The 60,948-nt window shown below is 40.3% G+C and overlaps 4 protein-coding genes across 5 annotated transcripts in view; 1 reads left to right on the plus strand and 3 right to left on the minus strand.

The window, feature by feature from the left end:
• Positions 1-4,077, plus strand: part of MORN4 (MORN repeat containing 4) — a 10,279-nt gene extending 6,202 nt beyond the window's left edge. Inside the window, exons 2-5 of the mRNA XM_063307011.1 lie at positions 505-602; positions 2,425-2,539; positions 2,947-3,056; positions 3,280-4,077. Of these exons, the coding sequence (XP_063163081.1) occupies positions 536-602; positions 2,425-2,539; positions 2,947-3,056; positions 3,280-3,428 (441 nt within the window). The 5' untranslated portion in view covers positions 505-535 and the 3' untranslated portion in view covers positions 3,429-4,077. The remainder of the gene's footprint in view (positions 1-504; positions 603-2,424; positions 2,540-2,946; positions 3,057-3,279) is intronic.
• A 4,696-nt stretch (positions 4,078-8,773) lies between these two features.
• On the minus strand, positions 8,774-17,709 carry HOGA1 (4-hydroxy-2-oxoglutarate aldolase 1). Its single transcript, XM_063307010.1, has 7 exons — positions 17,333-17,709; positions 14,384-14,512; positions 14,095-14,222; positions 12,060-12,194; positions 10,709-10,805; positions 10,327-10,460; positions 8,774-9,034 (listed from the first exon to the last, which is right to left on the minus strand). Exons 1-7 carry the CDS (start codon positions 17,580-17,582, stop codon positions 8,885-8,887), a joined length of 1,023 nt encoding a protein of 340 aa, XP_063163080.1. The 5' UTR covers positions 17,583-17,709; the 3' UTR covers positions 8,774-8,884.
• A 2,848-nt stretch (positions 17,710-20,557) lies between these two features.
• ANKRD2 (ankyrin repeat domain 2) lies at positions 20,558-34,253 on the minus strand. 2 transcript variants are annotated; one of them, XM_063307012.1, is made up of 9 exons: positions 33,827-34,253; positions 32,790-32,897; positions 28,498-28,638; positions 27,878-27,985; positions 27,077-27,175; positions 26,706-26,804; positions 21,987-22,085; positions 21,006-21,104; positions 20,558-20,790 (listed from the first exon to the last, which is right to left on the minus strand). In XM_063307012.1, exons 1-9 carry the CDS (start codon positions 33,902-33,904, stop codon positions 20,692-20,694), a joined length of 930 nt encoding a protein of 309 aa, XP_063163082.1. In that variant the 5' UTR covers positions 33,905-34,253; the 3' UTR covers positions 20,558-20,691. The 2 variants fall into 2 exon arrangements, with proteins under 2 accessions (XP_063163082.1, XP_063163083.1); XM_063307013.1 differs by having other exon boundaries at positions 32,790-32,890; positions 33,819-33,926.
• A 2,550-nt stretch (positions 34,254-36,803) lies between these two features.
• Positions 36,804-60,575, minus strand: UBTD1 (ubiquitin domain containing 1). The gene is made up of 3 exons (XM_063307014.1): positions 60,102-60,575; positions 38,864-39,091; positions 36,804-37,905 (listed from the first exon to the last, which is right to left on the minus strand). Exons 1-3 carry the CDS (start codon positions 60,169-60,171, stop codon positions 37,520-37,522), a joined length of 684 nt encoding a protein of 227 aa, XP_063163084.1. The 5' UTR covers positions 60,172-60,575; the 3' UTR covers positions 36,804-37,519.
• Positions 60,576-60,948: the final 373 nt, after the last annotated feature.

Genomic DNA, 60,948 nt, shown 5'->3' on the forward strand with positions numbered 1-60,948 from the left:
ATTAAACCAGTTCCTCTGAATTTTATATTGTCCTTAGGCTAATTAGGCATTCCTAGCTATGAATGTGCTATGTAATTTCAATTCTTTCTAAATTATATTGTGATGTTTGCTAATGTCATGCATGTAATGAATGCCATGATTTTGTGATGTCTGTGCAGCACCAAAAATGGTGTCTGGCTTGCCATCAAGCTCAGAGATGGTACGTTGATCATATTGCTTATGATGCATTGAGCCAAATAATATGGCTGCTCATTTTAGTGGTACAGTTAGATAATTTTAGACAATGGACTTATAGAAGGCCCTTTTAGATGGTAATTGCTACTTTACTTACTTTAAAAGGAGGCAAGCTAAGTCTGCTGTAGTGGGAAACAATGTGCCCCCCCTTGTCTTGACAGAACCCACTGCCTACCTTCCCCATTTGTAGTGCCATAGTTTGTAAATGTTCCTTCTCCCCCTTCGTACCTGTCTTATACTGTTTTCATACGCCTGAACCCTCTGTTGCAGCTGCTCTCCTGCCTTCCTGAAAGCTGGTATCATGACCCTGACTAAGGGCTCATTCACTTACTCCAGTGGAGAGGAATATTGTGGGGAATGGAAGGAAGGTAAGTAAATAGGGCCAGGTTGCAAGATCCCCTCCTTTTAACATGATAAGGACTAAAGGGATGTGTACAACAATATCACTTCACTTGATTGTGAAGACTGCCTCATTCATTAATCACGTAATACCTGCTAGAGACTGTCCTCCAGATAGTAGTTTTCCTCAAATATCTGTTTTTATGCTTTTATTTTAGGCAATCACAAATTCTTTGTATACTGCCAAATACAAAATTTCAAAGTTGCAGTACTCTAAAGCTCTACTTATGGGACCCTGCATGGGAAAGATACATACTATTTTTGTCACCATGGAAAATTAAGCCAGATAATTTTTCTATTGTCATTATGAAGGAATTACAGGTGACTAGAGGTGATGCACCCCATTTAGCAAAGAAGATGCTTGCATAGCTTTTAACTTAATTTCAACTTTGCTGTTGCTTCTACAAGAGGCTGTCTAGGCTATTGCAAAGAATGGCTCTATTAGGATGGGCAACAAAAAACATAAGCTTCATCCTTGTGAGATAAGAGCTTCCAAAATTAGTTCTGCAAATAGGTTTTCTTTGAAAAGAGGCTGTCTCAAAACAATATGCTGTGTGCCTTGTTTGCCCAGGTACCTTTATCAGGAGATGGAGATGACCAAGCCCCCTTTGTGATCCCTGTATACTATTGGTTATTAATGGCGGCCCTGTTTACACTAATATACTTAACAGGATCATGTGGGATTAGCAAGTCATACAACATCCAAATCCAGTTAGCAACAGGGTTATTGTTTGGGGCTAAACTGGTATTCTTCAGTCATCTGTGTTACCTGAACAAAGATAAGACAGTTAACAAAGGTAAACCTTCTGCCAGCACAGAAACAAAATCCTAGAATGGCTCTTCAAAAATGGGGCTTTAGGAATTCTGTTTCAGTGTAACTTTGCATGTGCAACTGTGTACCAAAAGTTAGGACAAACAATAGCTGGTCACTTTTTCATCTCTTTCTCCATCAGTAAGCCAATGAAATGCTGGACTTTTTTTTTTTTTGCTTTAAGGTTCACTGCAGGAGTGGGGAAATGATAGCCATTTCTTTCTTTTTGAAAACTCAGTTGTAATTCTGCCAGCTTCTCTTTCTAGCCCAAGTGACAGAAAGGTGTTCTCCCCATCATCAACCTGTGCACCACATAGAAAAATTCAGTTACAAGGAGGATTCAATTACATGGGGTGTGGGTACAGTGGGGTGTCATACAAAAGTTCTGTCAATGGAAATCACATGTCCTCAGAGGCCTGCTTCTAGAAGGGAAAGCAATTAATGCTTGTTTTCACCAATCACGGGCCATGGTAACCAGAATGCTTGGCCCACATCATTACCAAAGCTGAAGAATGGTTTGAAAACTGAACAGCAATTTCTTAAGCCCATTTCATTTCCAGCCAGTTTCAACATGGGGCACAGCTGGAAAAAGTTTGTTCTTAGGGATATACATTTGAATCATTGTGGTGTATGAGGGTCTGTACAGTAGTGGCCACACAATCAAATCTAGAAAACTAGTCCTGTTCCTTGAGACCCACAAATCTCTTTTAAAAGAGTGCTGTGAACCTGTGCATGGAATAATGCAACCCACATTTTATAAATAATGATTGGTAAAAGGAACAGCAACAATAGGTTCCTTCCATTCTTGATCTGCATACCAGATTATCTGGCAGAGACTCTATTACTGTCTCCTTCTCATTCTGAAACTGATTTAAAGTAAGATGTCACTACAGTGATTGATAATCTATGGCTTCCCAACTATCAGAGTTGCCTTTTTAGCCACTGATAGAAAAGCAATACTGCTTATTTTCTCTCATTAGGGCGTCGGCATGGTGTTGGACAATTGACTTTTGCTGACGGCAGCATTTACATAGGACATTTTGAAAATGGTCTCTTCAATGGATATGGAGTGCTCACTTTTGCAGATGGCTCCAGGTCAGTACAGGATTGTGGGCTCAGTAGCACTGCACTAGCTAGTACAAAGAGAGGGCACACATGCATGATCTGAGTCATTCTCAGAAAGTAAGAATAAAGGTGTAGTACATATTGCCCTTGGTATGTAAAGAATTTTGTAGAATGACTGTGTGTTGCTACCTTTTGCATACATGAATTTTCTTTTAATATGTATGCAATAAAAAAATTTCATAATATTTGTTGCCATATCATTTTTCACTGTAGGTCACTGGTCGGCTGTAGAATGATTTGTTGAACAATGATTTAAGATATTCCATTAATATTTGTATGGCCCTTTTCCTTCTGTTTAGAACTGATGTTTTCAGATTTTTTATGATTGCAGATGAGGTAGCAGTGTCCAATCAGACACACTCCTGTTACTGTTGCAGATATGAAGGGGAATTTGTACAGGGAAAGTTCAATGGTGTTGGAGTCTTCACACGCTATGACAACATGATCTTCGAGGGAGAATTCAAGGGTGGACGGGTTGATGGTTTTGGTGAGTGATAAGGATACGTCTTGTGGGTGTAGCCAAGCAGCAAAGCTAATAATCTTGGATTAAATTTATTTTGGGAACTCTGCTGCAGCATGGAACAGGGCATAAGTGAGAACTTGGGTAAAAATACCATCCTCTTGAAATACAGTGCAGACATATTATTTCACAGCAGTGCATGCACAGATCTACTTTTCTATTGAAAATAATGTTTTATTTTCTCCCACAGGACTTTTGACTTTTCCTGATGGCTCCCATGGGATACCTCGTAATGAAGGCTTCTTTGAGAACAACAAACTCTTGCGACGGGAAAAGTGCCAGACAGTGGTCCAACGTGCACAGAGTGCCTCCAAGATGGCACACAGCCTTACAGCATAAGGGGTATAAATGCTACAACACCCTAACACAGGGCTTACCCATGACTGGCAGCCTAAACCCGGAGGTTGGTAAGAGTGTGGAGTACAAGATTCACAGAGGCAAATACCATTTCTAGGATGCAAACTATCACAACTCAACCCTGCTTGCCTTTATCATTTCCTTAAGCAGCTTGGCCCCTATAATGTGAACTGGTGCCAAAACTCATGTATGAAGCCTACGTCTCCTGTCAGTGTCACTTCCGAGATCATAGCACTTCCTTTGTCAGAAGCATTCTCCGTTAGACAGATTTCTAATCCTATATCCCAAAACTGAGTTGGACACAATGGGAATCCCAATCAACAGGGGCCCATTAATATACAATCCATCTTTCTTGCCACAAATCTAACCCAGCTGGAATGTGATCAGTTGAGTTGGTTTCCAGTGGTCAAAGGAGGGTTTAGAACTTGTATTTAGCTTAGCTTTTTATCTTCTTATATGTCCCTAAACCTCTAGTTGATTCCTCACTGAGGCTCAGTCTTCCTTTCTTTATAAAAATTCAATGAATAAATACAAAAGCAAAGAATTAAAATGTTGAGTGGAATTAAGAATTCTAGACTTTCTGAATGTGACTTTCAACAGTTTTGCAGATCAGCATAATAAGAATGGCTTATTACTTAAACTTCAGAACAGATGTAGGATCTCTTTCCACTCTTTATTCTAGCCTTGTGTTTTACACAATTTGCTAAGGCCGTTTTCACTGTGAGCTTCTTGTGTGACAGACAGCATTTCACAATGATCTCTTCCTTACATGAGATGCCCACCACTTATCTAGGGGCTATAGAAGGAAGAGATTCACTAAGCTCCAGAGCTGTTACATGGTTTTCATCTACCATAGTGCCATATCCACACAGTTGTATCATTTTACAAACATTAAAAAGGGAGTATCATTACTTTATATAAACCTTGCCTCTGTTAGTCATAGGACAAGGCAAAGTTTTGCATATGCCTTCCTACTTCATTATTGGAAGTCCTTTGCACACACATACTCCCTGTCCCTGCCCACGGTTCCCTCTTTTGGCTTCTGAAATTTTACCACACATTCCATAAATGTTTTAAGCCTGACTTTGCTGCCTTAATGGCTAGACGTTTGCTTTAAAGTAAAAATGTATCTCAGGATGCTGATCACTGGTCCAATTTATTTTAATATCACAGAATAATGGCATGCCCTATATGTATCCAAAATAAACAACAGCATCTTTTATACAATGGTCTAGAGCTGAAGGGACAGCTATTCCCAGATAATGTCATATATCTTTGTAGAAGATGTATTAAGTCACACTGGAACTTAGCTCAACAGCTTACAATAACTTATAATGTTGAGATTGCAGGACATTCTTAATATATAGTACAAATAGATGGGCAATGATACAGAAGGGATAACTGATTCCTTGCTAGAGATGCAGGCTGAATGAAAATGCCAGGCTGTGCTAAGTTAAGAGAAAGTCAAGTTTTGTGGAGGTGATAGTGAATTAAATCCCTCAGTAGGGTGACAGTTAAGATTGGTCAATAAAGAACAACTCTCTTTCTGTCAATCACTTTGTTTCTGTGCACTAAAATTAAGCATGGGATCATTTAAAATAGGGAAGGGTTCTTCGTCAAGCATTGACCCAAGTTAGGTGTGTTCCTAAGTGCCATGCTGGAGCCCTTGTAACCAGCTTATCTCCACACTGAATGTCTGTGTGTCAATGCTACCCTCGTGCCTTTGTGTCTCTGCCCACATAAGGGCCTTGGCCAAATAAAGAGTTGCTGAATCTTGACTTTGATGTATTATTTTTCTCTGTAACTGGGGCAGGTGGATTACCCTTATTCAATTATGCAGATCCAGAATGGGTGTGTGTATTTTGGCCTAATATATAGTGGTGCTTAAAGGTTTGTGAACCCTTTTGAATTTTCAACATTTCTGCATAAATATGACCTAAAATGTCATCTGTTCTCCACACAAGTCCAAAAGCTAGATAAAGAGAACCCAATTAAACAAATGAGTCTAAAACATCATACTCGTTCATGGATTTATTGAGAATTATCAAAAGCTACATAGTTGTGTGTGGCAAAAGTATGTGAACCTTTGATTTCAGTAACTGGTTCCCCCCCACCCCCCAGCAGCAATAACTGCAATTAAATGCTTCTGATAACTGTTGATCGGTCCTGCACATCGGCTTGGAGAAATTTTAGCCCATTCCTCCTTAGAGCAGCTTCAACTCAAGGATGTTGGTGGGCTTCCTTTCATGGACTGCCTACTTCAGGTCCTTTCACAACATTTCTATAGGATTAAGGTCAGGACTTTGACTTGGCCATTCCAAAACATTAAGTTTCTTCTGCTTTAACCATTTTTTGGTTGTATGACTTGTCTGTTTTGGGTCGTTGTCTTGCTGCATGACCCATTTTCTCTTGAGCATCAGTTCACAACAGATACCCTGACATTTTCCTGTAGAATTGGCTGGTGAAATTCAGAATTCATAGTTCTATCAATGATGGCAAGCCATCCTGGTCCAGAGGTAGCAATGCAGGCCCAAACCATGATACTGCCATCACTTTTCACAGGTGGAATAAGGTTCTTACGCTGCAATGCAGTGTTTGCTTTCTCCAAACATAACGCTTTTTATTCAAGCCAAAAAGTTCTATTTTGGTCTTAGCTGTCCACAGAACATTCTTCCAATAGCCTTCTGGCTTATCCACACAGTCTTTTGCAAACTGTAGACAGGCAGTAATATTCTTTTTGGAGAATAGTGGCTTTCTCCTTACAACCCTGCCATGCATACCATTGTTGTCCACTATTCTCCTGGTGGTGGTCTCATGAATGCTGACTTTTGCCAATACAAGAGAGGCCTTTAGTTCCTTAGATGTTACCCTGGGGTTCCTTGATACCTCCCGGAGGACTGCACACCTTACTCTTCATGTGATCTTGGTTGGTTGACCACTCCTGGGGAGGGTAACGGTGATGAATTGCCTCCATTTGTACACAATCTGCTTGACAGATGAGACTGTTTGAGACTGGTGGAGTCCAAACTCTTTGAAAATAGTTTTGTAACCTTTTCCAGCCTGCAGCATCAACAACTGGTTTTCGGAGCTCCTCAGAAATCTTTGCTCCATGACACACTTCCACATACCTGTATTGTGAAGATCAGACTATGATAGTGGATACCCAGAATTCTGTTCTTTCAATAAGGCAGGACTTCCCCCACTCACACTTGACTATCCCATTGACTGAAACACCTGACTCTAATTTCCCCTTCAAATCAACTGATAATCCTAGAGATTCACATACTTTTGCCACACATAAATATGTAGCTTTGGATCATTTTCTTCAATAAATCAATGAACAAGTATAATGTTTTTGACTCATTTGTTTAACTGGGTTCTCTTTATCTAGTTTTAGGACTTATGTAGAGAACAATGACATTTTAGGTCATATTTATGCAGAAATAGTGAGGATTCAAAAGGATTCACAAACTTTTAAGCATCACTGTACACTGCTCCACTCACTAGTTCCATCACTCACTCATTCAGTCCTTGAAAGATTCAGTGGGAAGCAATCTGAAAAGCTTGCCCCATCATTGTAATGAGAATACCTGTTCAGCCTGAATATAAAAACAAGATAAATCATTATATATCTATTGCAATGTTGCAATAAAAGCCACTGTTTTAAAAAAATCAGACAATATTTTGCATATGTATGTAATGATAGACATAATCTTAAAATGCCTTCTTCCAACACATTTAATGGACCATCTTTGAATATATGAATTTGCTTTAAATGGAGATTCGAACACACCACTTAGCCAAGATGCCATTTTATTTGCTGAGCATGTTGCATGAATTCATCTACTGTAATTTATCCAACAACCAAAATTAAATCATAGCTTAGGATGTGTGAGTGCAGCTAATGAGTTTATTTAGATCATTATAGGCTACTCCAGTATTTTCAAATACTATTTTATTATATTCCTCTCCATTCTTTCCTTTGTTCCTTTTACCCCAATATCTACAACTGTCAAAACTGCCCTCCCTGAAAGATCTTCATCTGTTGCTGATCTTTATGTTTGCAACTGCTATGCTGGCAAAATGTTAATTCTTTTACTTTCTTCATATGTACATTTTCTGAGAAAATTTTGACACAATTAGTTAGTTTCCGTTAACTGGTGCAACTAAACCTAAGTACCTGTAAGTGAGGCAATGCATTTTCTTTCCTTGTTTACCACTTCAACCTTTTTCCCCCTTTTCAGCTTAAAGAAGAGATTTTCCATAACACTTATGGTTCCATGAATGCTGCTGGAAATAAACAAAATACTTTACGAAACAGCTTGATTAAATTCTGATGCTCTATTCTCACTGACTACCAGCCATAAATATAGTTAATAGGGCTGGGGCTGTGACTATATATGCACAACTATCCATTCTAGTCATTTTGGATCTGGGTGTACAGCAAGAAGTAGCACCATCAATCAGGCATAGTGTGCTTATCCTTTAGCTAAAAACATAGCCATCTGCAAAACTATTGAATGGTTCTCCCTTTCTCTTTCCAAATATAATGCACCATTACTGAGATAGCAAACAGGGACAATAACAGAAGCATGATTACCTTGAAGAATGTAACATCATACCTTCAAACTTCTGTCCCTGAGGACTATAAGCAATACTCAGAACTATACAGTAGTGCTCTTTGAAATAAAGCACCCTCCTTTTTAAAAGTGCTTACATTTTGCTGATCTGGCTTCAGTGAGTACCATAAATATTTATTTATTTATTTATTCTTCAAATTTATATCACCGCCAATCTCTCCCAAAAGGGAACAGAGAACATGTTAGGGATAGATTGTAATGGAGAAAATCTATCTATGTGGTCACTAGAAGTCAAAACCAACTTGATGGCACATAATCAAACCATCACCAATTGTATATTCTTACGTATATACCTCAAGAATGTCCAGCAGATCATGAACCGTTCAACAAACTCAATTTACTATATAGGAGGTAGTGGTGCAAATGATAGTAAATCACAAAAATGAACTAGATGCCATCCTTTACATAAGACCATTAAGTTTACATATATCTTTGATTTCTGAATCCAGAGAATTAGCCTTTCACCATTCTATGATTCCAGAACTGGACAGGGTATAGGAAAATGCTGAAGAGAATAGAATATAGCTAGAATATAGAATATAGTGTGCCATGTAAGAATAGAGAGATTCCAAGTGGGCTTCTAGTCAACTATGAGATGCAGATGCAGCATTTTCTCATCTGAAGCTCCATTCTGAAAATTTTATTCCCCTATTTTGTTGCTATAGCAATGCTCCAATAAGTACACTATGAGTTGAATGAGCTGTATTTAAGTAAATTGCAAGGCATGTGAGCTTTTCCCAATTTGAAAGTAATTGCCTGCAGCAAGGTTCCAGGCATTGCTTAAAACTGCTTTGTCCTTTAGAGCCAACCATTGGAGCTGAAGTCATGGCGTAGTTCCATTACTTGTATCTCAGTTAATGGGAGTAAGGGGGCACGGCAGAAGCCTCCCTTATAACCAAACCACTCCATGGCCTGCTTGAGACCTGGGACCCCAAATTTACGGGTGACCTGTTGGAATACAAATAAAATAAAATTCTAAAAGCTACCACCCGACTAACATAGCAGAATAACTGTGTACAAATTTCTTTTCATGGAAACACCATTCTGATACATCTTATAGAATGTGGCACTGATAGAAGACTTGTACCATCTAGGTATTGGTAATGACACACAATTATTTATCTGCAATTTTTCCTAAACCTAGACAACGAAGTCATGTATGCATCATTTTGAATCAAAAACATCAGCATTTTGAGTAAGTGTAGACTCCTTGGAACAACGTAGATTATTTTCTTGGAGCAAGTGGCTAATTTTTACTTAGGTAACATGAAATCTGGAATTAGTACTAATCCAATCCTAATTCAGGCCAATGGATAAAAATTACATTTTCCTCTACTTTGACTGACAGATGCTTTTTCAACTCTTAGTCGGGGTTCATTTTCAGTGTTTCTGCCCAACGTCATTCAACCAGAGACATCACAAATTTATTCTGATACCTTAAACACAGAAAGCACCTTTCTAGCACTGATCTATGGAAAACAGAGGGACTGGGAAAATTAGCAAAGGAATTACAAGCCTTGGATAACTGTCTGAGAAGTATTAATTGGGTCTGAAATTAACCTGAAAGCAGTATTTCAAAATTCATAACTGCAACAGTTTTGGGGGGGAGGAGCACGTATTTTGGAAACATACCATGTGAAGTAAACACAGGCTTACTGGAGGAGAATCAAAAATGTTGCGAGCTTTGCTCTAAATTTTTTTCAAAAAGCAAAATAGAAAATTTAAAAGTGGTAAGAGAGCCAGTTTGGTCTAGTGGTTAAGGCAGCGGGCTAGAAACCAGGAGACTGTGAGTTCTAGTCTCACCTTAGGCACGAAAGCCGGCTGGGTGACCTTGGGCCAGTCCCTCTCTCTCAGCCCAACCCACCTCACAGGTTTGTTGTTGTGGGGAAAATAGGAGGAGGAAGGAGTATTAGGTATGTTCCCCGCCTTGAGTTATTTAATAAAAAATAATAAAGGTGGGATAGAAAATAAATACTGTAAATAACTAAGCTATTGAAATAGAGGCAGGAGATCAGCAGACAATGATTTGTCATTGTATTTGATAGTACGGGGCATAGAGCCTCCAGTTCAAAGAAGATTATTTTGCCAAGTGGATAGGATTGGACTTCAGACTGATTACTGGCTGCAGGAATGCCACAGAAATGTTTTTTTCCTAGTCTAACCCTTCTTTCCCATATCTTGCCAAGAAGGATAGCTCCACCTTAGAATCTTTAAGTTCCCCCAAGTTGAAGGGCTCTTACTGCAATGTTTGGCTCAATCAATCGGTGCTGCAGTTCACGGGCTTCATCCCAATTTCCAGCATGGCAAAGATGCTCAAGCTGACAGACAGGACTGCCTAGCACATTGGCAAGGGCACAGACTCCTCCTGCAGCACCTAAAGTAAAGCGCAGAGTCAACAGAGAATGCCTCACTTGTAAACTATTCACCTTCCTCCCATATATACTTCATCCACTTTAACTGCCTTTCTTTTGTTATTCTAGAGCATACTAACTCAATTATTGCTTCTTAGCGATCATGTATATTATGACACATCTATTACCTATTTTTTTAAAATGTTACAAAAGCTGCTTCCCTATTCCATACTGCTTCCCCATATCCTGAAACATCTATCCTACAACCTACCTACAATATAGCTGGCTAGCAAAAAACCAGCTGATCCTGCCAGTATCTGGAAGTCTTCATTCTGGGTCTTGTGGACAAGCAGCCCCAGGCGTGTAATCTGGTAAAAGATAGGTTGGTTTGATAGCAGGAGATAGCACGAATCACCAGTTATAATTGGAATGCCAAAAGTTGCCATTAGCAAAAGCACAGGGCACTCATGGAGATATTGCACTCCTTCAAAACACACATGCCAGGGAATTCATAAATACAGGGCAATCTTAATGAAAATTCTAACATTGTCTGTTCATGCTACTTGTTTTGCTAAAGCAGCATTTTCCAATGTGGGTCTTTCCAGATGTTTTGCCTCAAAAATCCCAGCAACTCTAGTCTACATATCCTATACTGGGATAATGGGAATTGCAGTCAAAACATCTGGAGGAATCCAGACTGGAGAAGGCTGGACTAAGGCTTGTTATCTTTTTGAAGTTTTGTACCATTTCCCTTTACTCTATGAGGAAGGTCTAGATATTTAAAGGAAGGCTAAGGACCACGCATCTAGACAGGTCTGTTGAAAAAAAGCAATCAATTTTTAGGGTTCACTAGCCAAATTTCCCCTAGCTTGATGTTTTGTAAACCAAAATTTGAAGCTGTTTGAAATGCTTCTACATAGCTGAGCTTTGAAGAGAATTAGATGTTCTCATAGGGCAGACCAGCTGCATTAGAACAAACATGATTAGGATTTCATCCTATACCAGTTCTTCCCCATTTAATCAAGCCACAGGCAGAAGTAACCATAATTACCACAGCAACTGTTTCATAGAAAAAATATTAGCTTTTTATCTATCACATTTGTATTACATCTTGTTCTGCAATACACTGGCATATATGGAGATGATCATTTATTTTTACCCATAAGTAAAATAAACTGTGGCTGAGATCACCCAGTGAGCTTCTTGGTGAAACAGAGATTTGAATTTGAATCTTCACAGTCTAGATATGGCATAATGCCCTCTATAAAACACTAATGTGAACTGTAACGAAGTACCTGCTTTGTTCCTCTATTTTTAGTTCAATGTTCAAGTGATAATCAAATATGTAGGAAACTGATGTCTGGCCGTGCTAAAAATATTTTAAAAGTATTTTCTTCAAGAGCTTAAACATTAATCCTTCATGTTTCTAGGAGGAAAGAACAATTGACAGGTCTCCAGATCTGCCCATAAGTCCTTCATCTGTTTAAGAGAAAATGTGTTCAGCAGTTTCCATCCCTTAATACCAAAAGATGCCCAACATACAGATTATCTCACCAAGACACAATAAGAATCCCCTGAGGGGGTCACCTCAGTGCAGCACCTGGTTCTCACACTTCACTCACATTGCCATCACTGTCCTTTATCCCCACTATGTTAGGATGTTGCGCAAGGCTGAGCACTGCCTCATTGGGCAGTTCCAGACCCGTGTTGGCGGGAACACTGTAGAGTATCACAGGTATTGGAGATGCATCAGCCACCTGGGGACATGAAGTAGCAAAGCATGTGGGCACACAGGGAAACAATCTGCCCATGAACAACAAACAGCCCTTACAATGTCACTCTTCAGCAAGTCCCCTCACTTCAGTCCAGGCAGTACAAAGCAATCTCAAATCATTGCAGAGCTAGTGTGGTGGAGGTGTACCAAATTCTTCTCTCTTTTCAGAAAGAAGGCCATACTTAGCTTTTGGCTGGTGTGCTAGGGGCTGTACTTTGAACAGTTGGCAGGGCCAAGATAAAAAACTACATTGGATTTGAGTAAATATAATTAAATTAATTAAATCTAATTAATATTATTTTCATCAGCTGTCAAAATAAACCCCTCACTTTGGTGGCAACTTCTGGAGGACCTCTGAGGTTTTCAGAGGCACATACATTATTGGGGCTCCAAATGGTGTACCTCTGTGCATGGATATTGTAAATGCATCTATCCTGAATTTTACTCAGCTTGTTGTTGCACTCCAGTATTTAATCTGGACAACTGAACTGTTCCATGCATTTCCTGTTCAGTAGAATGTGGATCAGTGGAGTGTCACATTTTGCTGAATTGTGATACATCCATTCTTTCATCACAGCAAAATTCAGAACTGTAGTCCTACTATGGCAGCTACCATGACTTGAAGAATGGCTTGTGATCCACCAATATCTTTTAATTCAGCCTGCTCCAAGCTGGCATCATTCAGATATGCTAAGACTACAACTCCCAATATTCCCAGCCAAAATGGCCAAATCCTTTATGCAGCAATCCTAACAAATGTGAAAGACACAGATGGAGAAAGGCTTTTTCAACTGCTTGTGAAGTTCTCACAATCCTGAGAATGAATAATGAGAAGTCAGCCTCAACTCTATAATGAAAAAGAATGGAGGATGCAAATAACTTATTTGTTCCTATTGATCTTCAGACACTCCAAGGATATAGTGGGGAAAATGTACAGTATTAAGAAAATGCTGAACTGTGCAAGAGCCATAACATACACATACATACAAAGAATTATATTTTAAATAATACTGAGGTCTAAAATACCTAAAGATCAAATGCAGTATTTTTCATTCCCATATTCCAATTTCAGTCTTTGAGTAAAAGAATCTACATTTAAGCCAAAATATTATTATCTGCAATCAGCCTCTAAATAATTTAAGAAATTGCATTTGGATCAAGAATTCAAAAAACTTATTAGTCGAATTTCTATTTTGCTTGAATTCTAGCAACACCTTCAAGTTCAAACAGCGTAAGAAACACATAACCTCCCCATCACTGTTCCTGGCATTCATTCATTCATTCATTCATTCATTCATTCATTCGACTTCTATAGCTGCCCATCTCAGCAAGTGACTCTGGGTGGCTTACAGCAATAACAACCATAAAACAGTTAAAGCAATTACAATTAAAACAATTAAAATACAAAATAAATATACATGGCTGCCAAGTAAGCAATGTATGGATGTTAATATAGCCAAGAAACAGGGCTATTCCCATGCTCAGGGCCCCAGGCCTAAGCACATAACCAGGTCTTCACAGCCTTACGAAAGGCCAACAGGATCGGGAACATCCTGATCTCTGAAGGGAGAATATTCCAGAGGGCAGGCGCTATGGCAAAGAAGGCACACCTTCTAGTCCCCGCCAACCGACATTCCTTGGCTGACAGGACCCATAGTATACCCAACCTACCAGATCAAATTGGACAGGTAGAAACAACATCATCATCTTACCACACTCTCAAAACCTCTCCAGTACTAACAGTCTGGTCTGGTTTATACATAATACTAAGCCACAATGTCAGCTTTACCTTTTTGGCTCAATGTGTAATGAGATACCCTTGATACCACTTCACTTATCTATAATAAATGTAAATCAGAGAATACCCTGACCCACTTCTTTACCTGGGTGTAATGGTGGATCAAGGCAGCACTGGTCATGCTTCCACGGAAGTAGCAAGGAGTTACCACAAGAGCAGCATCAGCACCCTTGTCAGCCATTTGTTTTGTTTTCTCAATGGTGCAGTGAGTCGCTAAGGGAAGAAACATAAATGGCATAAAAGTCAGGTTTAACGGGGCTTAAGGGTCAAAGGACAGATCTTGAGAGCCAAATGAGGCACCAGACACAGAATCCTCATATAGGACATGCTCAAGTAGTGGCCAATTCCTCTAGCCCATCTTTTTTACTGCTCACATTCACATCCTGATCCAACAAGCAGGAGCTTTTCCTTAGGCACAGCTTGGAGTACCCGCATCACTACTTCCAGGCATTCCTCTTGCGTCAAGTAGGGAGCTTCTCCATTGGAACCATGTACTACAAAACCTAAAGAAATAAGAAGATAGCATTGAGTACTTATTTATGTTTCCATCAAGCCATATATCCCACTGATACTATGGTTTTATTTTAAATACGCATATGATGTTTTTAAACTAAAAGTCTCCAAAGCAATGAATTAAATAATTAACATTATAAAACTGTAAGATGAACAAACTTTAATAAAATAGAAAAAGCATCAGACATTAAGAAACTAGCAGTCTATAACACAACAGCAAGCAAGCCAAATTAGTCACGGTCTGGTGAATAAATATGTCTTAATCTTGCACCTAAAAGATAGCAGAAGTGGTATACAAATCTGTTTTGGGAATGCATTCCAAAGTAAGGGTGCTACCATTTAAAAGTCTCTAGATCCTGGCTACCACTCAGCTCATCCCTGGAAGCAGATACACAGAGAAGAGCTTATGAAGAAGACATTTAAAATACTGAATTTTAAAATACTGTATTCATGTGAAAAAGCTGTCTTTTATACTCTGGACCCAGGTGGTTTATCATTATATAAGTCAGAACCCACATTTTGAATTGTGTTTGAAATACATAGTAGCATATTTTAAAACAAGAGGGATATATGTTCCAGATGAACATTGAGATAACAGGTAAGGAATCTGTGGCTCTGTAGATACTGATGAACTCCAACTTCTATTAATTCCAGCCTTATGGGTAATGAGCCAGATTATGACAGTGTAGTCTAGTGGTTGAAGGCAACAGTTGAACTGGGGAGACTAGGTTGAAATCCCAACCAGAACACAGGGTCCAGAGGGGGACTTTGCTATACTCTTTCAGCAAAGCTACCTCACATCTTACTGTGGGGATAAAATTAGAGATTTCCATTTACACCCCCCTAGCATTCTCAAAGGAAAGATAAGAAATAAATGCAATACAAAATAAATAAGATGCAATATGTTGAATTTCTGCTTGACATTTATAGTACTGTTAGGCATATGATCCCTTCCAGGAAAAGACAATAGCTTTATCATGAAAGCAGATGAACTAAGAGCTTTAGGAAAGAATACACAGACTTGGGAATTCAAGAAGTAATAGGTAGTCCTTCGGGTTCAAAGAAGACATGCTGTTGTGCAGTTCATCTGTGAACACGGAGGTGGCTCTGCAGTCCCAGTCTGGAAGCGCAGAGTCTAGCACAATGGGGGCACTGGAAATCCATTGTTAAAATAACTGTAGGTATTATTCTGTGATGCCACTCATGATTTTCTATCATCCATGCCTGTCTTCAAAGCTGATGTAGGCTTCATAGCACAGGGCTCACCAGTGCGTTCTGAGCAGCTGCAGCTTCTAGTTCCCTCAGCTGGATATCACAGTTGTGTCGGGTTCCCTTCAGTGTCTTTGTAGTGCTTGCATGGATGACCTCAAGGTCTCTTTCCAGTCTCCAGTTCATCACAGAGCAACTTGCGAGGCATACGGTGGTCATCCATTCTGATGATGTGTCCCGCCCACTGCATCTGGGCCCTGGTAATCAGGGACTCAATGCTGGTGGACTTCACGTGACCCAAGACTTCCAGGTTGGAGACATGTCTTGCCAACGAATGCCAAGGATGGAATGGATACTTCACAGGTATTTGAAGCTATTTACATTTGTCAGCTGGGTGTCATCAGCAGTAATTTTTGGTTCTATGGGGTTATTTGCTGTGGGCTGGTAAAGTACTTCAGGCTTGTTCAGGCTGATAGTCAGGCCAAAGAACATAGCAGCATCTGATAATTTGTTCAGCATCAACTGTAGAGCACTGACTTTGTGTGCCAGGAACTCACAGTCATAAGCAAAGAGGGTTTCTTGAATGACTGTATGGAAGCACTTTGTCCGTGCATTCAAGTAGCAAAGGTCAAAGAGAGAGCAGTCCAAGAAGTAAACAAGCTGTTACTGGTAGCAGTAGGATTATTTGCTATTTAACATTAGTAGAACATTACTCAGGGACAGAAAATATGTGCTATCCGGTGCATGTTCCTCCATCTTTCCATCTGCAATAGGCTAGGTCCAAAGTCTGGGTGGGCAACTATGTGTGTCCTTGAAGACAAAATAAAGTTACTAATTGGGCTGTGCTTCTCCTTCCTACTCACTTGAAAGTGCCAACCAAGTAAGAAGGATTGGTTTTCTTTTTGCCTAATCTTTCTTAAACCACCAAAACTGGAAAAACATGGGGTTCTAATTCTGGATAATATTCAGCTATAACAGGTGTATGCCTTCCTGCTACAATTGACTGGTGGTACTTTCTCCACAGTGAAACATGTTTGCTTATCTCCTGAAGAACTGCATATTTTCCTTGCCAGAGACTCTGCACTTTTAACAGAAGTCTGTCGAGAAGGCCTGAGACAAGTTTAGCGTTCATGAACAAGTTCACATATCATGGTTTATTTAACTAGGATTTACTGAATAAATCACAACTAGTTGGGCTCATAACCACAATGTCTGAGTTCACACAACATGTTATATACAGTAAGTCACACTAGAGGCTTAATGTGGTAGTGAGCTGAATCTGTCTATGGACAAGCAGCTGTGAGAGAAAGAAGAGTATGATGGTCCACTCATTTTAGGTGGCAAAAAAAGCATACTGGAAACTCTAGGATCTCTCTCTCTCTCTCTCTCCCCAAAAAGAGTACCACGTTCACACGACATATTAAGCCACAAGCTAGACAACCAACTAGTTTAACACGAACTCGGCCATGGCTCCAGCAAGTAAAGGACAACAGCACCCGAGCCAGGGTGACCCGAGGCGGCTCTCGCCTTCCTGTTCGGACAGACGCCTTCCCCAAGAAGGAGCCCACGTGTCCTTCTCCCCTCAAGAGTGCCGACCCTACCTCGGAAAGGAATCTCGGCGTAGAGGCTCAGATTCTCCTGCAACCGTGCGTAATCTACACGGCCTTGGGACGTGAAAGGGGTGACCAGAGGCGGATAGATACCCTGCAGGTCCAGGCGACGAGTAGGTGCCGCTGGAGCCGCGAACCTTCGGGGAGCGCCTCCCGCCGCGGCCCGCGCGGGGCTCGAGCGAGGGACCCGCGACCAAAGCGCGCGCAGAAAGCGCGGGGCTACGCTCGCCGCCCTGGCCATCCCGCTGCTGTTGCCTGGTGAGACTGCCGCGCGGCCCGGGGCCACCAGATTCCTTGCAGAAGGCGGGGAAAGAGTCCACCGAGACCGCCCGCGGGGAGGGAAGTCCGGCCACAGAGTTCAGTTCGGTTCAGACGCACGGCTGGCTGAACAATTTTAGGGCACCTGAAAGGGGAAAGCAGGTGCGGCTTCACCTCTCCCCTCCCTCCGGTTCCTTTAGCGCTTTCGCGCTGGACGAGCGTCTTCTCATTGCTTTGTAGCCTGATCCTATAGGGAAGTATGCCAAACCCCTTCTGAGTCTAGGGTTTGCTTATTTATTTATGAGTTTATAAAACGCTTCAGTCAAGGCTATTCCAAGCAGCTTACAAAGGGAAGTATTTAAGGGTTGAGCTTGCTAAAATCCATGAAAAAGATGTTTGTGGGAGGAGGGGGAGGAGGAGGGGAAAACCAAAGGTCAGGGAGAAAAACAGATCGAGCCTTGCATGACAGGTCCCAACACCAGTAGGAAGGACCATGGCAGGCAAAAAAGAGCAACATGGCAATTGCGCCATCTGGATCATAAAATCGACTAAGTCACAATATGGTTTACTTGGTTTTGCCTCCTTAAATATGTGCTTAGTTAAATTGGCTTAGATAAATGTGGCTTATAATCCATGGTTAAGCAAAGAGGTTTACTTGCTTTGATATGAATTAGGCTTTATATGGCCTTTTCCCACTACAGAGTAGAAATACTTGCCCATCCTTGAGCTTGTTTATTTGTGGGATGTATAGGCTGCTGCGGTCTGACACTACTCTGAGCAACCTATAAATTCCATTAATAAACAAACAGCACTGGCATCTGTTGGCTGTTTCAAATCACTTCAGTCACTTAAATCCTGCCCCCCACCCAGGGTAAGCAATGACAAAGCCTAACAGATTTTATAAACTTTGAGGCTGTTCTTGGGGACTGTAAGCCTTTTCCCCATTTGCACCTAAGCATGGCACGAACACACCCTGGCAACATCTTGGGGGGACATTTCCCATGGTATTGTCTTCATCTTGCCTTTAGCCCTTCAGTGAAACATACTTAAGGGTCCCTTAGCTGTACCAGTGTCACAGTAGTACTTTCCCTCCTTATCCTGACACCATCCAGGTTTAGGCAATGCAATTAGCCACTTAAAAACAGCATCAGAGTTGAAAGTGCTGACTGGGGAGGGAGAGTGGTAAGATGGCAGAATTTGCATTGCCCTTATTCAGTTTTACCTGTCTTGTTCACATGCTTCTTTGACATCTCTGCTGAAGAGTGTGTGCTGTGTGGGCACAAAATAGCAACAGAGTGCTATTTTGCGTGCTGAACAACAGATCCAATCTCCATTTGGCATTGGCTGCCCTGTTCACCCAGAATACATCTTATGCGATATTGGAGAGGACATTTATGCCAAAGAGACAGTCTGTCATCTGTCCTCAGGTGAATTGTTCTTAAGTGAATATGCAATTTGGGAAGAAAGGCCAACAAGCAAGCTAATGATGGCCATCTGAGCGATGCCTGGAAAGATTGTGATGGGTTGCCCAGGTTGTTAAACTCTGCAATTCCATGAAATTAATTTGTGTAGACTCTCCCTCCCCCCATGAATGAAACAAATTAATATTTAGTATGTTCACTGCTGTGATTGGTGGATAATTCTGACAGATGGCTAGATCCTTGTCTTGTTTGTGTCTGTGTGTGCGCATGTGTGTGTGTGTATATATATATATATATAGTACTCCCTTTTAAATTTTACATTAAGTCTTTTCATTCACCTTCTAGCCTATGTTTGTCTTTTCATCTTTGGTGTTCTGAGTCTAAGTTGACTATGGGATGGAGCACTGTGTGTTTTTTACATGATTTGTAACCCTGTTGTAATCAGCACTGATGTTATTATTTTTGACCATAGAAACTAGCCAATTTGTACTGCCTTCACATTCTTAATGTATTGTCAGTGTCTGTTTTGTGCAATTTTGCAACTGTTACCCTCATTACATGTTGCATGTTCTTCTTGTACTCCCTGCATTTTAAAAATTGATACGCAGGTGGTTTTGTTCACCTTCCCTTAGTATTTCTTTTAATACAAGAGTCATGCAGCTGCTTATTCTGTGTTACTGTGATTTTGTATGTAATAGTGATGTTTTGTCATTATTTTTACTGGGTTTTTTATGTGTCTGCTCTTTATTGTTTTACATTATTTCCCTTTTTAAGCTTTGTGGATGTTCCCCTATCCCCTTATACAATTTTCCTTTTGTAATCTCTTTGTACATAGTTCTAATTTCTTTAAATCATTTAATGGGCATTATAGATGTGTTCTGTTTTCATTTGTAATATGTTTAATATTATTTCATTTATTTTTTCAATTCCTTAATGAAGAGGTATCTGTTCAAAATGTGTTGGGACCCAGTTTTAATAAAGTCTCCTTTACATTGGGCTTGCAAATGCAAAAGTTGTGGAGAAATAGTTCTTTTACACTTCCTTTACGGAATGGCTTTTCCTCTGCTGCTGCAGCTACTGAACTGCTGATCTTATATTTTTTCTAGAAGCTTGAAGCAGATCTGCTCTGCACTCAGAAAGGCTGTTGCTTTTCAAGCTGTGAATCTCTCCTGCTATTCACTGCTTGGCCAGTTATAGGAGAAGATGCACATGTCCTATAGGTGAGTCCTTGCTTATCTGCACCTGCAAATGTCCCAGTGCAATTACATTTGAACTGAGTCATATCTTGAACTAGTTTGTTATCATGCAGCTGTTTGAAACATATGGGAACTACCAACAGCTTACTGCAATTCGACCCAGTGGATATCAGCATTGCAGTTGTTTACCAGGCCTTTAACAGCTGTGTAAGAAGCAGAAATTTCACAATGCCTGTTTGATAAAGATGGAAAGTTCTCAGCTATTGAATTTAATCTCATCATGAAGCTGCCAAAGGTAAAAATACATTATAGCTAACTAACAAGAACACTAGAAACAGCTGTTTTTTCACTGTTTTTCTGGTTTTGTTTTACTCTGATTGCCTCTTTATTGGATTTAGATGACCCTGCTTGTTTTTAATCCCAAACCCTCCTTGCTTGGAATTGCAGGTATCTGCTTTGTTCATCCATCTATGTTTCATGTTGGCATTTCTGCTGTGTTTGGCTCTTTCTTTTCCAGCACTTCCCGTGTGTCTGCCTGCCATAACTGCACCAGATCTGTGGGAGTTTTGCCAGCCTGTATAGGAGAAAGAGAGATAGGGAAGTTTGACAAGCTCCAAACTGACATGAAAAGCTTCCATTACCTCAAAGCTTGCACATGCATTTGCTGATTTATTGAATGCTGGTGGACAACATCTGAAAAAGAAACTACATTTCTTTTGCTGCTGCTGCTGCTGCTGATTTATCTGCAAATGTTACCCACTGTATAGGCCACAGTGGGTCAGCACTTACCAGATTTTTGGCCAACATATCTGCCCCGTGCAAAATCAACATCTTAATTATTTTGTAGCGATTGAGGCGTACAGCATCATGCAGGGCACTGTCTCCCTCCTGCAGTAGAGAGATGAAAATACCACACTGCCTAAGTTCGCATGTAATGCCAATATTTTTAACCATGGTTTGTTGAGTAATCTGGTGACTTGTTCATAGATAATGCTAATCAGTTATGGGTAAATTCAGATAGGCCGTCAAAAGCAAACAGACTGCGCAATGACTTAGTGTTATGTGGAAATTAGACCTGTGCGTATGACTGGTAGTCAACAAGAGTTTGGTTATTATATTAAAATAGGAGAACCTCTAGCAGCCAAAGCAGCAGCCAGATAAGCAACATGCTTTAAAAATTAGCCTGGATCCACTGAATATGCCTTTCTGAGCTAGCTATAGCAAGAAATGAACAACTGCTACAAGAGTTAAAAATCAGGTCAGTTGATCAGGTCAGAATGTAATTCTGTCTGTCACAGGTAAGATTGCAGTTTGCCATTATTATAGGTGGAAAATATTAGCACCCGGAGTCAGAAAGTAGAAATAGAGTATTTTGTTTTGTGTTTTGTAGGCTGAAAATTACTAAGGTGATATGAAACAGAATAGAGAACTACTTGACTACTTTGAAAAGAAAAAGAAGCACATAAGGATTGGGAATCTGAAATTAAACCTCAAAAGGAAGATGTTTAAATCCTAAAACCATATGACATCTTCCTCAAGCTTAGTTTCCCCTTCATTTTGTTTCATTTATGAGTATGGGTGCAAATATTTGCATGAACGTTGTATTACATCTATATCCCACCCTTACTGCAAGGAAATCAGGTGGTATGACTGTGATTCTCACAAAATCCTCTGCATGTGTATAACTGTGGTCATCCACCTTAAAAAAAGTGGATTGAGATGTGAGTTACATGTTAAATAGACAAGCAGCCAGAAAAAGGTATCTCTTACACGGTCACGGGAATTGACATCCACCCCACTGTTTATCAGGTGCTCCACAACTTCTGCTACACCAGTGCGAGTGGCCACATGTAAAGGAGTACTGAGAAGCTGAGTTCAAACAGGTGATGAAGAAATGTAAAAAACAAAAGCAAAAAAGGTAAGTATGATTCCCTGTCATCTATTTTATTTTTTTTTTGAAAGGGATGAAGGTAGTTAACTAATGTGAGTCACTGTGGGGTAATGGTAAAATGTTGGACTAGAAACAGGGAGACTCAGATTCTGGTCTCTCCTCAGCCATGGAAGCTCTCTGGATGACTTTGGGCCAGTCATTCTCTCAGCCCAACCCACTGCAGTGGGGGTGGGAGGAAGCAGGCCTTATATTTAAGGTGCTGGCCTGGAAACCAGGAGACTGTGAGTTCTAGGCCTCTCTTAGACATGAAAGCCAGCTGGGTGACTTTGGGCAGTCACTTTCTCTCAGCCCAACCCACCTCACAGGGTTGTAGTCAGGAAAAATAGGAAGCAGGAGTATGAGGTATGTTCACCACCTTGAGTTATATCTTTATTTTAAAAAGGCAGGATAGAAATATCATCATCATGATCATCTATCATCTCTCCAAAGGAACAGTACCTCATTGTGGTGGAGGGGCCTGCATGCACTAGTGATGCTAAGGGCTATGCTGAACAGGTGCAACCATATCAGACAGGTCTTAGCTGAAGAGTCGGACTAATTCTGTTCCAAAAACCCCATTCAATATGATGAGAATATGCAATTCAAATTTCATGCCAGATCAACTGTTGCCTGGATTAACAAGAATTGAGTTGGATGCTATGGCTCCTGGGCATTCATCAAAAAATGTGTTATACGTCCCAGCTCCCTCTGCTAGGCAACAGGGCATGGAGCTGACAGCCTACTAGAAGGCAATTGAAAGCAAAGAATTTGGTCAAAGGAAGAAAACTACTCAATTATGGAATGTTTCTACCAACTGGAACCATCAAAATGTGGATTTCAAAAGTGAATCTACCAGCTTTGGAAAGAAAGACATCCAGATTTAGAGATTAATGAGCAGAGATTTATGGACCAAAGGCATGTAATTTTGAAATGCAATTTCTTTCCCAATGCTGAATTGGAAGCAACTGAAAAACAAGCAACTCAAAAGTCAGGTTTATTCAGAACTACTAATAATAATACCAATTTGTAGAGTGAGCAACGAACAGTAGAAAGTGAAGAGACAGTGTTAATGAAGAACAACAAGGAGAAGAAACTGAGGTTGCTAAAGAACTGTAAGCACTATCAGTTAATGAAGAACTAGTTGGGAAAATCAAGGACTGAATGAAACAAGCTGAAAGAATATGTTTGCCAAAATTGAATCAAATTAACAAGAAAACTAGCTAAAATAGTGAAGAATATTAACAAAGATGTCAAAATCATTCCAACTGAAACATTGACCCAAAGGAATCAGCTGATGTATGCTATAGCCTAGGTAACTATTGAAGAATTGGGACTTAAAATATTAAGGACCAAAGCCATTAAGAAGAGAAAACCTAAGTGAAAAATTTGCTTGGAATTGAAGATAAAATTCGCATGGATTTGAGCAATTTGAAGGATTTGAGGCAAGGAAATTTGAAGAATAAGAAAATCAAAACTGGCCTGTGTGTGAAGTACAACCAGGAGAACAACGGAATTGCAGAGACTGTAAAACAATTGAAACAAAGAGTTGTGGCTATTGCAGAGAAGATCAAGTGATATGATGATCAAATAATCTAGTTCCAGCAGAATTCACAGATTAGAGCAAATCAGCATCAATTCTACAAAACCCTTGAAAATGAGAAAGAATTGATCACAAATAATGAAAAGCCTGACAAAGAAAAGGCCCTAAAATTTTGGACAAGTGTGTAGGAAAACAACAGGAGTCACAACAGGAATGCAACATAGAGCAAGCAAATTGAACATGCAGTGAAAGTACCCAGCATGGAAGACATTCATTAGGATAACTGAGGAAATGGTATGAAAGCAAAGAAGGTCAAAAACTGGAGTGCTCCTGGACCAGATGAACTCCATGGATTCTGGCTAAAATCACTGACAAGTCTACGCTTGAGATTGGCAGACCAGATGAATAGAGTTTTGGAAGCACCAGAAAATGAAGAATGGCTAACAACTGGAAGGACACTCCTAATTCCGAAGGACAAGGAGAAGGGAAATGAGCTACAGACTCTACAGACCCATAACCTGCTTGCCAACAACATACAAGCTACTTATGGGCATAATTGCAAATCAAATTTATGGCTATTTGAAAAGGAATGATTTACTTCCTGTAGAACAAAAAGGGTGCTGCAAAAATTTGAGGGGAATGAAGGACCAGTTATTGATTGACAAGTTGGTTTTGAAGAATTAAAAAAAAAAACCCAGAACAAATTTGTTTATGGCTTGGATAGACTATAAAAAGGCATTTGAATCTGTTCCACATAGCTGGATTGAGAAATGTCTCAAAATTTTTGGAATCAGCAGAAACATTCAGCAATTTATTCAGTATTCAGTGAAGTTTTGGCAAATGAAGCTGATGGCTAATGGGGAAGAGTTAGGAGAAGTTGAAATTAAATGTGGAATTTTTCAAGGTGACTCATTATCACCTTTACCCTTTATACTATCAATGATCCCATTGACAATAATTATGAACCCATAATTATTGAATATGAATTGGTAAAAATTACTGTTACAGTTACTGTGAATACAAATTGGTTAAAAAAGGAGTAAAATTTTTGCATCTATATGGATGAAAACAAAAGCTGAACTGGATTCCTTGCTCAAAAGCACAGACTAATTCAGCAAAGATATTGGATACAATTTTGTATTAACAAGTGTGCAGCTATAGCCATAAAGACAGGCAAAATGTTGAAGATGATGGAATACAGCTTGATAATAAAAAGATTTGATAAAGGCTGTAGCACCAGAAGAAGGCTACAAATATTTGGGAGTTTTAGAAGCCTCCAATTTATTACAGAACCAAGTCAAAGAAAGTACTTCTGCCAAATACGTTAAACAAGCAAAAGATTTTGAAATCAAAGCTAAATGGTGAAAACATCATCAAAGCAATCAATACCTTGGCAGTCCCTGTCATATGATATACAGCAGGAATAGTTGACTGGACCCAGATGGAAAACTGGGATCAGAATGATAATCTGGATCGGAAAACAAGAAAACTGATGACAGTATACCTCGCTCTACACCCAAAACATCACATTGATCGGCTGTATTTGCCAAGAGCCAAAGGGGGCAGAGGACTCCTACAGGTAAAACAAACTGTGGAGGAAGGAAAACATGGCTTGAATGACTACATTACAAAAAGCAAAGAACCCTTATTGAAGAAAGTCAATCAAGGAAAGCTTTTGAAAACAACAAAGGTGAAGGCTGAGTGTAGAAAAGAAACAATCGAAGACCGATTTACTAATTGGAAGAACAAGCCAATGCACAGTCAATACTTGAAGGATATAGAAGGAAAAGCTGATAAAAACTCCACATGGAGCTGGTTAAGATCAGGAGTGTTGAAGAAAGAAAATGAAGGCTTTATTTTAATGGCTCAAGAAGCAGCTTTGCTGACTAATTGCATGAAAGCGAAAATTCATTCTGTAACAAACAACAGTAAATGTTGCCTTTGCAGTGAAAAGGATGAAACAATTGACCATCTGATCACTGGCTGCAGCAAAATTCCACAAACTGACTATGAGCAGCATCATGACCAAGTTGCCAGAATTATTCATTGGAAACTGCCAGAGGTTTGGATTTGAATGTAGGAACCACTGGGACCGTCAAGTTGAGAAGGTTTTGGGAAATGAGCGGGTTAAGGTCTTATGGGACTTTCAGATCCAAACAGACAGGCACCTTCTTCATAACATGCCTAATGTAACAGTCATTGAAAAGAAGAAAGTCTGGTTCACTGATGTTGCTATGCTGGTTGATGCTGGGATTGAGGAAAAGCAATCCGAAAAAGTTACAAAATACCGGGACTTGCAGATCGAAGCTGAATGCTTATGGAAAAAGAAATCTGCTGTTATACCAATCGTGATTGGAGCCTTTGGAGCAATACCTAAAGGCTCCAATCGATATTTGGATTGAAATTTGAATTTATCAGACCTGAACGCGCTAATTACAAAAAAATACTCTGCTTGGAACTGCCTGTATTCTCAGATGGTACCTTAATTCTTAGGTCCTTGGTTTGGACTTGAATTATTAAGTTTTTGCCAGTCTTTGACTGTGATTGTAGATGATGATGATGATGATGATGATATAGGTATAGATATAAGTGCATCCCAAATAAAATACTAATACTAGATTCAGAATACATTATTTTCAGTTCTTCTAGAGAGCATAGTTACTATATTCCTGAACCCTGAAAGTAGGGAGGTGAGGCTTCGTCTCTTTGCTTGTGACTGATGTACTTGGAAGAGCACTCTAAAAAGTGGGCATTCTGGACAGAACTAATTTGATTTAATTGAGTGCAGTTAATGTAATTACCATGCATTTGATAAGGTTCTTCTTTTGTCACATGAAATATTACAGCTGGGTGCCAGGTTTTGGAGACAATCTAAGGGATCACCTAAGACTTTGAGAGAGCTGCAGATTATATTCCCCACCTTAACATTAGCATCTTCCTATTCCCTTAGGGCTTTATCCAAATTTCCTTCGTGACACTGATCTCTCTCCTTGAACCAAATTTCTGCCTCTCAGCTCACCTTGTCCTTTAGGTTCAGATTGGCCCCTTTTTCCTGCAAGAGCTTCACAACATCCAAGTGTCCACCACGACAGGCCCAGTGCACGGCTGTGGAATCCAGCTGTTAGCAAAAAGCATGACCATCAGGAGACAACTATTTCAGTCTCCTTCCGCAGCCATCCCCACTCTTCTTTGGAGTCCCCTATTTGATTCCAACAATTTTAACTCTCAGCCCAAAGCAAATTAACAAATAGGTCTGAGCACAATTTTGTATTCGGAACACCCCATATATATTTCCACTGTGCCTTAGAGAGGTATTTGCTGGCAATTAGAGATAAATAGCCCATGCAGGGGAATGGTGGAAACCCCAGTAGGCACAGAGAAGTATCTTACTCGATCTCTGAAGTCAGTAGTGGCACCTTGGTCCAAAAGCTTCTCTACAATTCCTGTGTGCCCTTCCAGGGAAGCACGGTGCAAAGCTGTCCTGTGGAACTAAGTGAGGGACAGAATTAGTCTTCTGTAGATGGTTGGCTAAAAAGAGAAAAGGCCATGTCCAAAAGATGATTTTCCAACATTCATGGGCTCCTTTTTAAAAAATCCTTGCCAACACCAGATTTCCTGTAGCTGCCCATAACAAATCCAATATGCATGACTCCTCCATATGCTGATTTAAACCAAATTTCCTGCCCCTCCCCAATACTTTTGCAGGAATGTATTATAAACAGCAGATGTGCTATTGAAATGATGGTTCTATTTCATAACCATATTTACTCTTGAGGTGGACATGATCAAGCATACTTGAAATCAAAGATTTTAAATCCAGAAGTGATCCACAAGCTATTCATCTGCTCCTATCTATGGATATTTTTCTTATGTGTTTCTTTCAAAAGAAAGAAAATAACAAAATTCTCAGTTTTGGGGCAACTTACTCCAACGTTTAACATTCCTTTTATTAGTGAACAAGCTCCTTTTCTCCCACTGGAGTTCGTATAGATTTAAAAACAGATTGTGTCCAAGAAAATCCCCTCAATGAGAGGTTTACATATAGGTTTATAAGTGCAATAACAGAAGAAGCAAAGAACACCCTATGCCAAGCATGGGGGTTGACATCAACCTGCTCAATCAACAAAGGTTTTAATGTATAGCTCCATGGAAAATGAAAAATAGTTCTGAAGAAAAAACGCATGGTCTTACTTCATCACAGGTGTCTGGGGAGCCTCCATCTGCCAGGAATTTGACCACTACTTGTACCTTGCCCTGCACAGCAGCTTTCAAAAAATCCTCCACAGCCACAGGCCCTGTCTGTAAGCATTTAAAGGATAACAATGTTTTAACTTTTATATGAAGGGTATTTCAAAAGTAAAAGGAAATAGTTGTTTATGATCCCCACCAAGACATTGTGCTCTCGATGGAGCAGCTATTCCCAGATTCTGAACTTCAACTCACAGAATTCCCAACAGCATGCCATCAGTAAGAATTCTGAGAGTTGAAATTCATATATCTGGAGGGCATCCAGCTTAGGGAAATCTGGGATGAGCCATGAGCAAGGCTACACATTTCTAGGAAGGTACTAATTCCATGCTGGCCTCCCCCAACCTTACTGCCATCCAAATAGATGGACTTCTATTTTAGAATTCTCAACAATAGTTTTATGTTGGCTGTCGAATTCTGGGAGCTGAAGTTCATATATCTGGGGACATGCAGTTTGAAGAAGGTTGTTCTTTGCCATCTTGCTCTGCTTCTCAAAAGCTGCCCAGAATAAATCTTGATCTTTCTCCCTTTTTGTCCAGTACTCTCTTTCTCCCTTCTCCTACAATTTCTTCTGGTTCAGGCTCTGGTTTCTTCTCCTCCTTCTTTTTTGGTTTTTTGCGTAGCTCAAAGAGGTATTCAGTGCCACCAACTTCAAGGATCTCCCGTCTTAGGTCCAAAGAACTCTTCCGCACCTTTTCTTGTCCCTGTAGGAAGAGAAATTTATACAAAAACCCTTATGATTTCAAAAAGATCTGCTATATTAGGGCTCATCTTCAAGTCCTGCTCACCATGGGATGCTCCACTATTTCTGACACAAACCCCATCTCATCACCAGCTTACCATGAAGACAGCTGAAGCTTGACTTTAAGGGAATCCAGTATGAAAGTCATGTTTTTCATCCTAATGTGACACCAACATTCTAAGAGAACCTTTTATGGTGCAGGTAGGATGAGCTTTCAGAGGTCAACAACCTGCTGGGTTCCAACTGGCACAGCAGGTCTGCTGTGGGACTGCCCTTCCCAACCACATTTTGCTGGAACTATAGCAAGCTGTGAAAGGTCCCCTGTGCAAGCACCAAGTCATGTCTGACCCTTTGGGGGGAACACCACTTTTGTGACGTTTTCTTGGCAGACTATAGTGGGGTGGTTTGCCATTGCCTTCCCCAGTCATCACCTTCCCCAGCAAGCTGGGTGCTCATTTTACCAACCTCGGAAGGATGGAAGGCTGAGTCGACCTGAGCCGGCTACCCGAGAGAGAATCCAGTTTCTGCTGGGATCGAACTCGGGTCGTGGGGAGAGTTTCGGTTGCAATACTGCTGCCTACCACTCTGCACCACACGAGGCTGTGAATTCAAGATACAGGCTTGTTATCAATTTTTGAAATGTTTTCATATTCTAAACATGAGCAGATGGAGCAATATTATTTTTATTACCTAGATTTAATGTTAAGTTAAAAGACTGAATTAATCTTATCTTGATATTATATAGATCTTTTTCCTAGTTTCTTTATGTTTGGTTTACTTTAATCAGCATAATGGATGTCATTTTATTTCCTGTATAATCACTGGTGTTATTTGTTTGTTATACTTCAAAATAAATAAAAATAAAAAAGCATAAGAGGAGGAAAGCATGTTATCATAGATGTGAGTCTGTGGAAGCAGAAACAAGAAACTGTTTTATGACACCTTAAAATGATTTTTATCCAATGAATGAAATATTATCTTCAGCTGGCAACTGTATTTGGACATAGGTATGGAAATGGAAAAAAATAAGGATGGGAAAATGTAAAAAGAGAGAACTTATTTATTATTTATTTATGAAATGAAATGCCTTTCATTTAAGAGTTCAAGGCAGTGCATGTAGCTCTCCCTCCTACTCTTCCCCACAACAACCACCCTGTAAGGTATGTTGGGCTGAGAGAGAGAGAGAGAGAGAGAGGCTGGCTCAAGGTCTGTGGCTGAGAGAGGGCTGGAACTGGAGTCTCACTGCTCAGCTAGCTTACTACATGTGCTGGCTCTTTCTGATAACTGGTATTACTTACCATTTCAATGTGCCCCCTTAAGAGCAACTTTCCCCTTCTGGTGTTTGTGCCTGTGCACAGGCATATGTACTTTCCAGTTACGGAATGACCAAGGACCTGTTAATCAAAAGGCTTATTTTTGTCTTTGTTAATTCTCCACATTAGAACTGGCACCATGGTGAGGAATACAAAGATCTTCTGATTCTGTTTGGCTTCTCTTTTTTCATTTACAAAGAGAGTAGCTTCGTTTGTGTAGCCATTTGAAAAATCCAAGAAGAGGACTGTTGGACTGTTAGAAATCCCAAGCAAGAGCAAGAGCTGAGGATAAATAAAATGAGGCCAGAGAAGCCGTTTTTAATTTCTCCTAATACTTTTTCTTGTTCTCCTCTAAGGCCAGGTCTCAGAACTCTAGAGCTCAAGGAAAATGAATGTCAGGAACAACTCTGAAGATAGGCAGTGTGTGTCTCCCTTGCCACTTCATAAAAAATGTATGCGCAGCAGCTGACATTAGGAGCAGAATTCCTATTCTACATCTCGCTCAAGACGAAACAAAGTGTATGTCATTGTCCTGTGAACAAAGGAGACTGTTACTTGTTTTCTTGCTATATGTTTCTGCTGCAGATGCCATAGAAACTGTATCTAATAATGGAACATGTGCTGTTATTTGAATATTAACTTTTCTGATCTATTACTTGAACAAATACTTTTTTTACTGGTACATCATCATTTCTTTTTAGTTTTTTATATCCCTCCTTTCTCTGAATTGACAAACCATGTCAGAAAATGAAACAAAACAAACACATGAATTTAAGATAAATCAAATGATAAAAACATGACAGTTTCATCACAAATTAAAATTAAATATAAGAAGACCAAACTAATGACAACAGGTAGAACAACCAGCCTTAGAATTGACAATGAAGATATCAAAGTGGTGGATAGCTTCTGCCATGATATTCCCTGTGACACTCTAAGGAAGTGAAAATTGGACTTTGAAGAAGCAGGATAGGAAGAGTACTGATGTTTTTGACTCCAATTTGGTATTGGAGAAAACTCCTGAGAATATCGTGGACAGCCAAGAAAACAAGTCCATGGATCACTGAACAAATCAACCCAGAGTTTTCACTCAAGGCTCAAATGACCAGGCTCAAATTATCCTACTTCGGACACTTTATACAAACACCTAGCTCTCTGGAGAAGGCTCTAATGCTGGGAAGGAAAGAGAAGAGGACAACCACCAGCAAGGTGGATGGACTGTTACAGTGGCTAGGAGTACAACACGGGAAGACCTGAAAGACCAGGTTAGGGACAGATCATCATGGAGAAAATCTGTGTGGTCGCTAAGAGTCAAAAATGACTTGATGGCACATAATCAGTCAATCAGTTAATCCCAAATACTAACATATTATTATGTTTCTTTATATTGTGTTTACTGGGTTGATTTTTTTTAATAAGTCTTGTATTGAAAATACACAGCATAGTCTATAAGGTACCAGCCTACCACCAGTCTTAAATAACAGCTTATTAGAAGTTCAGTAAATCAAATATTGCTTCATAGCAGATAGCTCAGCACCTGCAGGCCATAATATATGGCTGGTGACCTGAGTTCAGTTTGATTGATCGAAAGTTGTACCAATTGATACTTACTTTTATGGTAAGTAAAAAGTGTTTTATTGCTAGAAGCAGTATATTTAAATGTCAGACATAATAGGAGAAGAGACAAGTTAGTCTATGGTAGCCAAAAATCAGAAAGAATCTGCTAGCATCTTTTCGACTAACCCAAGTTATTAAAATATAGAAACTTTTGTGAGCTACAGCCCATTTCATCAAATGCATAGAATCACTTAATGATGTAGGATTTAAATTGGTATAAGGGAGAGGAAGACAGGTTGGTTATCATATGCAGATTACATGTGAGACAAAATTGCAAGTACCTTATCAATTAACAATTGTAAAGCATTAAAAACCCACTGTGTTTGTTGAGACATTTTTAGACAGCCCAAAACCCTTTGATGTATATGAATTCAGCAATCTCTTGCTCAATCATTCTGTTAAAATATTTTTATTCCAAAATGGTAACTTTGACATTTGCAACAGAATGTCCTGGGAGGTTGAAATGTTCTGATGTTACTTTGTCCTCGTTTTGAGTCCTGATGTGTCCAAATTTGTGATATATGATATATGCCATCATCTGGCAGCAATGCCCCAACTGGATTCCATGTAGGACAAACAGGACAAACTTCACACAAAATAATTAATGGACATAAATTTGACATCAGGACTCAAAATAGTATTGGTAAAAACTGATTATCATTTGAAATAGCTAGAACCAGTTTGTTCTCATTTTTTTCTCTCTCTCTCATACACACACAAACAATCTGTCGGGGCAGTGGCACTGTTTATTGGCTGCTAAGGGAAAGAAAAAAGAATTTGGGAAGTAATTTGTAAAGTATGTGCATGTTCTACAGGAAGACTTGTTTTTTTTTATTTATTCTTCTTTTTTTGAAGACTTTTAGAGGTGTCAATATGATTCTCTTATTCCAATTTACTCTCAAAGTAGTCTTTGTTAATCTGGAACAAGGTGGCTGGCAATTGGCTCACTCTATAAACTGAGCAGAATTTGAACCTATATTTCTTTCCCCATTTCACATTCAAATCTACTCTGACGATTAAATCACAGTGGCTTGCTGATGTATTCCCAATGCCTCCTGGAGCAGTAAAAAGCTAGTGACTAACAAGCAGAGGATGCTTTACCCAATAAATAGGTTCTGGGTATGGGTTTAGAGAATATTGACAGAATTTTGTTAGTAGAAAAGGATCTAAGAGCCACACTCACCTTAATACTTTTAATGCCCTTGTTAACAGGTCCATGTGTTTTCTCCTCCAGATGTGGGACATCTAACCGGACCACTTCTGTTGGCATTGCAGAGGAAGAGTGTTTTTTCTGGATTAAAAAAAATGGAGAAAGTATTGAAACCTGAGGCATCTGCACTCTGCTTTTTTCTTTTCTGAGCGATGGTGCATTCCACTTCTGATGGGCTCTGATTAGTAAAGGATTTCCTTGACATTAAGTCCAGTCGTGTCCGACTCTAGGGGGCGGTGCTCATCTCCGTTTCAAAGCCGAAGAGCCAGCATTTGTCCGTAGACAGTTCCGTGGACATGTGGCCGGCATGACTACACGGAACGCCATTACCTGCCCGCCAAAGCGGTACCTATTAATCTACTCATATTTGCATGTTTTCAAACTGCTAGGTTGGCAGGAGCTGGGACTAGCAATGGGAGTTCACCCCGTCACGCGGATTCGAACCACCGACCTTCCGATCGGCAAGCTCAGCAGCTCAGCGGTTTAACCCGCAGCACCACCGCGTCCCTGGGCTCTGATTAGATCCACCCATTTTCTATGGTAATCTCTTGCTGCTCCCAGGATAGCCTGATGGTTATCTTGAGACCTAATTTCACCACCAAATTATCCCAGATCGATCTGACGAGGCTTCTCCCTTAACGCCTAGAGTTGAGGATTGTGTTGTTTTCTTGGGAGAGTTAGGTAGGATACAATCTGATAAAGCATCATATTTCATGCTTGCCATAAAAATTAAACCAGTGGTTCCCCCCTTCAGTTTTATTTTTTAAAAAATCATAAAATGAAAACTGGAGGCCAAAATGCGGCTTCTCCTCTATAACTGCTGCCTGAACTAATTGTTTCACAGTACTCTGATAAGACAGCTTTTCCTTTGGCTGGCAAGAATATTTTGCCTGCCTTAGGCCAACATCTTCCACCTTTAGGACTCAGTAACCTTCCAGGTCCCATCTTTTACATCTGCATTTACTGCTTGGGTCCCAAGTAATCAGCCTTATTTGGCGTTAGATACTCACTTGCTGCTGTTCATCTTCCAGTTTCAGCTTCTGTTCAATCAGCTCCGTTGCCCATTTTATCCCGTAGTCCATATCCATCTTTGTTGGTCCTGGAATTGTGAATCTTCTCACCTACTCCTCAGACCCTCACTCAACTGTCTTCCTGATCTTTTACGCCGTATTCCCTGGCATCTCCTCTTGCAGTCTCTGATATTAAGATGTATGTCCCGCCCCTAGGTGCCTTTGTCATGAGCTCAGTCTGCCACATTCTCTCCCTTTTCACAAGTCGTATTTCTAAAGTGATCCTTTAATAGTCACACATCTCTGGCCAATCAGGAAGTGAACACAGAACTCCCCGAGCTACAGAGGATTTTGGCAGAACTCCTTCAGTCCCGTATAGGTGGGTGTGCTCCCTCTGGTTAGATTGAAGGTAGAGTTTATGGCTCCATGCCTGCTTATGAATCATTACTATACCTGGTAGAATTATCTATCATAGAAGCCATCCCCTACTGGCACCCTCCAGATGAGCAAGGCTACATAGCCTGGGCATACTAGCTGAGCACAATAAATTCATAATCCAGCACATCTGAAGAGTACCAGATTAGGAAAGCTCCCTATCTATATACTGCTAAAACTCTTTGTCTGTTTGGTTTTTGTAACCTTCAACTGGTAGAAAAGGTACATAGTAGAGCAACAATTTTTCAACCAAGGTACCTCAAGTGTGCTAACTTACACAATGTGTCCAAATTCTGGGAGCCATGACTCCCATGGAATAGAAATTTGGCAAATTTTATAAACGTTTTATAACATAATACAAAATGTCATAAAACATTTCCTGTGGTCAACTCTTGATGTTTGACTGGGCTATTTTCAAGACAGATACATCTCTGAATATCTCTGAATTTTAAGAACTTTTCCAGTGAAGGCAGTACATTAGAAGCTGTGCCATCGTTGAAGGCACTGAGGAATCTGGGGAGGGGGGGAGGGAGGGAGGGAGGGAGGGGAAAGGGGAAGGGAGGGAGGGAGGGAGAAGAGGGAGAGGGGGTGCAGGAGGGGGAAGAGAGGAAGGAAGGAAATTCTGTTTCTTTGTTTAGGTAAGGAAATCTCTTTGAAACTATGATCCAGCAGGTCACGGGTTGTCTAGTTTATTTTAAAATGCTACCTGCTATGGGAAAGCAGTACATGTTACATCCTAGCCCCTAGGGTCTGCCAGAAAACCGTTTGCCAACCTGCCAAGCATCTAACTTAGTCACAAAGCTGGAATAGTGAGCATGGAACACTATGAACAATATTGGGTGGACTGGAGGCTGCTGAGAGGACACTAGGAAGAGTTGAACTAAGAGCTATTTATAGTGATGGACACAGTCTCTGTGCCCCCCCCCCCCCCCACTTTGTACTATGACAGCAATGCTGCTTAAGTAATGGGATGTTCCAACATGCACAAAATGGGAATCCTTATTCCTAATAATCACTCAGAATTTACTTGGGCAAGTTTCTTTCCAACAATAGTAGATAGCTTACATAGGGATGCAGGGCAGAATGAGCTACTAGGAGAGAGAACAGGCTGATTTACCAAACATATCTTGGCTCATTTTACAATGAGGCTTGAATCTGCTTAACATCCTTTTTGCTACTATCCCTGTTTCATGAGACAAATGAATGGTTCTAACCACAATCAGCCTATATTTCCTAATTCCTGTCTGCACAATAAAAACAAGAACACATGCTACATATATAAGCAGATTAAAAATCGGGCAACTCTTTCAGTTCCACAGAGTGAACTTATCACCCCTGAAGTTCTTTATAACTTGTTATCTTACACTTCTAGTATTTTGAAATTAGTTTAAATTTTTGAAAATGTGAATTTTAAAGCTATATGAATTAGAGGCAAAGCAACTCTACTACTAAGTATGTTGATGAAAGTTCATACATCTAAGTTTTGAAAAAACGTAAGATGTCTGTGCAAGTTAACACATCTAACTATTAACAACTGATGTGAGGTTCTAGGGCACTGCAGGTATAAGTCTACACAAAATTTCTATATTATAAGAATGCTAGGTAGCATCATGTGAACTGGTACTATGTTTGATCTTTCATTTGCCCTATGAAAAATGAACAAGTTGATCTGTAATTCAGGCTTCCCCTTTGCTATTCTCCTCTTATTTGTACTTAGCAGGTGAGCAATTTAAACCTGTGTACAGAATGAAGATTATCATACATTCTTCTTAATTTAAAAAGAAAAGGCCTGGTGCGCCTTGTACTTACTATATTCTTGTACAATGTTCTATTTTTGCATTTTTCTGGTCTCAAGGACTTCTACATTAAGTCTGTCCCAAAAACTTGCATCTGAGGCTCAAAATAGACATAGCATTGAAACATGGGTTTCCAACCTGTTTTTTTCACAGTGCTATTGTGAGGTGGGATATAGTTTTTTTCTACCCTGCTTTGCCCCTGCAAATGGAAGCAAGTGTGGCTGAATGAGAACAAAAGCTTGGAGGAAGATGATAGAATATATAAATAGTCCTTTTCCCAGTTGGAGATAATTCCCTACATATTTTTTTTTCTGACCTTGCATTCTTACCACACCTAGATCACATACCTTTATTTTACTACATGTATATCCCAAGTTTCCTCCACATTCTCAAAGCAGCTTACATGGTTTTCTCCCATCTCTACACAATTTATCGTTGCAACAACTCTGTGAGCTGAGATGGGCTGAGAGAAAGTAATTCCCATGAGTTTACGACTGAGGATTTGAACCTGGATTTCTCAAGCCCAGCATACTACAAGGTAGCCATATTTTCCTGGAGTTTCACATTCCTATCCATCTTGTCTCATGCAGACTGTCATTTCCTTTCTTTGGGCACTGCATTACAATTACAAAGGCCAATCCATCCTACGGAGTTTCTTGCTGGCAAGGTATAACTATCCCTTCGCCACACAATAATTGCTGACATGAAGGAATGTAATTAAGTCGCCACTGATTCAGGCACATGGCTAGTTGGAAAAAGATTTTATTGATAAATTACACTAGGACCCACATATATGATCCATCCTCCATTCTCCACATATCACACCTTATCTGGATGAGGGGCTGTCCATAGGTTTAGGATGAGCTGAGTTATGGTACAATCATCCTTGATGAATAAAACAGGGCCAACCTCAGTATAAGCAAAAGCCTAGATATGGGGAATCAGCCTTGGTGATTTATTTATTTATTTTGGGCCTGAGGCAGTAGTCCCTCATGGGACAGACACTTTGGTCTCATGCTCTCTCTAAAAGCTTTTCAGTACTCAAATGGCAGGAGCTACACTGAGTCCCTGAAAAGGACTAGGCCCACAATCCATCATTTCAGTGTGGGCAGCTCCAACTGGACTGGAGTTGAAGGGAAAGGAAGGAGGCATTGTTTTGGTGCCAGCCAAGCCTAGAAATGGGTATTTCTAGCTCTTTGGAGTTTGGGGAAGGTAAAAACTAGCCAGATGGTCATGAGACAGAAACCACTTTGAACATTACACATCTGTGCTATTGCCCAGCTTGTTGACTGTGTCCTGCAGCAAGTGAGCATGTGCAACTTTTCAAAGGCTATGGCAGACTCTGCCAGCCTGCTTTTAAGGACACCATCTGCTTCTCTAGATGCACAGAACAGACACCTGCTGTCACAGGTTTCTGCTCAGTCTCTGGGTCAGACTGGAGGCCACACCAACTATCTCTAGCTCAGTTCCTTGGTGTAGGGGGTTGATTGACAATTACTTGAATTACGAAGTCTTTCTGGATTTTGGTCTCCTGCAGGCGGGTCCTATCTGTCAGTAACTTGCCAGAGAAAAACCAGCGTTGCCATGCAGGCTCTAGTCCTTCCTGGGCATAGAGTTGCTTCTTAAGTTGTCCAATTGTGTCTGTCATGCTGGCATTCAGACGCAGATCCTTGCCAGATGAGAGGCGTACTTTCAGTGGGAATTCACGGCGGCTGTTGGGTGCTGGGTCTGGAGGTTCTGCACCCTCCTCCTCACTCCACTCCATAATCAAGTTAATAGGTGGTGCCAGGCAGTATACAGGAAGTTGGTATCGGTTACCCAATTCATCATAGCACTCAGTAAGTGAGCCTGTAGGGGAATAAATATACCATTAGAGGGCATGAGAAGCTTTAAGGGAAAAAAATCACAAAATTATTTTGAGACCATCTGAATTCTAAACTAAAAACTTTCAGATGTAAGCTTTCAGTTTTCCTCTTCAGAACTTGGCTTCTTTCCTGATACCATGATGCTGCTCAAACCTGACCGTGGTCTCCTGTGCCAGCCTTCCAGTTCTGTAGTATGCCCCAGTTTTACCACAGAGTCCTAGAATCTCCTTTTTAGTCCTGAAACAAGATGTGCAGCCCATCAAGCACCCCTGGACAAAAGTCCACTTTCATCCAGAATTGCTATCCTATAGTGTATATGTGGTTGACCAATCTCTAGTTTGAATGATCATCTCTTGGTTTAGAGGCAAGTACAAAAATTGCAAGACTGGCCTCATGGACCACTGATGAAACCTCTCCATTCCAAGTGAAAGATTCCTGCCTCATCACCCACCATATACACATCTTTGGGAATTCTACATCTGAAAGGAAATGGAAAAAAAAATGAAAAATCCACTCCAGCCATCTGCAAAAGCCATGCTTAATCTAGCAAAGATTGTCCAGTGAAGGTAAAATGAGGCTTACAGTTTCTGCCTTTGCTGTTGAAGCTGATGTGACAGATACAAATGTACCTACGTACTCAGGTCCTAGACCTAGTAGAACTATTGTCCTAGTATCAGAAGTAAATGTGACGTAGAGCCCTATGAAGGAGTCAAAATACCTCTAAACCCTTAGAAATACCAGACATAAATATTTTGTAGCAGCAAGCTGGTTAATCATCATATATACACAACTTGTAACAAGGAGATAGAACCAATCCAGCTTACTCCTATAAACACAGAGTTATGAGCATGGATTTGCTCCCATGTATTTTTAATTTAGTAGAAGGAAAAAAAGGTGGTCTGAGGAGTAACATCCTTCAATTTCTGCACTGAGGAACGTACCATGAGGCAAGGTAACTCCAGCACCATCGATAATGGCTTGTGCTAGCCCATGATCATTTGCCTCCACAGCATAGGCAGCAGCCTTGAGTGCATCCCAAATCTCCTTGCGTCCCTCAAAGGCAGGTGCTGTATCCCAGAATTCATCCCGCTTGCTCCTTAGTTGCCCATCCGTCATTGGGTAATCGCTCTTCCACTTGGGGCGATCCTTTTTTAGAGGTTCATTACGACCTGCAAAAAGAGAGGGACACTTCAAAGCAGGAATCCTCTACACGCCTAACTGTATCTTCCTACAACCACTGCTTCATCTTTTTACATCAAATGCTGATAAGTTGCACCATTCCTTGAGGTTGTGACAGCTAGTCCTGGTTAATTTATTCAAGTGCCATAACTTTATCAGAGAAAGGATTAATTAAACCCTGACTGATGTTTTTCTTGAGATGTCTATATGTAATTACACACACAAACACCTTTTATGAAAAAGGAAAGCTTTCATTTTTTCAAGACTTCCCATGTCTTGATCTGAACATACCCATTTTTCCTCAACTCCCATCTCTATATAAATCCTGTATTCTTCACCTTACTTTTTAAAAAAAATTCTCTTCACTGTTTCTGTTTTTCTTTCTCAGCTGCATCATCTAAAAGCCGTCCAATGGTTTAGCAGAGGAACAACTAATATAAAACAGAGTGCTACACAAGTGGATAAATAGTGTTTCTGAGAAAGATGAGATCATCACTGAACTGAGAAGCAGTGTTAAGTGACAATATTTGCCTTTGTTGCTTAAAGCAATGAGTGCAGTGTACATTAATTTTGTAGAGATTATTTATTTATTTAATTTTTCTCCCGCCTTTATTTTTATAAATAACTCAAGGCGGCGAACCCTTAACCACTAGACCAAACTGGAAGCATCTGTGTCATGAGCACTGATGGCGAGCAGGAGGGGGCCCCTATCCAGGGGGGAAAACGCATGTGTAGCACTGAGGAGTTGAGCAGCCATTCAAAGAGACACAGATCAGGCCCACCTTAGCCTTTGGGGTTTATATGTCTGGGTTTTTCCCACGCTTCTTCAGTTTGTTAGGATTTTCTGTCTATGTAGCAGTAATAAAACACTAGAGACCTATTCCTTGTCTCAGCGTGGTTCCTGGCTGTTAGGACAATCTGGTTATAATTATAATTATAGCAACTGATGTTACTAAAACCACTATAAAGGATAAATTAAACCAGTCTTCTCCTGTCTTGTACTTTCCACATGTGCTGGATTTTTTCCTCCGATAATTCTCAGCCAACATGGTGGGGACTATGGTTGGTAAAATCCAATACATCTGGAAGGCATCAAGTTGGAGAAAGCAGTACTAAATTTTCTGTAAGACTCTGTTAAAAAGGGGAGTTGTGATAAGAACAAAATCAGTGACATTTCAATAGGATATGATATTCTGCAATTTGGTCCACCCAGATAGGTTCGGGAGAATTCTGGATGTTGTAGTCCCAACCCATCGAAAAGGGACCAACTTAGGGAAGACTACATATAAAGTTTAGCCCAGGAAAGACTGAAAAATGCATACATGGATACGAAATAATTAAAACAGAGATGGATAGACTTCAGACTTATAGTATCAACGTCACTTTTTTTAGAAAAACAGCACCAGAACACTGAGATCTACTAGTTAAAAGCAGACAAAAAAATGGGGGCTCATAGGTAAAATCAATTATTTACTGCAACCCAACCATGTAATGGCATGTGTGTACAGTATATCTGTATGTCTGTATGTCTTGTGTGCGTGCGCATATTTTCAAGAACAGGAATTCTTTTAACATTACACAAAGTCCTGGTCAAAAGCAACAAATTAATACTCTTATTTCACAGATCAGGATTGCTAAGATTGAGGTAAAGAATAAATGCCAGGGTCAACAGGATTTTAAAAAGAATGCTGTGTGCTAAAAAAAGGGTGTTACTCACATCCCTTGGTATATGCTCAGCTAAGAAAAACTAGATGCTGCAAAAGATGTTGCAACAGTTCAAGTATTAAAAGTACAATTACTGAGAAAGTGCTAAATTCACTGCTAAGTATAGAGTACTGAGAGACAGCTTTGAAATGCCAAATCATATGACAGTATCATTCAAGACAGGACATTCAGACCCAGCCCATAAGTCAACCCCAGTCTGCAATTATTTTTTCTTTCTTTTAAAATTATTTATTTCTTCATTATCAAAATAGTTCCAAAGGGGCTCTTTCAGTACAATTCCACTTCAATGGCAATCTCCCTTCAGGTGGTACTTGTAAGCCTTTAAGATTTCAGCTGGCAGAATTTCCAGCCAGTGACTGTTTCAAGTTTAGCCTAACGTACTATATATGGAGGGCATTAGATTGGAGAAGTCCACTTTATGAGGGACCAGGTAAAAAATGGGTAGAGAAGGGAGTAGTGGAGATGGCAACCCACCCACCCACAACTAAACGCAGGGTGGGTGAGGCAGAGCTGCTGCAGCAGGGACAGCAGTTGGCCTTTGCTTGCCATTCCTCCCACCCACACACACCTGCCCCATCTCCTGGCTGGCTTCCACAAGGCTGCTGTCCTTGTGACAGGGAGGGGTTAGCTGAATGAATTCAAGAATAGGCATGTGATGCTCCCTTGCCTGCCTCTCCTCCACCTCCTCTCACACAGGGCTCTTGTTCTTCTGTGGCTGCTGCAGTGGGGGAGGGGGCCCTTGTAAGTGCGCTGAAGATTGCTAGCTAAGGAGACCAGGGATGCAAGGACAGCCAGCTGCAAACACAGGGAAAACCAAAGGCTGCCTATTGCCTGCATTTTAAAATGCTTTTCCAACAAGCATACCTATTATCTAGAGAGGGAGGTGAAAAAGAGGCACTAGGATCAAAGGTCTGACACTCTATGGAGCCCAGCTGACCAGAGATGCCTCACATATTCCTCCAAATCTTTCACTTTCAGCTGGAACAGCCTGGGAACAGGCCTCAAGAAGCAAGTGTTTTAGCGCTCATCCTTTTATATCGTTTTTATTGAAGATTTTTTAAAGAGGAAGATAAAAATTAATACAAACTAATAGAAAGTAAGAAAAATAGAAAGAAATCAGAGAAAGCTAAAAGTACAAGGGGAAAAAAGTAAAAGAAAGATAGAAAAGAAAGATACAAAGAAATAGCTTTCAATCTTCTTTACAGCAGTTATAAATACAATTCTATATATACTTTTATTAGTTTTTAACAAACTATCAGGTAACTATATTAACATACAGTCAGGAACAGAAATATTGAAAGAAGGGTAACTGTTTTGGCATTTGGCCTCTGTACACCACCACGTTGAAGTTGAAAGGAAACACACCCAGATGGGAGCGAAGTCAGGACTTTCAGCTGTCATTCAAGGGCTATGACAAAAGTGGGGCACTAACCATTCAGGAAGTACAGCCAGTGGCATACACAATGAGCACTTTCTCTATGTGGAAAGGTTGTGACACTTGGGGCTTTTTAGTATAGAAAGTACGCAGAAGAGAGATGACAGAAGAGTACAAAATTTTGCATGCTATGGATCAAGTGGACATTGAGAAGCTATTTTCCCCTTCCCAAAATACTAAAACCAGAGGTCGCCCAATGAAATTGAATCCTGGAATAATCAGGACAGACAAAAGATTTTTTTGTTTTGTTTTTTTTACAAAATGCATAATTAAACTTTGGAATTCACTACCATGAGATGTGGCGCTGGCTATCAGCTTGGATGGCTTCAAAAAAGGGTTGGACCAATTAATGGAAGTGGTGGGGATTAGCTATTAGCCTTGAAAGCAGGGTGACTGCCTCTGAAGGCCATCTGCTGGGAGACTAGTGGGCTTTCTTGTGCAGTTGGCTGGCCACTGTGAGAACAGCCTGCTGGATTAGATGGGCCAGGGGTCTGACCCAGCAGGGCACTGTTGTGCTCCCAATGAATGCATTACAGGTTTTCTGTTGCTTCTGAGGATTTTGCATGACTGTTTTGTTTTACTCTTTTTCTTGCTTTGGGGGTTATTTCTGGGTGTGCCAGCTACAGCTGCTTGTTCCCTGCACTGCCATTCCCTTGCAGCACTCATGCGCTTGGAATATATCAGGAGCTGGGATGAAACACCACAGTTTGGCTTGTTTTCCTTTCAGTCTGAGTGACCAGTGCATCTAAATTGGGTCCTCTCAGCCTGAGCACTGAGCACTAGCTGCAAATGCTGACATCCCTTTACCACACTTCTCAGCTGCTTCCTCCTGCTTCACCCCCACATCTGACAGACAGGCTGCTTGTGTGATGGAGGGGAAAGGGAAGAAACAGGAGAGAACTCTAGGGAGTACTCTCTAGTGGAAGGGGAAATGCAGCAAGTGGATTCCACCAACTGCTGCCCTTAAATTGCCCAGCATTAAAACTGTAAGGATAATCCAGCTGCTAGTCTTGCCCTTGAGGCTGAATATCTTCGCTTAGTTTGGATAGTAAATCCGCCTTGCCAGCCAAGGCAGGCAGAAAATTTGAAAGGCTGTGGAATCCAATTGGAGCCTTTTCTTTCTAAGGCTAGGAGCAGTATGACAGGGACTATTTTCACTAGGATTTATGCTGGAGTGGAAACCAATCAGTGTCTCCATATTGTGTTCGTACAGTGGCTTCCTGATTTACGTACAGGGTTGGTACATACGTGTATGCCGAAGTGATCATCAGGAAACTGGAGCTAGACAAATCAAAAACTGGGGTAAAAATTGGCGGAAGAAACATCACTTACCTTCGATATGCGGATGATACAACCCTCCCCTCAGAGACCCAGAAAGGCCTAAAGCACCTAATCATGAGACTCAAAGAAGAAAGTGAGAAGTTTGGCCTCTTTCTGAGTATCAGAAAGACAAAACTCATGACAACTGCAAAGAATGGAAACATCAAAATAGTAATTGATGGAGAGGAGGCGGAATGCGTGGAAGAATTCACCTTTTTAGGATCACTGGTCAATCAAAATGGCGAATGCAGCCAAGAAATTAAATGCTGAATCATGCTGGGTTGCACAACAATGATGAGTATGAACCTAATTTGGAAAAGCAAGGATGTCAGCTCGACAACTAAATGCAGACTAGTCTGCACTATCATGTTCCTCATAACTACATATGGCTGTGAAAGCTGGACAATGAAAAAGTTGGATAGAAGGAAAACTAATTCTTTTGAACTATGGTGTTGGAGGAGGCTCTTGCACATCCCTTGGACTGCAAACATAACAAATAATGAGGTGTTGAAGCGCATAAAACTGGACATTTCACTAGATGTAAAAGTAACAAAACTTAGACTTAGTTACTTCGGTCATGTCATGAGATCAATATCGTTGAAGAAAGACATTACACCTGGAATGGTCAGTGACAAAAGACAACGAGGACGCCAAAGAATGCGCTGGTTGGATGTAATTAAGGCAGACACTGGCCAAAATATAAAGCAACTGAAAGAAGCTGTACAAGATCAGAAATCATGGAGAAAGCCATGGGTCGGATACAAATGAATGGATAATTCAATTTTATTTGGGAAGGGTTAAAGGTTTCCTAAAGTGTGGCCCCAATGAAAACTGGGCTTTGGCATGTTTGCTGATAGATTCCCCAAAAATAAAGAAACAAACACACCCTGATGAGTTTGTTATTTGGCCTGTAACCCCCTGGAGGGGAGGCATGTAGAAAATATTAAACTAAGGGGTCAGTGGCTGGGTTCACTCTAAGGCAGCTTCACTGATATCACTGATATCCCCAGCTATCCTCAACATATTCCTACTTGCCAAGTACCTTATTGTACTTTTCATCATCTTGCAATGCTCAATCTGGAGACAAGAGCAAAGTGTAGTGGGAGGGGGTTGAAGAGATGTGCAGGAAGACACTGTTCTGATGTGATTAATTCTGATCTGTTCAACCCCCACTAACTGCAATCAATGGAAATTCTGTAAGGATGTAAATAATTGGCAGTAGATGTAGCTTCATGAAAGCCACGAGAGAACTACGTTCTCCCTCCTTTACCATATCCACAAAATCCAAGAAGTATATAGTTAACAGCTTTGCTTACAAACTTCAGGCCAGAAAAATCACATGCTGCTGGAACAATAATTGCATTTCATTGCCACAAAACAGAGAGTCATCAACTTGACTCAGAGAATTAGGGAGTAGTGCTGACACTAAGCTGTTGGGACTTGATATAAGGGCAGTTAGCTTCCTTGACCTGGGTGTAGACATGCACAAAGAAGTGCTTGGGGTAAGAATGCCAGATAGCAAATTTCAAAGAGAGCAACTCTTGCACAGTGCTCATTGGAATAAAAGCTGATACTAACTTGTACTTCCAATAAGAGTACCTCCTTACCCTGCCCATCCACCCACCTCCACAAAGCACACTACATAGCAGAATCCATCATCTTGTGCCTTGTTAATCAGGCAGTGCATTTCACAGGGCAGGTCCTCATAGGCTGTCAAGGCACAATCTCCTTCAAAAGAGAGCTACTGATTGTTTAGAAAATCATTACTATTTGCGTCTTATCTAGCAACAACCTCTTTGGCACTCACAGATCAAAAACATGAATACTCCTGTAGCAAGGTGATCAAAAGTCAGTGACACAAATAAATTAAGGGAATCATTCAACACCCACCCACCCCATTTTGAAGAAGGCTACAGTATTAACAATGGTTTTGAGGATGGGGAAGAAGGAACAGATGGACAGAACCTAAGACATGGTATACATAAAGGACAGCCAGAAAGCTATTCTTGCTGCATTAGCTGGATTTCTTGCAGTCTTCTAGGACATCACCAGCTATGTATTTCAGCTTTTGTTATAGCTATGGCAGCTAGAAAAGCATTACTTTAAAATGAAGGCAGAGGATCTGTGGATGCCAAATTCTGTGATTGTGAAACTATAGACAAAAAATAAACATATTCCTGCTCCACCGTCTTTTGCCCAGCAAGAAAATCTCATTCAAGGCAGGGTAGGTTTTCCCAGTGGTCCTCCATATACTGCAGGCACATTGCTCTCTAGGAAGGAGGCAAGAGATGGTCAGATTCTTCAACTGACCCTATTCACACTGCCTACACAAGGAGACTGAATTTCAAGCCAGCTGTATAAGAAGCCTGTGTTGCTGGTTAAGTCTAAACAGGATGGTAAATTGAGAGAAAAGCTAGAAGTATGACATACTCTCAAGACAGAACAAAGCAGAAATAGCAAAAAAACGAATCTCAGGCTCAAGCTTAGTCTGTCTTTCCCTAAGCCTCCAAAGTGATAATTTCATCACAGATGATGACTGTGTAGCTCTTGTGGGTTTTATGCTTGCCCTAGCAGGGAGAGAAGAAATACTCTCCTGAATAAGGAATTACTTATTATCTAGTATTAAAGGTGACCTATAAATATACAAATAAATCCTGAACTAATGGCAAAAGGGCCCAGGCCAGTTTAAAGTCAGCTAAGTAATAATTTTAGGTGAAAGCTTCTGAAATGAGAGAGGGGGATGCCAACAAGCAACTAAAATTAATTAAATTCCAAATTCTAACTCCCTATTTGCTAAACCCTTATACCAATGCTTGTCCATCTGACAATCAGGGAGAACTCAGATTATTCTCTCTGCCACTTCAAGACCTTGGAGGCAGAAATTATGTGGAAATATTTCCTTGTCACAGGTGAATACTGTAGCTAGCTTCCCTGATGTGCAGGATTATAATGCCCAGAATTTCGAGCCATTATCAGGTAAGTTGCTAGGCAGAATCCAGTTTAATACTATTCATTGGGATGTCATCTTGCCTTTCACAACATAGATTCTCTGGTCTGGGCCAGAACTAGTTAAAAGCACTTGTCAGCCTTGTACTGTATGACAAATTTCAACTGAATCTATGACCAAGTAGTAGAAAAAGGTGTTAACCGATGAACATCATTTATTAGTAGACTATTTACCCTAAAAAGCAAAGTCTAAGTTCCAGTGTGCATTGATATTGCTACTGAGGCTAGTCAGTTATGATAGTATTTCCAACCATTTTTCTCTGCAGGCAATCTAATCCTTATGCATTATGCAATGCTTGCCCTCAACAATGCCACAATTAGCCAAGTCAGGCCACATGTTCCTGACACTGTGGTTGAACAGAAGGTGGTATGAGGAGAACCAGCCTTGACAAGCCTTCAGAAAAAATATCTACCCTGAAGTGTATCATCTGCAGAGAGGAAGAAATACAAGCAGCTGCCTCAGACTAAAACTAACTAAATATTGTGTATACAAAGTATTAGGAGCTCTCTATCCTTTAGGACAGATGTCCCTTTCAGCCCTTCCTGAGGATGCCAAGAATCAAACAGATGACCTTCCTATACTTAAGTGCTCTACAACCAAGCTATGGCCCAGATTGCTTAGCAAAGATATGACAGATGAATCCGAAGTGTTAATGAATCAGGTTGCTGATCCTATATAATAGCTGAATATTTCATTCTAATTGTCACTATCACTGCCAGTCACTCTCATGTCATTAGGTATTTAATAACACCTAGAGATGCATTATCCCAACCATCATTCTCCACAGCCAAATTACCTTTATAAATTTATTTAAAGATTATGTATGGTGCTAGGTCCAGCATTAAGTAAGTTCATCAACTTGGTCCTGTGTAAGTCCCAGCAAAGGGTTAGTTTATCTTTCCTTATATTGTAACTAACTAGTATTCTCTATAAAGTAATCTATTTAATGGGATGGAAACCTTCAACCCAAGGTTCAAAAGTGAGCTGCTAGCCTTCTCCATCTACAGTAGTCCTTTGAGATCTCTCTTAAAGCCCTAAAATTCCTGTCTCCTCTGAAAAGGGAAGGGGCTAAAGGAAGCTGGCTCATAACCACAGCAAGATTATTTTTCTATACTGAAGTAGAAAATACAAACTTGCTTCATGTTCACCCTATGTAGACATGCCTGCTCCCCCAGCTCAAACTTCAGGAAGGGCTAGATACCATTCTCACATTGTTATATAGCTACCCTTCCAGAAAACAGAGTCATGCTTCCTCATTCTCTACTAACTTTAATGTAAGTCTCTTACGTCTTCCTTTTGTCTTTATTTTTCAGAAGTGTAAATGGCTGGATTCACACACTGTGTTAATCCAGTAACTAACACCATAGCTGGGTTTATATGTAGTGCCATCATTTACAAATCACAATGATTGGATTCACACAACATGCTAAGCCAAAACAAAGTAAACAAGACACATTATAGTTTGATGCAACATGTGATATATGGGTCTATAGCTACAGCCTAATTGTATGGATGCTATATATAAAATATTGAGAGCACTCTAGAAAAGAATAGGGCAATATCCCAAGGCTGCCATTTTTCAAAGTGAAAAAGGTTGATGATTCCATTTAATAACTAAAAGATTTTATATCTTTTAACACCTGGCTCACTCATCTCTGTGGCAAGCAATATCTAAATTATAGATATAATTATATATGATAAAGGAACAGGTCAAGTATCTGGTACATGTGATTACAGTGGTATATGTAGCACAAAAACAAATAATGGCATCTCTTATCATCACTCAGAGTCTGAGAAGATGTAAAAACAAAAGCTGTAGCAAGGGAATAAACGTTAACATTTGTATGGAAGATTAAATATTAAGAATCTCATAGAATTTACTGAATATATATAATATATAAAAATCATAGAACTTATAGAATAAAATATATTTTAAAAAGTGGGATAAAAATATATTAAAAATCTAATAACTTCCAATGAATAAAGAAAGGGAATGTAAAACAAGTAAACTACACAAGCCAAATTTTCCTATGTGGGTGAGAAGAAGCCAGGTTTCACTTCAAGTTGCTAGACTGGTTTAACCATAACATTAAAAAATACTTCAGATATTTTTTGGAACAGGAAGGATCAGCTTATAACTTGATATGGTGTACTCTGTGAGGTTTTCAAAGAATTAAAATATTTGATTGTGTAGTGTCTTAGCAACCATTGAACTGGATTTTTGGAATCTCCTCATAAAGGTGACATGCAAACAAGATAAAAGGTATAATAAAGATTACTGGCATAAGAGATGCTCTTAAAGCATTCTTTGGTGAAGGAAAACCAAGAATATAGAGCATTAAGAAAATTCTTTCTTAAGTGGGAAGAAATAAGTATCGGTGGTGCCTTAAAACTGCTGTAATCTCAGATAAGAATTATTTAAATAGATTTGTACCTATTGTTGCCAACAACAGAATCTGTTGAAACACATAAGGGGACTACAATAATGAGATCTGTACCTGAGTCTATCCGATCTCCACTTCTTCATTTATAGGATAGATCAGGGCTCCCCAAACATTTTGAGTCCAGGCATAACTAGAAAGTTGAGAGGATGTTACAGTCATTCCCACAAGATATTGTGATGGTGGCCAAGGCTAATTACAAACACCCATCTACCAGAATGCAAACTGATATACCTGCTCCATGGCTTCTTCTAACCAAGATGCACTCTAAATGCTCAACATGCCTCACCTTTTGTCTGGAAGGTGGGCATACATTTAAACTAAGCACTGGGATATAATTCCCTATCCTTTTTATCTTCTAAGAATGCCCCCACTGCATATGCGGGACTCATAAGCATTCCTGGCAATAAAGATTAGGTCTAGCTCACCCTTTACTTTGTAGCATCCCACCTTCCCTTTAATTAAAATAATTTAAAAATATATAAAATAAAATGAGGTGGGGTATGAATCTGATAGGTACCAAGGAGGCAACCTTAGGCTCATGGCCCAAAGTGGGGCATTATTCCTAATTATGTAGGAAACATTTGTATTCTTTGAATACTTCGATGAACTACATAAATTGAATTTCTCTCTCTCTTTCTCTCTCTCTCTCTCACACACAAGAACAGTCAGTATGAACCTACTACCTTTAGTCTTGCTTCTAGGCTTCCCATGAGCATCAGGTAGGCTCAGAAACAAGATACTACACTAGACAGCCTTTTCTTCTGGTTAAATACAGGTCTTATTATGTTCTTATGACACCGCTTTGTAAAAATGCATATGAAGTTAAATTCATAAAATGTATATAAAATATATTTTGGTTTGCATGTTTGCAGCTCATGAATATATCAGTGAAGTACAGCAAAAAGACAAACACAAAGTGAGGAAATAAAGAGCAACCTTCCACCAAAAGGACAGGGCAAAGGAGAAACCCTACAAAAAGAGGTGTGTATATTCACAAACTGTCCATTCAACTCCCATAAGGAGGTTTCCCTGTAAAATATGACCATCAAAGAGCAATTTAGGAGCTTCATGAAACCATTTCTAGTGTGATGTAACCAAGAGAAGGAGTGGTGTGTGTGAATCAAGGAAAGAAGAGTCATGTATTCAGGAGCTCCATATCCTGAAGGGATTAACATTTTTGTTAAGATCAGCAAACCATAACAATTGCCCTTTATCAGAAATCTGCTTATACATAAGCATAACAATGAACATAATCATAAATATCATGAAGAAAACTGAAGATTCTGTGATACTGAACACCAAGGAGAAGTCACTGAGGGACAGTATAGTATAAATGCAACCTCTGTGGATATAGAAAGAGAGAGTGCATACTGCATTCTACTTGTCTTGCTTGAAACAAGATGCTCTGTGTACTATTCAAATGCTATTCCAGAGTTTCTTGCCTGGGCATGTCCTTCACACACAGCTGTGCCCACTTTTTCCTTCCTCCTGCCCTGTGTGAGTCCTTGGAAGACAAATTACTTTGTATAAAAGAGACATTCTGCAAGGAAATAGATGGATCAGCATTTTTTGAAAGAGCACTTCTAGGAGCTGTAAATGGATGATGATTTAGCCAACGACTGTCCTGTCCATTAAAGAACATTACATGGTGTTGGGAATTGTCAAGACTAGCTGTGTGGTAATCCAAACTGTGCTGCAGTATGTCATAAAGAATATTTCTTCTCTTCAGCCCCAATTATCTTTTGGTTTAACTGAGTAAAACTGGAGCAGACCAGCAGCAACGCTGCAAATCAGATTTAGCATTAAGCAGCATGAGAATGAAAATAATCTGGTGAAAAAGCTACATCAACATAGGCCTTGCCACCATTGCTTCTCCTATGATGCCTGGCTCTAACTCTGGAGGAAGCCACATGGTTCAGCAGAGAAGAGACAGGAGCTGATGAGATCAGGCTTTGCCATCCAAGATGGGACTCCCATTTTACCATTCCATACAGTAGGACAGAGATCAGCGATCAGTGCTGATTCTCAGCTCTGCTGCATAATGACATAACCAGCCGCAACTGTGAAAATCTCTTTTACATGACTATGAAAGATGCAGGACACTTATCTTAATTTGTATCTGACAGTTCAAAGTGATGCAGCTATAGGTAATTCTGTTCTGCAAAAAGACTAAAGATATTTTTATTTATTTTATTTATTATTCAAATTTAATTACCGCCCATCTCCCCCAAAAGAGGGACTCTGAGCAGTTTACAATAAAATCAAACTACAATCATAAACATTAAAATCTCATAAAACCAGACACATTACAATTATTATAAAATACAATAAATAAATATAAAATCCAAGAGGGTATAAAATTCCAAGCTGGTGGGAGGGACTCTAGGGTGCGAGCCACCCCCAAGAATGGTTACCTACCTTCCTGTCCCAGGCAAGACGGCAGAACCAAGTCTTCAGGGCCTTCCGGAAGGTCAGGAGTGAAGGGGCCTGCCTCACCTCTGGGGGCAAGATGTTCCAAAGGGCGGGGGCAACTGCAGAGAAGGCCCGTTTCCTGGACCCTGCCAGATGAAATTCTCTTATGGACGGGGTCTGTAACATGCCCTCTCTGGATGATCGAGTGGGGCGGGCCGATGTAACGGGGATGAGACGGTCCCTCAGGTAACCTGGCCCCATGCCATGTAAGGCTTTAAAGGTGATAACCAACACCTTGAATTGGACCCAGAAGCAAAGTGGCACCCAGTGCAGCTCACGCAGCAAAGGTGTTATATGTGCCGACCTAGGGGCACCAAAAATGGCCCGTGAGGCTGCATTCTGGACCAGCTGAAGCTTCTGGATACTCTTCAAGGGTAGCCCCATGTAGAGTGCATTGCAGTAGTCTATATGGGAGATGACCAGGGTGTGAGTGACTGTTCGGAGGGCCTCTTGTTCCAGGAACAGGCGTAACTGGCGCACAACCTGAAGTTACGCAAAGGCCCTCCTGGCCATGACTGCCACCTGCTCTTCGAGCAGGAGTCGTGAGTCCAAGAGAACCCCCAGATTACACACTGAGTCTGTCTGGGGCAGTGCAACCCCTTCCAGAACTAAAGATGACAATTTCCCGGAAGGCGAGGCACTGTCAATCCACAGCCACTCCGTCTTACCAGGGTACAGCTGAAGCCTGTTGTTCCCCATCCAGACCCCCACAGCCCCCAGGCACTGAGAAAGGGCAGTCACTGCATCACTTACCTCACCAGGGATGGAGATGTATAATTGGGTATCATCGGCATACTGATGATACTTCATCCCATGGTGACGGATGATCTCACCCAGTGGTTTCATGTAGATGTTAAATAAGAGAGGAAAGAGAACCGAACCCTGCGGCATCCCACAATAGAGAGGTCAAGGGTCGGATCTCCCCTCTCCTATCACCACCAATTGGGATCGGCCCTGGAGGAAGGAGGTGAGCCAGCACAGAACTATGCCGCCCACCAACTCCCTGAGCCGTCCCAAAAGGATACCATGGTCGATGGTATTGAAAGCCGCTGAGAGGTCAAGGAGAGCAAGGATGGATGCACTGCCTCCATCCCGCTCCCGCCAGAGATCATCCATAAGTGCGACCAATGCAGTTTCTGTCCCATATCCTGGCCTGAAACCTGACTGAAAGGGGTCCAGATAATCCGTTTCATCCAGAATCCTCTGGAGTTGCAATGCCACCACCTTCTCAACCACCTTCCCCAAAAAGGGGAGGTGGGAGACTGGACGAAAATTGTCCAGCACAGTTGGGTCCAGATATGGCAAAGTAAGAATGCTGCATAAAAGATTTCATCACTGGGCACTGGAACAAGATATGCTAAACCTGCTTTTAGTTGCTAAACTAAGAACACCAATTATTCTCTAATGAATCTGTGAGCCACACTTTCAAGCAGCACAATCTAAACTTAGGGTCCCAGGTGAGACTGCTACCTTGGATGCCATATAGGAAGGCTTCTGGGTAACACCCTCCGAGCAAAACAAACAACAGGCCTGGGAGCTGGGGACTGGGCATTAATTGATGCCTGCTATGGGTGAGAAGTTGCCTCATGAAGAAGGAGATCCAGCCTAATGAAGTTTATATAGCATGCAAAAAGGAGGAGGAGGAGGCAGGCAAAGCAGACCAGTCTTACTGTGCCATGAAAGCTACTAAATTAAGCCCAGTGACATCCAAAAGAACCATCTTTCCTGTTCATACAGTTCCATTCTAATATCATGGAACACATTAACTGCAAGTGTCAAATAAGATATTTAAAAAATTGAATATAAATTACTTTAAAATATTGATCTGAATTTCTAATTGATATGCATATCCATATTATTTTGTCACCCAGCCTCTCCTCCCTAGTGCCTGGACTAAAATAATAAAAAATACAGGTGACAGGAAGACTAACTGAAGAATTCCACTTTTCCTGTCATTTTACAAATTTAATCCAGGCTTGTTATTCCTATGTATTCCTGATTTATCCCATCTTATTCAAAGAGTTCTTTGTTAACCATTCATGGTGTTTTTCAAACTGGAAGACACGGAATATTTAAAGATGACAATTTTCAAGATCAATTATGTATTTTTCTAGTTTAAATGTACTTTACAGCAAAGGTTAACTTATAACTATTTTATTTTTAAATATATTAATAGCTTCATGAATGTTTCTTCTCAAGATGAGGATCTGGACGTGCTAGAGATAACTGAAAAGGTCCCAACCTCCTAACTAAGTGGGCCTATATAGTTCAAACAGAAGTAGTACACCAGGAGAGGGAATATTGGAGTTAGAAGAAAACAAGGTATAGATAAACAAAAGGAGCTGGGAAGTAGAAGCTGCTGCCATCACCTGAATAAAAGGAAGTCTGTTGCACATATTGCAATTTAAACATGTCTTTAGATTAAGACAAATGAAAATTCCATGTGGGCAATACAGTATATGTTTATACTCATGAAATATCTAGCAAAACCTAGTAAGGTTTGTTTTACATAATTTAAGCAACAGTGCTATAAGCTGTAGGCCTACAAGACCACCTATCCCAACTGGCACCACTCATATTGCCTGCATGCTTGCAAAAATAGATCTATTGCTGAAACTACAATTCTTAGACAGGAAGCCCAAGATCAATTATGCATAGGTTTACTGCTTTTAGAGATTAGGGCATCTTCTACCAGTAACTGAAGGCATTTATTTTCAAATAAGCATTTGACTTTATTGTTATTTACTTTTCTTAGTTTTAGTTATTGATTCTGGCTCAGTGTTTTTACCTTTGTTGCTGCTTTCAGCTTGTTGCAAATGTGTTTTAATGATTTGCCATTGCCTTTATGTTTATTATTTTGTAAATTGCTGCAGTGACTACTTTTTGGAAAGATTTATCTAAGTTGAGCATGACTCTATTAACTGTATTTTTAAATTACCCAGTCTAGCCAACTGCTCTGATATTCCCAGATGGTCACCAATCCAAGTACCAGCAAAGATCAATCTTCCTTAGCTTCCAAGGTTGTCTAATGCTGCTACATACTGCTTACTTTACCTTAAGTTGCTGTCAGTGACTACTTTCTGGAAAGGAAAAACAGCACATAATTTTTAAAAATAAATATTAAGAAGCCATTAAACATTAAGATTGGGAACTCTTAAGTTGATGTTGCTTTTATCGTTACCAGTCACTGCCGAGAACAACACTCTTGCAATGGGAGAATGAGAAATCATAGTTAAGAAATGCCTCCCTCCTCACATACATTATATACAACCATCTGATCAGATGCAGTCAGTCTCCTTTTTGGGAAAATATAGCTTGCAAGGGCTTCTCTCAGCCCACTTACTCATCCCTCCTACTTCCTGTTTCTCATTTTTGCCTCCTACAAAATAGTAATTATTACTGGAAGCAAGAGACACGCAATTGCTATTGGTGGCTATATGAGCAAAGCAAAGGCATGAGTCAGTTCCACAGTCCTTTGGTGGGGCCAGTTTCTTGTTTTAACAGGGTGTACTCCATTCAAAGAGAACAAACACATCAATCACACCATATAGCACCAAAACTAGCTAATAAACTTCTTTTAGAGTGGGCATGTATGCTTTGTTTGTAGCATCCCAGCACTTCATATGAGTTTATGGACCATGATATGTAAATTAGTAACAGATGCATCTGACTGATCAGCAGATCTATGAAAGTCAGAATTCTCAAACAGTCAGGGAATTTCAGAGACCTATCAAGTACATTAAATCCATGTGTTTACCATTTGCACATTAGGTTATCCATCCATGCAGCCACAAGAATGAGTTTTATTTATTTCTGTATTTATTTGAATTTATCATAGCCACGCAGCTCCAATGGACTCTGAAGCTGCGGGAACCATTGTCAAAATAGCCTGGGCCTGAAGAGTGCTGGAGCAGGGAGATGCAAGTATCACTCGACCCATAACACTGATGCAGTAACCTCTGGGGTGGAGCACATGACTGACTAACAACAATGGACCCATAATTTAGGACAGGAAATCAAAATAACAGCCTTTGAGACTGGCATAATTAGGGAGTAAAAATGCTTCACTCTGAATTCCACAGAACTTCAGTATTCTAAAATAATGAGAATAGCTTATATCATCCTTAATGGGAAAAAAAGTGATAAGGGCTATCCTGCCACTCTCTAAAGTTTCAGTACAACCCATACCTCCCAGCTCATACCCCCATTTCCTTAGTCCAGAAATGTCATTTTACTGGGTAGTTTCTAGTTAATACTTTTTGAGTACAGTAGCAGGGATGTGTTTGTGCTGTTTAAGATTAATCTGAGCTCATACTAGCTATGTTTGCAAATACATAATACGTAAGTTTGCAAATACATACAGCAATACATAAGTGCGAGTGCCACCCTGTAAGTGCATAAAGTAAATATCAGCTCACAGAAGAAGTCATAACTACTCAACTTTCTATATCAGTTAGCTAGTGTAGTTAGCATCACAATCTTACACTTTTTATTTCAGAGTAAGACCCATCCCATTACATTCAATAATACCTACTAGTACTGCAGCCTACAGCAAATAAGAAATTGAAATGCTTATAAAAATTAATACATAAAAGGATTAATTCTTTAGGCCAATAATAATAAAGAGATGATACATTTTCTTCCGGAAAAGTGTGTAACTTCTCCCCGTTGTATCAGAAAATAGTCTGATACATCTAATTAACAATAAAAATTCTCAATATAGGAAGGAAATATATTATGGCACACAGAAAGTTACAGTTTATTGGACCATCTAAATTCAATATAAACTATACAACAGCAACTTATCAAACTTTGAACCTTGAAAATTTTGCATTAAAAAACCTTTGGGACCTTGTACACTGAAAGCCTACCTCTATTACCAAGCTACAGACTTCCCTATTTCTCACAGTCCAGCTATTAGTAATAGATATTTCAGTGATCCCCATGAAGGAAGTTAGATATTCTTGCCCAAGATTTGCAAACTATGCCAAATGTTTACTTTTGGTTTTAAAGTGCATGCTCAGATCTTCCAAGAAATAAAGTTAAGATGGAAATCTTGGACTGCGACAAAAGAATTTCAAAAGAAATACTGCTGATACCATATTGCTCTTGTTTTTGACAGCAAGCAATATTATGCAAAGCACAATAATCGAGTAAGAAATAGTAGTAAACCAAAGAAATTTAAGGCACGAGGTAAGTTTAAAAAAAAGAGGGGGGAAATATAGCTAAATCTAGTTTTACAATATCATCATTCACTACATTTCTCCACATCTTTCTGTCCTTGCAAGTATTTTTGCTTCTAACATGTCTGTACATTGCTTCATACATTGTTGGCTGCTCTTTAAACTTCTCACCTCTCTTTTTGAGGATCACATCAACTCTATCCAACCATGATTTGCTTAGTGTCCCTTTCCTCTTGGACCATTCCCTCTTCCCACAGATATGTTTTGAAATTTGACCTTCATTCTCTTCAACATACCTGTTTCATGCTGATGACCATTTTTGTATTCCATCTACATTCATTCAGCACCCATTCATTCTTGATCCTATCTCATCTTATGTCACCACACACACTTCTTAAGTACCCCATTTCCAGGGAATTCAACTTATTTTTATGTTTCTGTTGTACCCAAGTCTCACAACCATGTAATAAAGTAGACAAAAGCATGCTCTTATACACAGACATTTTCACTTCTTTTAACATTCATTCTTTACAACAGTTCACATACATCCAGTACCATTTTACCAACATTTGCATGTCTTAACATTTCTTCATCTATGTTTGCTTTCTTAATAATATTCTACCAAGGTACACAAAGTCTTTTACTTGCTCTAGTTTTTCATTATTTATGTATAACTTACAATTGTTCACTACATTTTCCCTGTCAAGAAAAACTATTTTGGTCTTTGATACATCAGTGTTCAGTTCCATACTTCCTTTTACATCATACAATGAGAATCATTCAGGTTCTCACAACACTGACTGCATAAAGATATACACCCCTTCACAGCCAACCAAGATACTTCTTAACGTTACCACAAGCATTCCTTAAACAGTTATCCATTTTTACATTAAACCACCAAGGAAATATCACACATATCTGTATTATTTCCTGCTTTATTGAACACTAAGCATTCCATTTATTGTCACACATGCTTTACTTCCATCATATACCATTCATATCATGTTCAGGAACCCAACTTCAACTTCCTATTCACCCAGATGATTCCATAACTGAGGCCTATTAACTTTATCAAAAATGTTCTCCAACTCAACAAACATGCAATGTACTTTATTTCTCACATTCATACATTTCTCAATGACTTATGGAACTGCAAAAACATCTGGCATACCCTTTCAGTCAAAATTCTGCTAAACATTTCCCCCCAAAACTTTAGTTTTTGCATTCACTCTTGCTATCTTTCCCTTTGTATATAGGAATAATACATTCTTCCAATTGTCAGGCAGAGATGCAGTTTTCACACACAACTTACACAAGTCACATAGTCACTACACACGTAAACCACATCCATTATTTAGTATTTCTCCTGTTACACTGTCTACACTTACAGACTTACCATATTCCAACATGATTTTTTCCTCATTTTTTCTTAGATAATACCATTTATAGCATTTGTTTCAATTCTATTTTTTGACATATCACTATCATTCATACTCCTCTAACCTTTCTCTAACTTCAGTTTCATCCCAAATCATGGTATCAGTTTTATTTTTAGTTCCATTCACTCTGCTCGAGGCTGTTTTTTCATCCCCTTTCTCCATCAAAACTGTTTTGCACTGTCTCTGCCTCTTTTAATCATAACTGTTCCTTGTTCTCTTTGACTACATTCTTTGCAACTATCTTTTTCCCTATACAATTATACAATATTTTTACATTCTCATTTTTGAAATATTCTCTTATATGTATCTTTTTTATTCACAACCTCTTTCACTTCATCATTCTACCAAGCATTTTTTTCATACTTCCTATTAACATAACTCCACATATTTTTGTGGCACTCTGTAACATAATTCTTTTTACTCTGTTCCAATTAGCTACCTCCTTAGTCCTCCATGGATTGGTTCTTCTCCTTTAACAAGATAAGGAAAGGCAAAATGGCACAAATCAGAGTACAGTAGTGTGTATGGCCAATGGTATCAGTCTCCCCACAAATCTCAGCAAAGTTAAGTCTGAGGTCTTACTCTATCTTGGAGGGGCATCTTAGGACAAGCTGCTTAATGAAAGCAGAATAGCAGCTGTAAAGCTCCTGTTTTGAAACCCACAAATAATCCTTCTCATAACAGAGTTCCCTGAAGTAGAAAACAGCAAGGGTTCTTTAGTCATTCTGCCCTTTTTTAAATCTGCTGTTAGAAAGCATACAGGGAGATTATCTGCAGCTTTAAGAATGAAATTAAATCTTAAACAGTGAAGCACAGAAACTAAACTTAGATCACCCTTTTGTGACTATGGAGACTTCTTTTTGCTGAAGTCAGGACTGCTCCAGCCTCAAAAATCCTTTATCAGTATTTATGTACCACAGTATTTGGAGTGTCAAATACTGCTGATGAGATTGTTAGGTTAGAGCTATTTCTGCTATTGATCCAAACTAATGCAACTACAGCAGAGTGAGACTGATCTTAGCAGTCTAGAAAGGGAATAATAATGCTATTGACTGACATGGACTAAAGAATCAGGACAGGTCTTGTGCACATGGCCTTATACCACAAAGGATCACATGCACACACTCAAGCAGCAAAGCCTGTGTTTCATCTTGTAAAAGATTTACATAGGTGCTTTAGCATGGAAATGGACAAGTATTTCTGATCCAAATATTGATGAGGGCCACACTCCTCTAGTAACCGCAAATACTTTGAGGATGTCTGTTCTGAGGTTGCCCATATGCTGGGGTGCATAAAGATCAGGCAGCAAAAGCAAACCTTTGTTTCTGGCAGGATCAAACCACAAGTCACTCTGATTTCTCTATTATACTGAATTTAGATACAGCATGTGTGCAGAAACCCTGCTAGCCCCAAGCAGTCCTTAACCCAGCTAGCATGTCTGTATCAGTGGGAAGAGGAGACAGAGCAGTTTCCACTTCAATCCTTCTGGTGAGACAGGCTGGACTGGCTCTTACATAAAGTGAGTAGGCAAGTTTCCAGGTCATCCCAGTCTTCCAAGACAGGAATTCAAGGGACCTGCTAAAACTGGGATTGCTCCAAAAACTTTGTACTCACAATGGGAAATAATCCCCCCCAACACAGACACATGCACATTTAAGCTCTGTAGAAACTACAGATAACTCCATAACCTGGGAGGATAACCTTGCTATCTCCAGCGAGAGGGAGGGCATAGTGAGATACCACCTGCTTCACTACACACTCATCAGAGCCACACACCTGGGCAAGAAAATAACTCAGGGGCACCCATTCTCAGGCTTGGGACTCATTGCGCTCAGTGCCCACTTAATGCAAGCATTGTGGTTCCCCCTTTAGGCCGGAAGGAGAGGCGCTGTACAGGGGCCGGCTATCAGTAGTATTTCCAGAGGCTCAACTACCCTTCCCACGGTCGCCTGGACGGTTTAGTTGGGGTGCTCACCTGCTCGCTTGCGTGGGTTTCCTGAGGTGATCTGCCCCTCTCTGCGTTGTCTTCCCACGCAGCTGCCCATGGCCGCAGCCCCAGGGTGCAACTTCAAAGGACCTACGTGCCTGAGCCCGGCTCAGGGCTCTCTCGCTCTGCATGAGGCAGGATCCCAGTTCGCCCTCCGGATGCACAAACTTTGTGAGGCGAGGTTGGGGCTTTCTCCTCCGCACTTCAGATCCTCGGGTTTTCCTTGGAAGAAAGGAAGCCCGTAAACCGGCTCCGTACTGTTTAAGCGAGATCCACACCAGCCAGGCGCAGGGACTCTAATATTCGTCGTTACAGTACTACAACTACCACCCCACAGAGACCTCTGAGCCGGGAAAGAGTCCCGCGGCCCTGGGAGACACTTCTGGGCTCCTCCTTCTCCAGGTAAGCATGTGACTCGTCGGCAAGAGCTCAAGCCCCGCCCCGCCAGGAAGAGGATAGTCCGTGACCCTGTCTTCAGTTCCAGCGGCGAGGGAACGGGCAAGACCGGGCTGCAGAGAAGGGAAGGCAACGGAGGCTTAGTTCCAAAGCAGGGTGACCAGTATCAACGGCACCCTTCCAAACTCCTCCTAAACGATTTTTTTTTCCCGGACGAGAATGCAAGCGAGTTAAGATGAAATGGGCAGGTTGCATTTCGCTCCCAAATACCGAAATACTCAGTGGAAGCGTGACTTCCCGAAGCTTCAAGACGCACCGAACCACAAGCTTGCTAGCTTAATTTTAGCTTATACAGTAGTGTTACATGCAGCCAGCCTGTATGGTTACTCTATGGTCCACTGTGTCATGCAAACCAATAAAATTGCTTTGAATAAACCAT

This window comes from Candoia aspera, chromosome 6 (assembly GCF_035149785.1).
Source record: "Candoia aspera isolate rCanAsp1 chromosome 6, rCanAsp1.hap2, whole genome shotgun sequence".
NCBI lineage: Eukaryota > Metazoa > Chordata > Lepidosauria > Squamata > Boidae > Candoia > Candoia aspera.

What these genes read in the sequence shown, in the direction of transcription:
- HOGA1 (XM_063307010.1), bottom strand. Translation starts at nt 17,582, where the DNA reads ATGGCCAGGGCGGCGAGCGTAGCCCCGCGCTTTCTGCGCGCGCTTTGG. An exon ending in CGCCGAGATTCCTTTCCGAG is followed by an intron (nt 14,513 to 17,332) that starts GTAGGGTCGGCA and finishes TTATTTCTTTAG; the next exon opens with GTTTTGTAGTACATGGTTCC. An exon ending in TAAAGGACAGTGATGGCAAT is followed by an intron (nt 10,806 to 12,059) that starts GTGAGTGAAGTG and finishes ATCTTTTACCAG; the next exon opens with ATTACACGCCTGGGGCTGCT.
- ANKRD2 (XM_063307012.1), bottom strand. Translation starts at nt 33,904, where the DNA reads ATGGATATGGACTACGGGATAAAATGGGCAACGGAGCTGATTGAACAG. An exon ending in CTACTGACTTCAGAGATCGA is followed by an intron (nt 26,805 to 27,076) that starts GTAAGATACTTC and finishes TTTTGCTAACAG; the next exon opens with CTGGATTCCACAGCCGTGCA. An exon ending in ATGTCAATTCCCGTGACCGT is followed by an intron (nt 21,105 to 21,986) that starts GTAAGAGATACC and finishes TCTCTACTGCAG; the next exon opens with GAGGGAGACAGTGCCCTGCA.
- UBTD1 (XM_063307014.1), bottom strand. Translation starts at nt 60,171, where the DNA reads ATGGGCAGCTGCGTGGGAAGACAACGCAGAGAGGGGCAGATCACCTCA. An exon ending in AAACCCACGCAAGCGAGCAG is followed by an intron (nt 39,092 to 60,101) that starts GTGAGCACCCCA and finishes CTCTTTTTGCAG; the next exon opens with GTCGTAATGAACCTCTAAAA. An exon ending in TGGAGTTACCTTGCCTCATG is followed by an intron (nt 37,906 to 38,863) that starts GTACGTTCCTCA and finishes ATTCCCCTACAG; the next exon opens with GCTCACTTACTGAGTGCTAT.